Source organism: Meriones unguiculatus, chromosome 21 (genome assembly GCF_030254825.1).
Source record: "Meriones unguiculatus strain TT.TT164.6M chromosome 21, Bangor_MerUng_6.1, whole genome shotgun sequence".
In the NCBI taxonomy this organism is placed as follows: Eukaryota; Metazoa; Chordata; class Mammalia; order Rodentia; family Muridae; genus Meriones; species Meriones unguiculatus.
In genome coordinates, this window is record NC_083368.1 from 11,561,148 (window position 1) to 11,632,517 (window position 71,370).

Sequence of the window (71,370 nt, forward strand, 5' to 3'; positions counted from 1 at the left end):
GGCAGGCACCTACTGAGCCACTGATGGCTCATAATTTGATTTTTTTTTCCAACCCATGTTTAAATTGTTATGAAAGAACAAAACAAAAATCAAAAGAACACTAACTGTAGTTATTGTTAGGAATTTCAACAAGTGGAATAGTCTTAAGATTTTATCTCTCTACTTCATATCCCTCAGCGCTGCAAAGTGACTCAAACTCCTTTTTAAAATATATGTATAAGTAACATATGTCTCTGAGGCCTTATTTTCCTGTTGCAGTCATCTGAGCAAATACGATGTACCAGGGAGTAATTATCATTACTACAGATTACCATTTCGCGATCTCATACATGCTCTATCACGCAAGGCTCAGCCTTGCATTTGTATTCATGGCTCCCAGTCATTCACTTATTTAACAAATATGAACTCAGCACCTACTGTATGACCCATGTCTGGACCCGAGAGTGGTTCATCCTTCTGAGAGATTACCACGCTACAAAAGGCAACTCTGGAGGATGAGCAATGTCTTCATCTTACACGTGAAGGATGGAGGAGGGCTCATGGAGACATGGCTGACACCATGCTCTTTCCAGAAAACAGCTGCTTTTCTCCACTAGTCCTGCTTGGTTTAACTTGTCTTACTTCATGAAATGCAACCGTTGTGAAAACAGACTGAAAGATCCTAAAAGGCTAAAGGTCTCTCTTGAAAGTCACTGTTCTCAAATCTTCTGCTAATACAAAAAGCAAATGTTATTATTCCAGCTGTTCGGGTTTGCACATTGGCTTAAAGCAAAAGACTAAGGCCTAGAAACCCACATTTGTGAGAGTAGAAAAACAGAAGGCTCACAGGCCTGTACAAGACACACAGAAGCCTGAGGGTTTGTTTCTTCTGCTCTACCTGCTTATCACCAGGAGGCTGTCCCACAGTAGTAGCCCAAGGAGTTCCTGCCCCTTGTCTTCAGCTCACACCTTTGCTCTCCTTGGCTCTGCCTCCATGGGCCTGCTGCAGTTAATTACCAGGTGCCTTCTGACCAGACAGTAGAAAGGCTTCTGAGGCTTGTTTACCTTCCTTCTTCTCTGCCATTTCTTCCTTCTGACACAGGCAGATCACTCACAGCAGCAGAGGAAATATTCAGCTTAAGGGACAGTGCTCTAAGAGACTAAGAGCATCTCAAAACCTGCCCTTGGTCACAGTTCCACAAGGAACTGTGGAACTGTAGGAACTGTAGCACTCTGTGTCCTACACTAGCACTGTACAGCCACCCACCCAGTTACCTGGCCTTATCTCCCCAGGTGATGCAGTCTACCTGCAGTCTGAAGGCCTCTGCACACTGGGGCGTTTACACAGGGAAGCTCAAACACATGATGACACAAGAGCGCCTGCCAGTCAAGTCGAACCCCCACCTACTCGTACCATCCCTGTCTCCCTTATCTCTCAACACCAGAGGTGCAGACAGCCATCCTTCTGACTATGCAGGCTGTGATCTTTCAGGCCTCCACACCTTTGTCCATACTGCTGTAGCTGTTAACAATATCCCTTTCCCCCCTCTCTACCCAGAGAAATTAAGCTCATTTCTTAAGACCCCACTAAAACGTTTTTTTTCCCTCAGTAAAAGCAGCACTCATCTTTCAAGCAGCTGTGGTAGCCCTCCTCTCTGCTTCCACATTTTGCATGCAATTTTATTATTACATTTAAAAAACTAATTGTAATTCAGACTTTGCAAGGTGATTCTCTAAGTATTTCTTTTCCCCTTCCCCCAAACCTCAAAATTCACCCATCTTTGCCTAGTGTAAAGCAAAGCTTCAATAAAATGTCTGTTGATAGTGTTGTAAACCACAAACCACATTGAGAAATGACACAATTATTCTATATCAGTTTATTTTAGATATTGTGCTTCAAAAAGTTTATCATAAATAACCTTTCACATCATAAAATAACTTAGTACGATTTATAATAAAACTTCTGAGAATTTAACATCTCATCAAAATACATTAAACTGTGGCTTGAAAATACGATTCATCCTTTTCACCTTCCGTTTTTACTTGAGGGCATAAAGACCAAAAACAAATATCCAAACTTGCTACACATTTAGTTTCAACACAGCAATATTTGGTTTAATTTAACTCGACCATCCTAAATTAGTAGTTTTCTTTCTTGCACAGTTCTTTGTAATTTTTGTCCCTTTTGACTTAGATTTCTTCTTCAACGCAGCTTCCTTCTTTATTTTCACCTCTCTCCACCTGCAAAGTCATCTCCTAGCCCCGCGTAGTTGAACTCAGCCCCTTGACATCAGTTTCTGTAATCCTTGCATCAGCGGAGGGAGTGACTGCTTGAGTAACTACAAAGGTATTTCAAAACTTCAGTGCAATTTGTTTCAGTTATTCCTATGCGGATGCCATCACCGTTCAGGGAGGTTAATCACTGGAACCCACTGATCCATGTAGCGACTTTCCCGGCAAAAGCAAATAAGTTGACTTAAGGCAGGGTCCTTCCATTGTGATGAATGTGGGTTCTGAGAAGAGAGTTAGAAAAATTACTTCCCCATCAACTGACTGGCGTAAGCTACTAGCTGTACTACGTTTTAAAGGGCATTTGGCCAAGCCTAACCTCCTGTAATGCACACTGGGCCACAGTTTTGCATAATTGTCTAGAGCATTCTGCAGGAAGCTATCATTCATGAGACCACCGTACCAAGCATGTAACGTGGAGGAGTCCTAAGTAAAATATTTCTGGAAAACATTCTCAGGCTGTGTGCACGACGCTAGAGCCGCAGGGAAGGCAGCTGAACGGCGAGCTCTTATCTTCCCTGACATGAATAGCACTTTTCACTGGCAGCACAAGTAATCAGGCTGCCACTTCCCAACACCAGTCAAAAGACAGAAAGTACGAAAACAAAACAAAACCCGAAGAACATGACAGCACACAATCCATCCAGCAGACATTCTTAAGGGGTGAGGAGAGCGGAGAGGGCCCGTCTAAACAAACTCTGAGCAGCAAAGAAAAGAATTCCACTCCGTACACTTCAGAGTATCTCCGGGGAATTAACAGGGTCTCTCTCTCCTACACCATTTCTATCTTTAGCTTTGACATCAAATGAAGAATGAAGCTGACTTCGTATTGAAGGGTGAGCCGGGAATTTATTTGGCTGTATCTAATCGGTTCTCCTCAAAGAATTAGTCACGCGAGGTAGTGCAGAGGTAGACAGGGGTAGCGGCGGCCTGCTGACTCACAGGGCTCCCTTCCGCCGCTGGGGGCCACCCACGAGCTTGGACAGGCTCGGCACCACCGGCACCCCCGCGAGACCGGCGTCCAGCCCGGCCGCGGTCCAGCCCGGCGGGTCCCTTACCGTCACCAGCACACAGTGCAGGTCCGGGGTCTGCGCGGCGCCCCCGCCCTCCGCCGGGCCCGCGTCCTTCTCCAGCAGCAGCAGCTCCGCCAGGCGCCCCGGGTTGCTGACCCGCAGGATGTTGATGTCGTTCTCGCAGCAGAACGCCTGGATGAGGGTGAAGTGGATCTGCAGGGCCACGTCCCGGTCGTCGTCCTCGTCCGCGGCCAGCAGGCACAGGACCACGTTGTCGGGGTCTCTGCGGGCGGCGGGGGCGGCGGTGAGTGCTCACGCTCCGGGGAGCGCGGGGCAGGGCGGGCGGGAGGCAGGGGCGACCCGGGGCCACTTACACGTTGAGCAGCTTGGCGGCCTCGTACACGCCGACGGTGATGGTGCGCTGGCTGCGGGCCTTGCTGAGCACTTCCTCCAGGGCATCGCCCACCGTGTCCATCCTGCGGACGGGCAGGGCGAGAGATGGTCAAGCCGGGTCCCGGGCGGGGCAGCGACCACCGGGCCCGCAGGCCCACGTACTCACCTTTCGGTCTTCTGCTCTGCGGCCGAGAATTCCTCCAAAGTCATATTGCAAGTGCGAGACCCTCCCGCGGCGGGCGCGCGGGCTGCTCCTGGCCCCCCGGTGCGCGGCGCCGGCTCTGCGCTCGCTCCCGACTCCGCTCCCGCCGGCCTCTCGCCCGGTCCCGCTCAGTAAGCGCCGATCAGCCGCCTCCGGGCCTCTGAGGACAAAGGGCCGGATTCCGGAGTTAAGGGGCTAAGCCCTCAGCCAACCACATCCAGCCTCATTTGCATGCCGCGCGGCCATTGGCTTATGCTAATTAGCAGACTTCGACACTCACGTTCTACTAGCTCCAGCGGGCGGGGCCGAGTGGAGCGGAAGGGGGCGGAGCCACGCGCGGGCTAGCCAACAGGACTTGGGTGGTGCAGACACCCGGTTGGTGGGGTCCTGAGCCAGCTCTAGGTGCTTGGTGGAGCCATCTGGTGCGGAGGGCTCTGCCGAGGTTCAAGTGTCCTCAGCTCGGGCTGAAACGGCCTGCCAGTTGTTCTTCTGGTTGTGGACACCACTGTACTAGGGGGCTGCTTTTAAAATGTATTTCCAGGACTCAGGCACGCCAGTCTAGCCGTTAAGAGTAAGCAGATTACAGTTGAAGTGGCCAAATGTGCCAGGCAAAGCTTGCTTCAGAAGTGTTAATTATAAGCAAGCTTCAGGCAAAGCTACCCTCCCTTGGTGCCCCGGTGGCTGGTTTGATCTGATTTGGTTAGTTGTGAGAATTTGAAGCTCCAAAGGGGAAAACCCAGCGCATTGGTGTGTAGTGCTAGCCCAGTAACAAATCGAAATCTTTTCCACAAAACACTGGTAAAATCTCTGCCCGCTCCGTGTAAGGTGGGGAGCCGGTGATCACATGTCTAGCCAAGCCAAATTCACCGTTCTTAATATCTCCTAAAGAAGGCTCCTTCTGACCAGCTAAGAACGGAGAGACAAATTATGGTACTCAGGGGAGCCACAGGCTAAATTCAAAGTGCTCGTGATGTTCCCTGAGCTTCCCTTTACAGGCAAAAGAGTATGACACTGTCTGTGATCTCACTCTCAATTACTGATGCTGATTCATGAAGCTGTAACTGTAGGACATTTTAGCCATGTGCTAAAATTTCACCTTCGAGATAATGGCAACTTGTAGGTGGAAGGCAAACCTTCGTAACTGCAATCAGGAGTTACAAATTAAAATCAGATTTTAATCCTGACTTTTACTGAAGAGTTCAGAAGTCCTTCTGTTTTATGAGCTTATTCGGTAAATACAAAAGCATTACCTGTACCTACTGAAGTCACCAAGAATGGTGAAATTGCCTCCCAAATGCTTGCATTCCTAACATTGCTTATACCGAGGGTCACTGGGCAGCTTACAGTTACAGAAGCAAATTTTACAGAGGTGTATGTAAGTTTTGCATCCTTATTCTTTTTTTTTTTTTTCTTGTGGACAAAATGTTTTTTCCCAATTCTCTTAATCTTAATTTAATGGAAAAGCGATAGGTTGGTTTTCTAGTTCACCTATTAGAGATAGAAGTTTGTATTAAGTCCCCAAGGGATTTGTCACCAAGAGGCAGTGCTTGAGGAAAGGAACGGGTGTCTGTGGATGACTCACTTGTGAACCTCATGCCTGTGCCTTAAATCTTTACATAGGATGTGCTTGCTAAGAACTCCGCAGCATGGAGCCTGGGAATTAGCTCGGTGGGAAGGCCTTAGGGCCGTTCCTTAGGGCGCTGCAGGCCCAGAGTTTGCTCCCCAGCCCTGCAGAACAGCTACAGGGACAAAGCCTCAACTCTCAAGTTTAGACTTCAGTTGCCATGGTTAACAGTGATCGTTACCTGAACGGGAATCTACAGTCGTCACTGAAACAAGCCTCGGGCATGTCTGTAAAGGATCATCTAGATTAGGTTAGCTGAGGCGGGAAGAGCTACAGGAAATGTAACAAAGAGGTGAGCACTATAAAGCATATTCAGCTTTGCAAAACCAAAATTACACAAAATGATGAGTCATCTTTTGGAAACAGGTAAACTGTGTTCCCTAGAACTCTGGGGTTCTGCCCATTAGGCATTTCTTAGAAGTTCTCTGGAAGGAACTGTCATTGCAAGCTGACAAAGAATCAGAGGATCATGTGACAGCAGAGACTATGACTTCTTCAGCTTGCTATCCTCAACACCTAGGACAAAGTCCTCTCCATTCAACAGTACAGTGGATGTCACCAGTTGAAAAGAATCTGAGAATTAGCCAACACCTCACGATCCTACAGTCCCGTACAGAAATCTCAGATAACCCACTTTTAACATCACTTCAAAAATACAAGCACTGAACAATTCCTTTGCCTGCAAAGACCTAATTGATATACCCATGGCGTTAGGGTTCTCTAGAATAGTGGAACCTATAGAATGAATAAATATATGTTCACACGCACACACACACACACACACACACACACACACACAAATAAAGGGAATTTATTAGAATGACTTACAGGCAGGCTGTGGTCCAACTAATCCACCAATGGCTGCCTATAAACGGAAAATCCAAGAATCCAGTCCATGAGGCTGGATGTCTCAGCTGGTCTTCTTTATGTGCTGGAAGAAGGGCTCTAATGCCAGTGAAGGAATGGACTTGCTAGCAAGGCTAGAGCAAGCAGGCAAAGAGCAAGAGCTTCCTTCCATGCCTCTAGACAGGCTTCCAACACAAGGTGTGGCCCAAAGGTGTTAAAGGTGTGTCTTCCTGCCCCAAGACCTACATTAAAGGTGTGTCTTGGCACCCCAAGATCCAGATAAAGGAGTGTGTCTTCCTGCCTCAGGATCTGGATGCGAAGTAAATCTTCCTATCTCAAGTTAAGAAAAAAAAATCCCCTCACTAGAGTGGCCTCCATTTTTTAATTTTAGATTTCCATATGTAGTCAAGTTGACAACCAAGAAGAGCCATCACACCTATGCTTCAACTGGATTTGGGGACCAAAATGGTATTCACTGTCATCAGCTACCTGTGTTGAATGTCCCATAACGTCCTCATCTGAATGGAAGCTGTGAGACAGTAGAGCCATGAACTATTTATGCCAGTTCAGATGAGACTTAGTACAACAGTGCCCCACTAAAGCCAGCTAAATGAAGTTAAAAATGTGTCTGACTAGTATGACTAGCAACATAAAGTGTTATTCCTTCAAAAACTATACACCATGCTCTGCTTTGCCTTATTAAAAAAAAAAAAAAGGCATTTTATCCACGTCTTGAAGGAGTCCTCTGGTGTGCAGCAATATTCCCGTCGTGCTTTCTGACTCAGGCACGCTTGGTCATGCTCCCTCATTGCTGAGTCTGCCTTGAATGTTTCATCCGTGATTGCCTTCCGTGGCTGTTATGGGTGGAAGTGGGAACTGCACTCATCTTCTCTGCTTCATTGCAGTTGTGTGTTAGGGACTTGGGTGATGGTGATAGATGTTTATATTCAGTATACTAACACCAATATGCGAAGGTGCTGTATTGATTAGGGTTTCTTTTGCTGTGGGAAGGAAAGGTTTATTTGGCTTTTATATACTGAATCACAGTCCGTCCGGGAAGCCAGGGCAGGGACCCAAACCAGGAAGGACCCTGGAGGCAGGAGGCCACGGAGAAGTGCTGCCCATGGCTTGCTCAGCTTGCTCTCATAGACCCCATGATGAGCCCGGGGGTGGCACTACTTATAATGGGCTGGACCCCCCTAAATAAGAAAATGCACTACAAGCTTGTCTATAACTCAGTCTCATGGAAGCAGCCTCTCAATTGAGGTTCCATCCTCTCACATGGTTCTAGCTTAAAAACTAGCCTACATAGTTGCTATTTTGTTTGTTTCTGACACAGTCTGAAGCTCTCAATCCTCCTGCCTCAGCCTCCTGAGTTCTGGAATTACAGGAATGCACCCTCCTAATGCTATTTTTGAACAACTCCAGGTAGTCCCAGGTATTGAAGTACAGAGGATTAGAATGACGTTTTAATTCTATTTATGAAAATTCTAAATGGCTGTATCCGGGAGTCATGGGGAAATCCGTACTAGCAAATTATTAAATTATTTTGCATATTCATATTCATTCTTATTATAGGATACATGAATTCCTATTACTGGTTCTATAATACAGGTTTATAATGTTTCCTTCTTTCAAACAGTAGCCAGTGCGACTGAAGAGAAAGAGCTTGTTATTTCAGTGTGATGCCTAGAACTGAAATAAGTTATAAAAAGACTTCAATTTTTTGTTGCTCTTGTTTGTCTGTATAGGATGGATAAGTTTAATTTATTTTTTTCAAAGCAAGCCTGTGAGTTTACCTCCATTTTTCTTAACATTATTTGGACCAAGATTTACTGTCACCTAAAAAGGTATCTTTTCCTCTGAACTTGTTGGGGCTTAGATATGAAAAGCTCTCATCCCTCCTACCGCCCACAAAAGCTCAGCCATTGAGGGCTTGGTGTGCATTTACTTGTACCTACTTAAGAAGGCAGCAGAGGCCTTAGGAGCTGGGGCCTAGCTGGAAGAAGCAGGTAAATGTGGATGTGCTCTGAAGGATGTACCTACTTCCTGGTCCCTTCCTCTCTCCTGCCTCCTTTCTCCAGGGGGTGAGCAGCCTCTACTTCATGTTCCCATGCCATGATGGCCTCACAACTGGCCACAGTTGACAGGGCCTTTGAAACTCTGAGCTACAACAAATCCTTCCCTCCTTGTTTATGTCAGGTATGTGTTTTGTTCTAAACAGCAATGAGAAGTGTGTCTAAAACAGAATGTAGCATGAAGGTTTAGTTCCTTGGACCAGCACAGTGATGGGGAAAAGTCCAGTATGGCCATAGTGATCTCTACCCACTGCTGAGTGTGAGCAAAACTCATGACTGGCTTAAACTGATAAAATGACAATAGGGCTTTACATTCCATTGCAAAGAGGAAAGGACTTTGTAGGTGTCCTTAAGGTCCCTAGGCAGTTGACTGAATAAAAGGGAAATTCTCCTGAATAGCCCTAACTCAGACAGATGAGGTCATGTGTTTGCGCATGTCCATGTAGATGTACATGTGTGTGCCTGCCTGTGCTGTGTTCAAGGGACAACCTCAGGAGCCAGACAACTTGCTTTTTGAAAATAGGTGTCTTCTTGGCCCAGAACTGACCTTGTAGGGGAGGCTGGGCTGGCCTGTAAGCCACAGGGACCTGTCTGTCTCTCCCTTCCCAGTGCTGAGGTTATCATGTGTACCCGCTGTACACAGAATGTTTATAGGAGTCCTAGATGTGTAAACTCAGGTCCCCATGCTCACGCCAGCAGCACTTAATCAGTGAGGCTATGTCCCCAACCCCAGCTGAGGTCTTTAGAAGACAGCTGGGTCATCTCGAAGGAGAGACTGAATGTCGTTTTCCACTGCTGGCTTGAAAGAAGGAAACTACAATAACAAGGAACTGAACTGTTCTAACAGCCTATAGAAGCTTGCTTCTTCCCACCAAGCTTCTCGATGGGAATGGAGCCTGACCAACACCGATTTAAGCATGCCGTGACTTACTCTCATCCCCTACTTCCCAACACCCCATCAACCCTCCTCTCCATGAATCTCTTACATTCGTGACTAGTTACTTCATTTGGTGCTATTAGCCAAGGCTTGCCTGTGTGACCAGGAATCTGGAGTGCCCTCAGCAGCGGGTACACACTAAGGACAGTAGCTGCCATCTCCCAGACGATCAATAGCAGCAGTTCAGAGGAAGAGGGTGGAGCACAGGCAGCCCTTCCCACTCCCTGTTCTTTGACTTATCGTTGACAGAACTGATCTTCTGTGGGTCCAGTGCAGGTGACTGAAGTTGCTGAGTTAATAATTGCAATAGCTGTATTGAGTCTAGAGAATGGTGTTTCACAGACTCGTCTCCTGGCTCTTCCTCACTTCCCACATTCTCTTCTGAGGCTTAGAGGAGATGGCGTACTTGTTTTGCTTAGGGCTGGACCCAAAGCCATTGCTTATTTTCTGCATCTTGGGCAGCCATGAGTGTCTGTACTCACCATTGTCCTTTGTGTGGAGAGGCTTCCCTCACTGAAGCTGGGAGCCACTCTTGTGTACAGGAACAAGCATAAATCGACAAGCAGTTCACTGCTTTGTCGATTTAGTGAAACATCAAGAATAAGCTCCCTGCCTACCTGGGCCTGTGAACTCTGCAGACCTGCGTTGTTAGCCAGGCTTACAGAGGCAGGTATGAGTCAACCCTCCCTCCTCCCCCGCCCCAGCTCCCTTGCTTCTTTCCCATGGAGCAGCTGTGCTCAGACTTCTGATAGTTAGAAGCTCTGAAAGAGGAAGTAGATGTTTAGCATAATAATTTTGGGTGGGGGGATGGAAAGATGGTGCTGTGGTTAAGAGAGTGTCCTGCTGTTGCAGAGCACCTAAGTTTGCTCTCAGCACCCATGTCCAAAGGATCCTAAGTGCCCGTAATTCCAGACCCACAGGGGTCTGAGGCCTCTGGCCCTCTGGGGCACCCACACTCCCATACTCACACCTGTCCCCAGCCCCCATAATTAAAAATAAAATAAAAAATGTTTTATATTTATTCATTTTACTTTGTGTTTATGTATGATGCCTGTGTGCTATGTGTGCACATGTGTCTGTGAGTGTGTATGTGTGGTGTGTGTATGATTTGAATGTGTGATGTTTGTGTGTGTGCTGTGTGTGTATGCTATATGTGTGTATGATGGGTGTGCATATGTGGTGTGTGTGTGTGTGTGTGTGTGTGTGAAAGAGAGAGAGATGTACACACAGGCACACGTGGGGATGGTAGAAGACAATGCCATGAGTTCTGCCCTTCCACCACAGTGGCTCTAGGGGTCAAACTAAGATTGTCATGATTGGTGGCACAGGCTCTTACCTGTTGAGCCATCTCGCCCTGGGTATTGTTTTAAGCCACCAAACATGGGGTAATTTGTTACCTCCCATGAGAAACTGATACAATATCCCCAGTTCCACCATTTGGGGATTTAAGAATGACTTACCCTATGGCAACTCTCTTCTGCTGTAAGGAAACGTAGTAGCTTGACACAGCAGCATGTGATGATAATGTCATACTCAGGAGGCAGAAACAGAGGGATCGCCAATGGGTCAATCTAGGCTATACTGTGTGTGTGTGGGGGGGAGTAATGGAGTCCTAGTGCTGTGGGCAGTTTGGACCAGCTTCCCCAGATGTTCAAATCTCATCAGCCAGTCAAGGTGTCCAAATAAGAGAACTAGAGTCCTTCAAGCCTCTCAGCAACAGTTTGTCTCAGAAGGCTTCCATCCCAGGAGTGTTTTGAGAGGCTCTGTTCAACAGGCTGGTTCCTAGTGAGGAAGGTGAGTGGGTAACCACCTGTTGTAGGCCTGTCCCTGCTTCTCACACAGGCCTCGAGCTTCCTCTCTAAAACAGAAGGACAGGACGATCCTCTTTGCACATCAGTGTTATTGCAGTTTTCTTCTTCCTCTTAAAAGCTCTGTCCTTGAACCTCTTTTTCTCTCTGTCCTCATAGCCTTGATGACCTCATCTGGTCTCATCACCCTAACAGTTATATTCCAGTGACTATCAAATGTACATGCAATCTGCTGAGCCCTGGAGCTTACTCACCTTTATCAGCAAGCATCTTGAACTTCAAATGCAAAAGCTGCCCGGTTTCTCTTTCTTCTAAATCTGTTGCTGCTGTAGTTGGAGGCATCCCCATTCCTCCCACTGACTCTTCTGTCTCAGTCCCCTTCCGTTCTATCAGTAGATACTGTTGGCTCTACTTCAGAATGTAGAGTCAGGTAACCCTTTCTTATTTTCAGTGCCGAGTCCCACTCAGAGGAACGCAGCCGCTACCATGTTCACCTCTAGAAGCCAAAGTGTAGCAGTCTTAACACCTCTGCGCCCTCCAATACTACTGATCTGTGAAGGCTGTGCTGTCTCTCTTAAAACGCATCACTGCTCATCCTCTGACATGCCCACCTTTCCTAAAAAGTTTGGCTACCTGATTGTTCTCTCCTGGCCGTCCGAGTCCTTAAGCTTAAGTTCAGGGTTAGAACAGTGGTTCCCAGCCTGCCTAATGCTGTGACCTGTTATTACAGTTCCTCATGCTGTGGTGACCCCCAACCAGAAAATTAATTTGTTGCTACTTCATAACTGGAATTTTGTTACTGCCATGGGTTACAATGTACATGTCTGATGTACAGGATATCTGAGAGGTGACCCCTGTGAAAGGGCCATTCAACCCCCAAAAGGGGTCACAACCCATGGGTTCAAAATTCTAACTGGGTTAGAATTTAGTTTTGGTCAGTGACCAGAATAGTGCCTTGTGTACAGCAGATCCTTAAGCATTTGTTTAGTCAGATCCTGTGCTGAGCCGGGCAGTGGTAGCCGACGCCTTTAATGCCAGCACTTAGGAGGCAGAGGCAGGCAGATCTCTGTGAGTTCGAGGCCAGCCTGGTAACAGCCAGAGCTAAAACAGAGAAATCCTGTCTCAGAAAACCAAAATTAATTAATTAGTTAATTAATTAATTAAATGGCATTGTGGTGAACAACTTAGAGACAGGGCTGTAAACCTTCTGGTGTCTTTGTATGCACCAGAATGGAAGTTATCTTGATGCAATACAGCTTTGCTTGCGGTCTTATTAAAGCACAGAAGATTGTGTTCCCTAATCTGCACATTATTCTGCATACTCTCTCCATGCCATTCTATGGTTTTGTTGCATAGGTTGTGTGTTTTTTAACAAAACTGGTGTATTTTGCAAACTAATGATTAGTGATTTGTTTGTTCTTTCAGTGTAGCCTAAACAGATTATAATGATGAGGAAAACAGTCTTTAATGGTGGTGAAGGTTTTGTTTGTTTTATACTAGGGACTGAACCCTTGTTATGCTCTACCACTGAAATCACCAATTCTGAAAAGGTTTTTAGCTGGGAGATTTTGAAAAGCAAAGATGGAGTTCAAACAAAGAAACCAAAAAAACTGTAGGAGACTGAAAACAAAAGAAATGAAGACTAAAGGAAAGTTGGAGCAGCCTTTACTACTATTTCAATTTTTACCCCTCTCTGTTCTGTATGAACACTTCTCAGCTTTATGGACCATATCAGCGTGTGTCAGAGTGATGGACTGTGTTCAACATTTTTGTGTTGACATGTATGATTTTCACCATATGCTTTGGTTCATCTCCTTAAGAGCCAGGAGTGAGAGGTAGTTTTGTTAATACCATTGGCCACTGAACACAAATGAGCCAATGATTTTCTCAGCTGGAGCCTCCAAGGGTGATCCAGCTGTCCTCTCGCCTGTAGGCAGCCTCACTGCAAACACAGGAAGAGATGCTGTGTAAACTTACCTGGTCTGTGTTGAAGGAAGGTTTGAAGTGATGCTGTACAATTAGGATTTGTGTAGCCACTTTGTGTCTGTGGCCAACTATGGTAAATCTAGTTCAATGTCTTCCTCCCAGATGTGCATTAGATAATGTGTTTGTAAGATGGGTTGTGTGTTAGCTCCACAACTCAGTTTCTTTAATTATCAAATAGTTATGAAACTTAGAAAAACAGAAATCTCTTTTCCCCAAAGACAAAATGGGCGCAATCACCACACAGACAGAAGCTGAGGTGTGGCTGTAGTGGCCTAAAGGGAATGGGATGAGGAGTAGGCATCAGCTTCTAATAGCATCCCCCCTCACACACACATACATTCAGCCCAGCCTTAGCCCTTGAGATGCTTTGATCACTGGAAATAAGGTTGTTCTCTAAGTACATTCTAGCTCTAACATTTTGTACATATTAATTTTGTTATTCTGTTATTTTTTTCTGCAGTCACTGAAACATGTCATACCTTACCACTGAGAAACACACACACACATACACGCATACACACACACACAAAGACAGACAGTGTTTTTATCTTAAACAAATTCAATCACCAGAGAATGTGTCCAAGTTTTCAAAACACGTTTTTCGTAGCTTTGCTACTGATTTTTCAAAATTTCCGTTCTACCTCTAGAGTTCAGTTGAAGCTGTCTTACAACTTGCTGTATTAACATCAACACATTGTTTGGTTCCCAGACGCTACGCTGTATAGTGTGGCTCTATGCTCTAATAGACAGGCCACACCTGGGAGCTGCTGGGAACTCAAGCCTCGGAGACTCTCCACAACAGATGGTAAAACGACTAAGGCCAGGTGGGGTTCTTGTTTAATGACCATCTGAATTAAGTTCGGTTAATTTGGCATGTCTCTAATTAGCCCTAGCAACTGGACCCTCTACCCCATTTTAGAAGTTTGGGTTTATACATTACACGTAAACTATCAAAACAAGCCCATCTGTGACCCTGAAGCCATACATGGGTGGCCTTGAATCCAGCCACAGCTCTCATTTCTTTGAGCCTTCAAGGCAGTCCTCTGAAATGCTCTGTACTCTACTTTTCTCTCGTCATTCATGACATGAGTATTTGCCTTCTCTCTTTGCTAAGTTTTTGTTTTTTGTTGTTAATAAAGAAAGCTTCTTCTAAACTGATATACTTATTTGCACAGTATTTAAAAATCAAGGATGTCTAGACCCATGTGGTGGCAGATGCCTATAATTCCAGAAGTAAGAATAAAGAATATTCTTTTTCTAGGGATTAAAAAAAAATACAAATAAAAATTTTAAATGAGATTAACTGAGATGATATGTATTTGTTTAATACTTATGCTTCATGGCACATTGTAACAAGGCCATACATTGTTAATGAATGACACGCTCTTTATAGTTTCCACTCTAATTATATTTGTTCTGATTTCTTTCATCTAAATAAAGCACTATGCTTATTTTTATTTTTCTCTAACATTTAAAGTATCGTTGATGGTTAAAAAAAAAAAGGAGGGTCTATGCTTTTCAGTCCACCCACTGTGATGAAAAGTTTCTCAGAATTTCAGTGCAGCCACAGCCACAGCCAGTATGCACGGTCTGTCTCGGAGGAAGGAGGCCTCTCAAGAAGAGTTTTTTGACAATGTAAATGATGTGCTTCTGTGTACTAAAGAGTTGGCCTTGATGTTCTACAAGTATTTCTCATCTGTGTCTCTTTAAATACCAAACAATGATTTTCCAAGATCCACTCTCGAATGCCCTTGCATTGTCTTTCATCCTCTGAAGGCTTCCTGTGTTTGTGAACATTCCAAGCAGCAACTGCAGCCTCAACATCTGGACCCTCCCACTTTAGGGGACCTTAGCTGACATTATCCAGTAACTAACACAGGCCAGAGCTCAGGGAACACAAGGGCCAGGCTGAAATGGTTCAGGAATGTAGCAGTTGGCCGGCAGACAGCACCTCAGAACTGGCCGTGGCTGACCTGGATAACACTGTTGCTCCCAGAACTGGGCTGCAGTGCCAGGAAACATCCCCCCACCCTCTCCCACCCGCCGCCACCCCTTGCCACTACCCTGTGCTTGCCTGCCGGAGGGCTGGGGGCCATTATCAACTCCCAGTTGCCATTTGATCTCCATCTGGCTGCTGTCATTAGAGATGCCTTTTATCACTTGCCAGAAGTGTAAAGCTGAAGACATTTCTGTTTCCCAGAGATCTTTGTTTTTGGCCCTTGCTTTTCTACTTTTCAAATGATTCTGTCTGAATGTTTCCATCACTGGAAAAAATAAATAAATAAAAGACTCACCAGAGTAATTTACCCAAGAGTTATCACAGTTACTGCTACGTGAACCACACTTAGCAATAGATTTTTTTTTTAAATCACCATGTGTGTTAATGATCATGTGTGTGGGTACAGATGCTTGTAGGTCACAGAGAGCACACTGACGTCAATCTCATGCCATCTTGTTTGAGACAGGATCTCTTGTTTGCAGCTGCATAAGCCAGGCTAGCTGGCTCTTGAAACCTCTGTGGAGTCTGTCTACCTACTATCTCAGGGGTTAGAGGTAATCACTACCACATCAGGCTTTGCCTGGGTTCTGGAGATTTGAACTCAGCCATTTTCGCAGTCCTGGCAATAGATCTTTTAAAAATAGAACTCCTAGGGGCGGTCTGTGGCTTTGTTGACTTCAAACATAGTTTCCAACTTTGTGTGATTTTTATATTTCTTACATAAATATGAGCTTTGCTTGTATGAGCTCCTGCTGTAGCATGTTTTTGAGGTTGTAGATCATAACATTACTGTCGTGCAATGATGTGGGTCTCCACAACTTGAACAATAGGTATAACAGTAACGAGTGCCATGGACTGGGCCTTCTGATGGTCTAACCATCCAAGAGTGACAGAAGAATGAATTCTGACATGCTGCTTCATGTACTTCATCAGCTAAATGTTCTGCTCCGAGCCGAATGGCTTACTGTTGTGATCGGCTGGTAGCTAGGATTCAGGTCTCAATCAAGGAAGCTCTTTAGGGTGTCTCTGCACATTCCAAAGGTGCTGCTGCTGCAGAGGATGCTGGGTATCATAGGTTCCACACATCTCCCAGTGAACATAGAACTCTGGCTTTACATAGCAAATTAATCCTTTAGGGGATAATGATAAAGAACCTTTATGTATGTTCTTAGTACACAGTTTATTTAAAAATTAAAAGACACAGCTTTCTGAACAACTCCATGCTATGTACGTGTGTGGAAATAATTTGGAAGGCCGCGTGTTAAACTGTAAGCAGTGTTCCTCTGTGAGTATAGGATCACAAGTCATGCTGGGTTTTTTTCTTACCAGTCTTTATTGATGTTTTCCTTAGTAAACACATTTAACTTAGAACATTTTGAGTGAGGCTAGAGAGATGGTTCAGCAATTAAGAGCATTTGTTGCTCTCGTGAAGAACTCGGGTTCAATTCCCAGCACCCACAAAGTGGCTCACAACTGTCTGTAACACCAGTTTCAGGGACACTTGAGACTCTCTTCTGGTCTCTGTGGACATTGCACACACATGGTGCACAGACAAAACACCCATACATAGAAAAGAATAAAGTAATTAAACTTTTGGATTAAGATGCCTTTGAGGCAAAACTCTTCAGTGAAGCACAAAACCCAATAAAGATATAAAGGCAAGTCAAACTCTGACACTAACAGTGGTCTATTCCATTAAGACATGTAATGCTGGACCATGCCAGGAGACTTCCACCAGCTCATGCCACTCAGTCTCTGCATCCCAGAAGCAATTTCTGTTCTTATTCAATCAGAACAGTTAACTTAGGTCATTTATTTTTAGTAAGTCACATATGTGCATATATGTACACACACAAATACTCAGTGCACACATATGCACACACAAATACACATACATACAGACACATAATATGTTGTTTGGTTGGTTATTTGTTTTTGAGATGGAGTCTTACTACACAGTCTAGAGCTCAAGCTGTCTCAAGTTCTCAATCTTTGTACCTCAATTTCCTGAGTCTTGGAATTACAGATAATCGTCTCTGTCTAGTTCACCACAGTTTGTGTTTATGTGTGTACACATAAGTGAATGACATGGTGTGAATGTGGAGGTGAGAATACAGCTTTGTGGAATCAGTTCTCTCTTGCCACATTTATTTTCTGGGGATGGACTTAAGTCACCAGCCCTGAGTGTCAAATGCCTTTACCTGCTGAGTCATCCGGCTCAGGAGACCTCAGAGAAGCCAGAAGTAATCATAAGATGCTATGAAATCCATTACCTTATTGCAGTAGAGAAATGGAAGCTGGTGCTAGACAGTGTGTTCTAGATAAGAACTAACATCCTTTCACGGTGTCCCCTTTGACACTGCATACCGCAGGGCACTGACTCAGTAGGCAATTGTGAACACAGGTCATTAGTCAACACACATTTACTTGTTCTTGGATGATTTCTTACTGTGTCGTGGATTTGATCAGCTCTGGTAAAATTATAGACACAGTCCGTAACCCCGTGGAGGGATCTTGTGGAGAAGGCTGATGCTGCTTAAGAACAGGTAGACTAGGACTTTGGAGAGATCAAAGAGGAAGGAGATGGGCAAACCTAAAGGAACAGAGCAAGAATTGTGCTTTGGCCAATGATTGTTCATGGTGAATAGAGAGTAGGTAGCAAAAGTGACTCACTCCAGTCATGTAAGTTATATAAGCAACTTGGTTAATGGCAGAACCACTTAGTTTTATTTTAATCATAGGTAATGCAGAGGGAGTCCATGGCTCCAGGATGAACTGGGCTGGGGCTCAGACCTCTATTGTCTGGAGAGGCAAAGGTGGCCTGACAGATGACACCTGGTGATATGAAGAGCTGAAGGGCCCTCTTGCTCTTCTCTTGGGCTTCTGGTCTTCCTGCCCATGCTCTTCAGCTATCCCTCATATCCAGTCTGAGTGCCTAATGGCTCATCCCTGCTTTACACATCTGTGAGTTCATTCATGCTGCTAACCTTACAACACAGCTATGTACTCCGTTTTAGACTCAGTAAAGTGAAAGAGCGAGAGATTAAATAACTCACCCAGTGTCATACCTGTAACCTCACCCGTCTGAGTTGCAAAGTTGAAAACTGCAGCCCAAGCCCATTATCTAAAGAACACAGCCCTGTTAAGGGGCGTGTAAAATATTAAACGTGTGGGATAGTAGCTCGGTGATGGAGTTTCTGCACAGCACACTCAAGACCCTAAGCAATAGGACGGTGGGAACGTTACATCTAAAAGGGAATGGTTGTTCCTGGAAGCAGGAAGTAAGCTGCAGAGTCCCCTGCTCTTCTTGTTTTGAAAGATTACTTAATACAGACAATTATGAACTCTGTGCAGACACCTTGGCTGTTACGATGTGTGAGTTGATGTCCTAGGACCTGAAGTTTGCTATGAGCAAAGGGGTGAAAGGAAAGTCGGGATAGGCAGTTTACAACAAATGAACGAAAGCATGAAAAACTGACCAAAAGAATGCAGCGTCAGAGGGCTGAACAGGAGGACGTTAGCTATGGGGAGCACCTCAGCCTCCTGAAGTTCGGCATTTACTCTCCGGATCAGTTAGTGGATCCTGCCAGAGGTATGCTCACATCACTCTTGTTTTGTATATCAGACAAAACAAGGTTAGTACAGCAAACAGAGCGCAGGAAGCTTCCTGAGAAGAGTTTGGGAACTGGGAAATCTCGTCTGAAGGGTGAAAGGATCAGTTCTGACTCATGGGGAAATCCAAGGGGGCATTTGGAAGGAGGCCAGTGTTAAGTAAATAGGTTCTTGACCAGCTCGTGCAAGTTCCAGAAATGGAGATCTCTACAACAGCTTCATTTCTTGCATATTTCTTGCATTTTGTGCCTTCTGTAGGATGGGCTCCCCTAAAAAAAAAGATGATAAGATGGCATTAAATAATTAGAACACACAACATTTAAACTGGTCTGACGGACCAAAGGGAAAATCTTGACCAAGGTAACATCTGCAGAGCTCACCCACGCCTCTTTCCTTGAGAGCGCTCTGTGCACCCCAAGTGTTAACATGTCCAGCCACCTTCCTAGTCGGTTCTCAGTGCTGCCTTTCCCGGATAGCTCCGGTACAAAGGCCACGTTCAAGGCTGGAGCCTCTCTGGGATGCAGCCATCACGCAGTCACCACGGCTGCTGAGCTGGCCAGCGTTTCCTCTCTTACCCCCCCGTCTGCTCCTGGCAGGACTACCAGAAGAGTCTTTCTGCAAACTAATCCCATCGGGTTACATCACTGCTGAGAAGCCCTCTGAGGCTATGGGACAGACTCCAGCCTCCTTGTGTGATCTGGCCCACTGGCCTTGCCAGTATCATTTTCTGCCTCATGGAGTACTGCTTAGGTACTGCTTGTTCCAGCAATTGTGAAGCATCCACGGTAGCTATCAGGTTGTGAGTGTGACACCTGTTCAGTTTCACAAAGCTTGGAAGCACTTCCTGTTTGATTTAATAACTGTTAGGAAATTGTTAATAACGTGTGCCCAAGGGTGCCGACAGCTTCATTTTGTGTTGTGCCCAACAACGTAGGTAGCTGGCGCTGAAACCCCAAACAGGTTTCGCTCCTCTATGCTGCTTGGGGTGTTTGTCTCTGCCTGGGATGTCTCTCCCTTAGCTCCAGTCGGAATGGTCTGCCTCTGAAACCCAGTTAGAACACTGCTTCTTAGGGACGGCATCCCGGAAAGTGTGTTTTTCCGCCTCCGGTACCCATCACCCCCCATTCTGTTCTGCCTCTGTGTTGTACAGATACCTTGCATAAAACCCTGTATGGCGATTACTCTCCTACCTGCCTGTCTCCTTTCGTGAGACTTTGGACTCCTTAGGGATGGGTTCATGCAAGCACCAGGCAGTAGACTGTCATGGTCAAGAACTGTAGAAAATTACTGCCTGGCTGGGTGTGACCCTGGAGAAACTGCTCAACCTCTCTGTTCCTTAGTTTCTTTCTTTAGTGGCAGGAACAAATGTACCATGAATGGATAATTCCTACCAAGTATTCAAAAAAGCCTCAGCATTTAGTAGGTGGTAGAATAACTATTACCTATTCCTAGGCGTTGTTCTCTTCATGCTCCTTTAACCTAGCACAGTCCACAGTCAACAGAATATTTATTCCTTATGAGCCAAGTGCGCTCCGTGTTGGCTTCCTACACTATAAAGTAAAGACAGTCATGGCTTCTGTCCTGGAGGAGCTGACTTTTATCAGGGAGAGGAGCGTGCATTTGGGAAACATGGTCCAGTGTGATAAAATGCTAAGTGCAGAATATGTTAGCACACAGGGCCAAACAAACCAGCCTGGGGAGAGGACACTCAGTTGGAATTGTATAGAATGAGTAACAGTCAGCTAACCGTGGAAAGGGAGATTATTGTGGGGACAGAGATCACACGCAAAAGCACAGTTTTGTGCACAGTTTCAGATCTGCATGCCCTTCTGGAGCAAGTGGTGTCTGACGTGTTCTGCAGGCACTGGAGGGTCAGGCAGGAGTGAGTGGGTAAGCTCCCATGCTGTCCAGTAGGTGGGGGTTTCCTTTGCTTTGCTTTGCTTTCCTTTCCAAATCCTTTGGGATTTGGAAGCTGGGCTGAGTATTGGTGGGAGTGGCTCCCACTCACCCACTGGGTGTGGAGATTGGCTGTAGGCTACTCTGCTAGACACCCAGGATACCAGGATGTAATGAGATGGCTTCTGTGCACAAGAAATCTCCAAGAACGCATTAGAGTTTTACTTTACCTTTTAAAGGTTTTATTTTATTAGTAGTATGTTTTCAGGTGTGAGTGTGTGGTGTATGTGTATGGGTGCCCATGAAGGCCAGAGGAAGGTTTCAGATCTCCTGGCGCTGCAGTTACGGGTGACTGTGAGCTACCCAGTGTGGGTGTTGGAAACCAAACTCTTGTCCTCTGCCAGAGCAGCAAGTGTTTTTAACCACTGGCCCTCTCTCCAGCCCTTCATTATAAAATTCTTCAAGGACAAGTAAGTTGATCTTAAGTCTATGGAACCTTCTAAAATTAATGGTGAAGCATGTTCACTGTTTATTTCCTGGTCCTGTAAAGAAATCCTTCTAAATGTATCTGCTTTGAACATGCTCCTTACATCAAAGATGGATGAGTTGGTTTCTGCTTAGAAAGTTTCCCAAAGTTCAGGAACATTAGCTGTTTTAGCAACGCAAGAAACTCCCAAGCTCACTGCCATAACTATAGAAAGTTTTATCATCAGAACTGTGCTTTCCAAAGCCTGAAAAAAAAATACTAAATTAAAAGCCTGGTTTTTTTTTTTTTTCGGTTGTTATCATGTTTCCTTTTTGTACAGCTACTCCTAAACCTCAAATTTTTATTTGTAAAATCAAGATAATAATATACTTTGACTGTTTATCTGTTCGGTCATACAAAGACTATCTTACAAATGCTTAGTGCATACCAGACACTGATGTAAGCAATAAATAAGTAACATTCAATTGGAAACACTGCCTTAATTCTAATAAACTTATAACTTGGGAATGGAGGAGCAATAAATGATCTTAGTGCTATGATGAAAATTAAGGAGGGTATTTAAATCGGACATTCATTGTTACAGTAAAATGCTGGAAGCAGGCTCACCGTCCTGGAGGTCCAGAGTCTAAGGATCATTGTACAAGTTCCTGTAAAGGCTTCTACGCTGCAACATACATGGTAGAATAAATGTATATCTCTGTCAATGTGCTCTCTCTCCTCCTTTTAAAGACACCAGGACCCAGTCACAGGGCTCCACCTGAAGGACCTAACAAACGGAACAGAACCCCAAATGCTATAGTTGGATAAGTGATTAGAAAGTTATGTGAGTTTACTCAACCACATCCAATTAAAGCAACAGCCAGTTCATGTGGGAAGAAGTCAGAGGAGGCTTCCGTGCAAAGGTCATGGGCTATAAAGGGCAAACTCCGTAAATAAAAATGGGGAGAGTGTTTCAGGGAAGGAAAGCGGTTTGCGCCTGAGGAAGGCCCTGATGCTGGTTGACCAGAGTTCTGTGATGGAAAAACAGAAAGTAGCATAGTAGGTTGAAAACTGAAAAGCAGGACATTATCTTAGAAAGTGGGTGCTTCTTACTTAAGCAGCAGCAAGTTCCTGGGAGTATCCTGTAGAGGAATATTTGTTTGTGTCCACTAGCAGACACCTGTGAGAATAGGTTAACTGTTGTCCACATCAGCATAAAGCTAAATAAGACAAGCACCGAAAGAAGAAAAGCCTTCTATACTCATATAACAAAAAGGCTTTTCAAGCCAGATGGTGGTGACGGTGCATGCTTTTAATCCCAGCACTTGGGAGACAAGGGCAAGCAAGTATCAGAATTCGAGACCAGCCTGGTACAGAGTTCTGAAACACCCAAGGCTACACAGAGAAAATCTGTCTCAAAAAAAAGTTATTCAATCCTGAAAATACCTGACAAAAGGGAGTCATATGAAAGGGGAGGAGGTCCTCCCCTATTAGTGGACTTGGAAAGGGGCAGGGAGGAGATGAGGGAGGGAGGGTGGGATTGGGGAGGGAATGAGGGATACAGCTGGGATACAGAATTAAAAAAATGTAACTAATGAGAAAAATAAAATTATGGAGAAAAAAAAGTTATTCAAAAGTTAGGTGGGGAGATGGTCATCAAGTCTCACCCCTAGTTGAGGAGCTATTGACAGCTGATGGGTCCTGAGGGAGAGGGAGTCAGTTTTCTTGGAATGGCGCCCCTGATAGGTTGTCAGTGTTCTGTTACTAGTCCTAATCCATGCACATACTGGCAGCACTAACAGTTTGCAGTGGGTTTTAAAAAAGAGCGATACTGGGAGGAAGAAGTGGTAGTAAAGGGTAAGAAGGAGTTGGAAGTGAAGGACTTGAGGTGGATTTGATCAAAACACATTGAATTTCTCAGACAAAAAACAGAGGAAAGGAGTAGGCAAAGTGAAGATGAGCGAAATATAGTTATGCAAACCAGCAGACAGAAATCATATAAATAATACTTTACATGGAGTAAATATACCATTAAAAATAGCTGGTGGTTATTATTTACTATACATTTAAAATAATCTTGCTTTGTCCATTTTTTAAAAATATGGAATCTCTCCTTGAAGTGGTTTTAAAAGACAAAGAAGAGAAAACTTCTGTCAGGATCTTGGAGCAGATAGTAAATCTACCCTTTCTTAAGCAACTGGAAACTATGTCCAGCAAGGATTTCAGAAAGTGGGCAAGCAGCAGGACTCTCCTAGTAGGGTGACATTTCAGTGTGCATCCAGGCTTCTGCTGGGAAAAGAAAGGGGTCTTCAAAGCAGAGTCAGCGTTCTCTTCTGACTGGAGGGACCAGAAAGTGAAGCTGCAGAATAAGATGGCCACAACTTACAGGACAGAATGATCCTGGGTGGACAGCCAGACAAGAGAGCTCTAAGAATTTACAGGAGGATTCATGTCATGTCTTTGGCTATATGCTAACCCTTGCAAGAATTACAGGGAACACCTGAGGTCAGGGGAAAGGCTTTCCAAAAATAAGAAAGCAGAATACTTTCCAGACCTCACAAAGACTGGGAGATGTTTTTGTTCCCACAATTCAGAGCAGAAAGACCTCGTAATGCTTGAAGCTTCGGGAGGAACCTTAGGTGTAAAATACCTTAGTCGTGAGCTTAAAGGACTGTGATAGCCCCCCAAAATATAAGGCTTGACAGAAAGCTGGAAAAGACTCGACTGTGATCCAAATGGCCTGCCTGTCTGCCAGAAGGAAATATAACAATGTTAAAAGAACACAAGAAAATCTAGAAACCAGCCACAGAAGTTCATTATGCCCAGCATATGATTTAAAAATAGGGAACGAGGGCTGGAGAGATGGCTCAGCGGTTAAGAGCACTGGCTGTTCTTCCAGAGGTCCTGAGTTCAATTCCCAGAACCCACATGGTAGCTCACAACCGTCTATAATGAGATCTGGTGTCTTTCTCTGACATGCAGGTATATATGCAGATGGAACATTATATACATACTAAATAAATCTTTAAAAAATAGGGAACTACAAGGCATAACTATAATAAGAAATGAGCAAAGTCATGACCTAGAATATGGGTAAAAATACAAGCAATAGGAACAGAAACAGAAATGATACCAGTGGTGAAGGAATGTTCAAACAGCCATTATAAATATACTTTGTATATCCAAAGGGCAGAAAAAAAATCAGCATAATGAGGAAATAATTTGAAAATGTGATGAACATCCAAGTGGAACTTCTAGGAATGAAAACTACCATACCGAGAGTGAAATTTTTGTTGGTGAGGTGTGCCTTTGATTGTGGGGCTGTGTGTTCCTTCTCCCTTTCCTGCGCGGTGTAACGTTAACTAACGAAATCTAACGCTGATCGGTGTGTTTGGTCCCGGCACACTGGGACTGACTCTGAACATGTTGGATAAATAGACGTGTTTGCTCCGATTCCCTACGCATTTCACTTGTTTCCGTTTTGTTGTTGTTTGTCTACCCTCCTTTACCTCTTTGTGTGTTCAGGATTAACTCTTTCATAGTCCACTGTAATTCCTTTGACTTGGTAACTGTACGGTGAGTGCAGCCCTCTCAAACCAGAGAGCTTCTCTAACTTATTCTACTGCGGATGAAGTGAATGCATTTCTAATTAGCTAATCCATTTCTGCTAATGCATGGGAGCCCCTGGCCAGTCTAGCAGCATTGCTTTCCCTCTGTGCCATTACTCACACACGATTATATATGTGATATTATATGTGCATATATATAATGTTGTGATGCAGTATACAAGATCTGGTTCAGAGAGTCAGATATACCGGGCTGGGGAGATGGCTCAGGGGATGAAGTGCTCGCTGCACAAGCATTAAGACCCGAGCTTGGATCCTGGTGGCCAGATAAAACCTGGGTGTGGCAGCGCGTGCCTGTTGTCCTAACGCTGGGGATGGTAGGGTGGAAGTCAGGAGGATCCCAGGGAGTTTATTAGTCAGTCAGTGAAGCTGATGCTGACAGCTTCAGGTGAAGTGAATACAAGGGTTAATACGTCACCCACACACATGCACACACATACAAGCGCCACATATATGTACCCACACATCCCAAAATATGAGAATTCCTGTATTTTTAAAGAGATTAAGAGAAAATATGTAATGATGCTCACTGTTTTGTATCCATGTTTGAGTTACAATGATAGATTTCATTTCCTCTTTTCAGTCCCAGTTCTCCTCTGGCATCCCGTTCCTGTAGCCTGATCACCTTCCTTAATTCTGGCCGGAATTGTCATCATTCATCTTTACTGTGTTTATTTTATTTTGATTATTTCTCCGAAATGTTTTAGATCTATAAGGATATGTATTTCTTGGCTGTTGGGTTTTATATTGTTTTGCCTTTGAATATACTATCTCAGTCTTCTGGTGGCCATTGTTTTTTGTGAGGTGTCATTAGCTATGGTTTTCAGCCTTTAATCAGGTAATATTTTCTCCTCATACGTGTGCGTATGTGGTGTGCACGCGTGCACTGGGTGCATGGTAATATGTGTGTGGGTATGTGTGTGTGGTGTGTATGCATGTGTGGTATGTGTGGTGTACATGCATACATTTCATGCACGGACACGTGTGTGAGAGACAGAGACAGACAGAGACAGAGAAGCACGAGACGGATGTGAAGAGTCTTGCTGGGTGACTCTCTGCCTTACTCACTGAAGCAGGGTGTGTGGATTGCACCCAGTTCTCACTGGTCTGTCGTCCTGGCTGGCCATTTGCTGCAGGGACACTGTCTCTGCTTTCTTTAATTGGACGGTGCTGGCGCACACCTGCGATCCCATCACTCAGGAGGCAGAGGCAGGCAGATCTCTATGAGTTGGAGGCCAGCCTGGTCTACAGAGCGAGTACCAGGACGGCCAGTGCTACACAGACACCCTGCCAGGGGAGGGGGGGCAAAATAGACTATTTCATGTGACTCCACACAGAGCTCTAAGGCTCTGTTCAATTTTCTTTTTTCTTTAGAATAATAGTTTGTGTGGCTGCATCCTTATTTCCTCATTTAGGTGAAGTTCTCTGCAGCTGGAGGGCTTCTGCCGCCTTTTTCGCCAGGTCCTTCTGCCTGATGAGGAGCCCAACTCTTTTCACCCACTCTTAACACACAGCACCTTGCTTATTTGAACACACACGTTTTAAATTCCGTATACATTGGCGGATGACGTGGTGCTCACCTTTAATTGCACCTCTTGAACAGAGGCAGGGGAATATCTGAGTTTACGTTCAGCCATGATGAGTTCCAGGTCACCCAGTGCTTCATAGACTTCTCTCGCTTGATTAGTTAAAAATGAAATTTCTTATACATATCTGTAAAAGATGCCTTTGAATATTATTTTCTTTTAAAAATTTATTTATTTATTATTCACTTTACATTCTGGCTGTAGCCCCATCCCGCCTCTTCTCCCAGTCCTACCCTCCCCTGGCCCCTATTCCTCAAAATAGGGGCGCTCCCTTTGCCATCCACCCCAGCTCATCAAGTTGCAACAGGACTGAGCCTGTGGTCTGGCAAGGCAGTCCCACTAGAGGGAAGTGATAAAAAAGATAGGAAGTGAGTCTGTGTCCAGTGCAGTCTCCACTTCCCTTACTAGAGGACCCACATGAGGCCTAAGCTGTCCCTCTGCTACATCTTTGTAGGGGTCTAGGTCCAGTTCATGCATGGTCCTTGGTTGATGCTTCCATCTCAGCAAACCTCTCTGGGCTCTGTTTAGTTGGCTCTGTTTGTCTTCTTGTGGAGCTCCTGTCTCCTCCAGGTCCTTTTTTCTTTCCTCCCACTTTTTCACAAGACTCCCTACTCATTGCCCAATGTCTGGGTGTGAGTCTCAGCATCTGTTTTGAGGAGCTTCTGGGTAGAGGAGAAGTCTGTCATGCTACTGTCTGCAGGCTTAACAGAGTATCCTTTGTAATGTCATGGGTTGGCACTCTCTCATAGGGGAGGTTTTTGATTGGTCCAGGCATTATTTGGGCATTCCTTCAGTCTCTGATTTATCTGTTCCATATTTATCCCTGCACATCCTGTAGGCAGGATAAATTTGGAGTCAAAGTTTTTTTGAGTGGATTAGTGTTCCTGTCCCTCTGCTAGGAGGCTAGTCTAGTTAGAAGGTGTCCTCTTCAGTCTCTGTGGCCTCTGCTACTAGGAGTCTCTGCTTGAGTCCCCCTCATCTCCTCCCGGGAGCCTACCCTGACTTAGGTCTCCAGCTTGTCATGGAGATACTGCCACCCTCAGTTTCTCTCTTCTCTTCAGGCCTTCTGTCCTCTCTCCCTCTCTCTCCCCAGGTCTGATCTCCATCCTCCTAATCCCTATGATCCCTCTCCTACCTGTTACGGCTCTTCAACCACTATCTCTGTCTATTCCGTCTCTTTTTCCAAATGAGATTCCAAATGAGGTTTCCAAACCTCCCTTGCATCGTCCTTGTTATTTATCTTCTTTGGGTCTATGCCTTGTAGTATGTTTATCCTGTGTTATATGGCTAAAATCACTTTATAAGTGAGTACATAACATATGTCTCTTTCTGGGTCTGGGTTACCTCACTCAGGATGATCTTTTCTAGTTCTATCCATTTGCCTGCAAATTTTATGATTTCTTTGTTTTTAATAGCTGAGTAGTAGTCCACTGTGTAAATGTGCCAGTTTCTTTATCCAGTGTTCGGTAGAGGGACACCTAGGTTGTTTCCAGTTTCTGGCTATTACATATAAAGCTGCTATGAACATAGTTGAGCGGGTGTCCTTGCTATGGTGGAGCATCTTTTAGGTATATACCCAGCAGTGGTATAGCATGGTCTTGATGTAAAGCTATTCACAATTTTCTGAGAAAGCACCAGAATGATTTCCAAAGTAGTTGTACAAATTTACTCTCTCACCAGCAATAGAGGAGGGTTCCCCTTTCTCCACACCCTTGCCAGCACATGCTGTCACTTGAGTTTTTTATCTTAGCCATTCTGACTAGGGTATAATGGAATCTAAGAGTCATTTTGATTTGCATATCTCTGATGACTAAGGCAGTTGAGCATTTCCTTAAGTGCTTCTCAACCATTCGAGATTGCTCTGTTGAGAATTCTGTTTAGCTCTGTACCCCATTTTTAAATTGGGTTATTTTGTTTACTGGTGATTTGAGTTTATTATATATTTTGAATATTAGCCCTTTGATGGACATAGGATTAATGAAGAGCTTTTCCCAATCTATTTCATTTCATTCTGTTGACAGTGTCCTTTGCCTTACAGAAGCTTTTCCATTTCAAGAGGTCCTATTTATTAACTGCTGATCTTAGAGCCTGAGCATTTGGTGTTCTGTTCCAGAAGTTGTCTCCTGTGACAATGAGTTTGAGGATCTTCCTCACTTCTCTTCTAATAGATTTAGTGTATCTGGTATTATATTGAGGTTTTTGATCCACTTGGATTTGAGTTTTGTGCAGGGTGATAAATATGGATCTATTTGCATTGTTCTACACATAAGACATCCAGTTAGACCAGCACCATTTGTTGAAAATGCTGTCTTTTTATTCCTTTTGTCGAAAACCAAGTGTCTGTAGGTATGTGGGTTTATTTATGGATCTTCAACTCAGTTCCATTGATCCACCAGTCTGTTTCTATCCCAGTACTATTGCTCTGTAATACAGCTTGAAGTCAAGAAGGAGATACCTCCAGAAGTTCTTTTATTGAATAGGATTGTTTTAGCTAGTCTGGGTTTTTTGTTTTTCTATATGAAGTTGAGAATTGTTCATTCAAGGTCTGTAAAGAACTTCATTGGTATTTTAATGGAGATTGAATTGTACTGAATTACTTTTGGTAAGATGGCTATTTTTACTGTTAATCCTACTGATTTATAAACATGAGACATCTTTCCATATTATGATATCTTCTTCAATTTCTTTCTTCAGTGACTTGAAGTTCTTGTCATATAGGTCTTTCACTTGCTTGGTAAGAGTTATACCAAGATAGTTTATATTACTTGTGGCTATTGTAAAGGGTGTAGTTTCCATAATTTCTTTCTTGGCCCGTTTGTCATTTGTGTCCAGGAGGGCTATTGATTTTTTTCATTTAATCTTGTATCCAGCCATTTTGCTGAAGCTGTTTTTCAGCTGTAGGAGTTCTCTATTGACAAGGCCCTTCACAGCTTGCACAATGGCATCAGTCAATACCAAACATCTCCAGTAGCTCAGCTGGTTTCCCACTTCGTGGTGCTTGGCCATCATCCAGGCAAGTGACAGTGACTCCAGGTTTGTCCACCATGGCAGAAGACACTGCCTCACCTGTGCCTCCTATGTAGTACTGATCCTCCACCATGAGGATTCTGCTTTTGGTTGCTCGGGCACTGTCGAGAACGACCTTTCTGCCCAGGGGCTTGATGGTGAAGGGGTCAGCACACGGATGCTGATCTTCTCATTCTTCAGCATCTCTGCAGCAGCGAAGGCTTCATGCAGAGTGACACCAGCCCTGATCCATGTCACCTAGTCATCCTTGCTCTTCAGAACCACCTTGGCTTGGCCAACCTGGAAATCCTCATGGTTGCTGTAGCTGATGGCATTTTCTGTTCGGCTAATCTGGATGAAGCAGATGCCCTTCATCCTAACCACTAATTCCACCACCTTCTCTATTGCTACTCCATCACTTCTATAAAAGACAGTAGACATGGGGAATGATCGAAACATGGCCAGGTCTTCCAGGGCCATCTGAGAGTGTCCATCTTCCCCAATGGACATAGCACAGTGCAAGCCACAGAGGTTGATGTTGCTCTCAGAGATGGCTGCCATGTGAATCTGGTCAAAGGCCTGTGTAAAGAAGGCTGCAAAAGTGCTGCGGAAGGGCACTGTCTGTTGCACGTGGTACAGCCTACATCAATGCCCACCATGTTTTGCTTGGCAACATAGCACTCAATGAAACAGTCAAGATCAGGTAAACAAATTAAATAGTCCTATATCTCCTAAGAAATAGAAGCAGTCATCAAAAGTCTCCCAACCAAAAAAAGCCCAGGCCTTCAAAGAATAGCTAATGCCAATACTCTTCAAACTATTCCACAAAATAGAAATAGAAGGAACATTACTAAACTCATTCTATGAGGCCACAGTTACCCTGACACCTAAACCACACAAAGATCCAAAAAAGAAAGAGAATTTCATACCAATTTCCTCTATGAACATTGATACAAAAATACTCAATAAAATACTTGTAAACCAAATCCAAGAACACATAAAAGATATCATCCACTATGACCAAGTAGGTCTCACCCCAGACATTCAGGGGTGGTTCAATATATGGAAATCCATCAATGTAATTCACCATATAAACACACTGAAAGAAAAAACCCATACGATCATCTCCTTAGATGCTGAAAAAGCATTTGACAAAATCCAACACCCATTCATGTTTAAAGTCCTGGAGAGACTAGGGATACAAGGCACATACCTAAACATAGTAAAGGCAATATACAGCAAGCCTATAGCCAACATCAAACTAAACGGAGAGAAACTTAAATCAATCCCACTGAAATCAGGGACAAAGCAAGGCTGCCCACTCTCTCCATATTTCTTCAACATCGTACTTGAAGTTCTAGCTGGAGCAATAAGATAACTAAAGGAGACCAAGGGGATACAAATTGGAAAGGAAGAAGTCAAATTATCACTATTCGCAAATGATGTGATAGTATACATGAGCGACCCAAAGAATTCTACCAAGGAACATCTACAGCTGATACACACCTTCAGCAAAGTGGGTGGATACAAAATTAACTTAAAAAAAATCAGTAGCCCCCTTGAATGCAAAAATAAATAGGCTGAGAAAGAGATTGGGGAGGCAACAGCCTCCACAATAGCCACAAAAAAGCATAAAGTATCTTGGAGTAACTCTAACCAAGCAAGTGAAAGATTCAGTGCAATTCCCATCAAAATGCCAACACAATTCTTTGCAGACTTTAAAAAACAATTCTCAAGTTCAAAAACCAAAACCAAAACCCCAGAATAGATGAAAACAATCCTGTATATTAAAAGATCTGCTGGAGGTATCACCATCCCTGATCTCAGGCTGTACTATAGAGCACACTGGTGTCCCCTGTGTAATTATGGCATGACTGATATGGGGGTAACAAGTTCTGATTGAACTTGAAACTTCTTCACACAAGGGAATTCACAAATGCTACCTAGTCAAGAGCTTCTCCAGGAAGGTTGCCCACACAGTGGGTGACTGCATGGCTTTGCTAAATGAACAGGATGTACCTGTCAAATTGCCTTCTAAATATTTATGTTGCTGTTGTCATCTTTGGTCAGAAAAGCTCCTTTTTCAAGTAGGTATCAGTTACTGCAGAGACTCAAGAGATTTAAGTGCAGAGAATAAGTGACTCTTGAGTGCTCAGTCCTAAGTTGGACAATTATATCATCCCTTCCAATGCTCAAGGAATGTCAAAGAAGAGAGAGCAGAAAGAATGTGAGTGGTACAGAAAGAGTGTTATAGAACACCATTATCTGGGCAAGATGTGGGCATTGTACTCTTGAGCTCTTAGTAGTCATGATTCCTTACAGAAGATCATAACAGGGAGAGGGTCTACTGACCTTCCATCATAGATGGGGAAGGGCTAATGAGGCCCATTATGCCTTGATGATCTAAGACAGCCAATGGTTGCTAGTGGAGGAAGACAGATTTTCTTCAGTGATGTAGCCACCAGTGAGTTGCCTGTGTTCCTGTAAATAACCGTAATTAAACTCATTGGCTCACACATACCCACAGCCATGAACGCAGAAAGAGGGGCTAGTTGGGAAGATCAATTCCAGTAGGAAGGGGACAAAATAGCATAATGGAGATTGATATAGTCAAGGTATACACATGCAGGAAAATGTCATAATGAAATCCATTATTATGCTGTTAAAATAGTTAAAAAGAGAAAAAAAATCAAGGAAACAATTAAAAACAACATTCAAAACAGTGATTATCTTGAAAAGGTTATAGGGCGGTGAGATATGATAGGTGCATCTAAGAACTTTGAATATTGGTTATGTTTTCTATAATTTTTTCATATTTTAAATTAAAATGTAAAATAATGGGGTGATAGAGAAAGGGAAGGAGGAGAAATGTGTAGACATATGTGGGAAATGATAGAAAATGAAGAAAACGACCAGAGCGGAATGTAAAAGCAAGACATTTTTTTATTGAATATATATTTTAATTGAAAATAAAATTATTTTCCAAAAAAATATTCTGATCATGATTTCCTTCTATCAGGTTCAGGGTATCTGAGCTTTTGCTGATGTCCTCTGCCCTTTGGAATTGAGTGTTGTGCAGAGTGGTCATTATGAATCAATTTGCGTTCTTCTTCACACAGCCATCCAGTTTCACCAGCACCAGAAACACTTACTGAAGATGCTGCTCTTGGTGATATCCAGCTTTGGTCCATGGTGGTAAGCTAGGATCAGGGTGTTTGTCAGTTTTCTTGTGTCTGTTGAAACTTGACTTGTATACAAATATGTGATCAATTTTGGAAAGTTTCATGAGCTACTGAGAAGGAGGTGTTTGGGTGACATGTTCTGTAAATATCTGCAAGGTCCATTTTATTTTGACATTATTTAACTGGCATTTCTCTGTGTGGTCTTTGTCTGGATGACATGTCTGTGATGATAGGAGGGCATTGATGTCACCTGCTATCACTGTGGAAAGGTCACTGTGTGAATTTTTATATGATAATGTTTCTTTTATGAACTTGGGAGCCCTTTATTTGCTGCATGGTTGTTTAGAGTTGCAAAACTCTCTTAGTGGATATTTTTTTCTTTGAAAAGTAAATTTATAAATCCTTCCCTATTTCTTATTAGTTTTTTTAAGTCCATTTTATCAGATATTGAAAATAGCTACTGTTAGATTTCAAACCTGGGACAAATGGCTAAGGTGCCTATGTAACATATCAAAGCATACCTGGCCACAAGGTTCTCCCTGCATCCCTAAGTCCACCCTGTTACAGGGTTCTCCTGGCTGGCATACCCCCGCCCCTACCCTACACTCTCCAGCCCAGGCTGCTGGGCTGCTCTTCCCTGGATAATCCAGCCATTTTGGTTACGTATCTCACCTTTGGGCCTCCTGGCTGCAACACCTGGTCCACCTCTCTTTTCTTCTCCTTTCCTTTCCCCTTTCCCAACACTGCCCAGCTCAAGGTCAAGTGCACTCTGGACTCTCCGAGAGGTCCCTGACTCTAACTATTCTCTCCCTTTTATTTACAATAAACTTTCTTCTTCAACAAAGGACCAGTCATGTCCTTTCCTTTTCTTTCTTTATTTCTTTTTTCTTTTTTTTTTCATTCAGCTATTCCTGCTTGCTTCATGTGTCCATTTTCTTGCAATATCTTTTTTTATGTTTTTACTCTAAGGTGATGCCTATTGTGCTGGTAAGGTATGTTTCTTGGATGGAACAAAAAAGATTGGTCCTGTATTCTAATCTAATCAGTTAGTCTGTCTTTTGGTGGGGGGTTGGATTTGGGGCTTGGCGTTTTGAGATAGGGCTACTCTGTGTAGCCCTGGCTATCCTGGAACTCACTCTGTAGAACAGTCTGGTTCCGAACTCAGAGATCCACCCTCTGCCTTCTGAGTGTGTGCCATAACTGCCTGGCATAGAAAGAGAATAGTATCAGGCACAGACAGGGTCTGTTGTGTTTTTATTGATGAATTGAGTTATCAGTGAGCAGTGTTTGTTGATTCCTGTTATTTTCTTGTGTGTGTGTGTGTGTGTGTGTGTGTGTGTGTGTGTTTTCCTCCTCTTTTGACTTGCTGCTCTGAAGATGCTGGAGCACACTGTTCCGTGAATAGTGATGGTGAAGAAAGTGAGTAGCAGGTGGCTTCTGGCATTATGTGGCTTATGATCATGGGAGTATCCCCCACTCTCCTGTAAGAAGTGGGCATAAAAAGATGTGCATAGACTTAGTTAAGCTTAGAAATTTAGTGATGGGGAGATGAAGCAATTCCCTCTGAAACTTTTCTGAGTCAAGTATATTCAGACAAGCAGCAGAAGTGGGAAGGGGCAGGCTTGAGAAGATATTTGGAAGTGGCTGTGAGTTCAGTGAGGGCTGGTGGAGCAGTGTGCGCTCAGTGCGGGCTAGATTGGACAGCATGCCTTCCTCCTGACTGTGTTTACTTTTAGCCAGTGCAGGGCCAGGGTGTCTTGTGGAAAGCTAGCTATGCTGTGGCTGTAGCCTGGAGCGGCAGAGCTCTGTCCATGGGCCAGGGTGAGAATCCGCAGAGCAGGCAGCCATTTTCCAGCAGTCCCCTTGTCCTCGATCTGCTGACGTAAACACGCTTGGAGAGCTGTTTCCAGGATGGTCTGATCCCTGAGGGGAGAGGAACTCCGCTCCTCTCAGGCCTGCATGCCAGCCGAGCGCTCTTGAGACGCAGAGCTTTCTTGGGAAGCTGCTGCTTGAGGTATTTGCTCGTGGTTGATTCACTGTGCACTGAACTGACCCAGCTGTTGCTCCCTTGGCTGTGCTTCCCCTCTGTGCTGTATGTGGATCACACCATGCTGGGTGGACGTGTGCAAGGTCTAGTACGTGCTAGACTGCAGTAGAAGGCTCTGCTCACCACAGAACTCCCACTTTGCTCCTTGTTTATCTGACATGGCAGGAGCTCAATAAATGTTGAAAAGCAAAAGTCCACTACTGAGTATTTACAGCAGTGCCTAAGAGACAGCAATTGCAGATCAACTCCGGCATCAGTCAGCCACAAGCAGACCGGTAAGACATACAAGGTATTAAGGAGATGGCAAGTATAATATCGGTGTATAGACTTGGGAGTTAAATTTAAAGTCTGCGGAAATGAAATAGGTTCACGAGGAAGTAAGGCATGCTATTATTACTTTCTCGGCCCAGCTCTTTGTCTTTAGAAAATAGATGCTTGGAGTCACTGCGAGTAGTAAATGAAACAACGTAGAGAAGGTGACGGACATAGTGCCTGGACCTAGAGCTCTCTAAACTAACTCACTGCACAAAACACCTTTTACATTCCAGGTTGCCTTTAGTGGCAGGGCTGTGACCTCATCTGCTAATGCGGGTTATATATCATACTTCCAGTTTGTACAGCGATTTCCCCATGATTCTGTTGTGTGGGTTAATTTTATTATTTTGCTTGATCCTCACAGTAGATGCCAGATGTGGAAAGACTTGTATCTATTTTGTAGAAGAGAAAGATAAATATAGAAAGATCCATTGTTTCTTTCTTGGAAGCATTTTTCTTTTTGCTGTTGTTCTTGCTGTTGCTGCTGCTGTTTTTGTTTTTTTGTTTTTTTGTTTTGTTTTTTGTTTGTTTGTTTTTTGAGACAGCCTCTCACCAATGTAGATCTGGCTGGCCTGGAACTTGCTATCTAGACCAGGCTGGTTTCAAACTCTTGGAGATCTGTCTGCTTCTGCCTCTGAGTGCCGGGATTAAAGGCATATGCTGCCATGCCTAACCAAGATACATTTTCCTTTTTCTATTTTCTTTTCTTTCTTTTTGTTTCTCAAGATAGGATTTCTCTGTGCAACCTTGGCTGTCCTGGACTCATTTTGTAGATCAGACTGGCCTTGAACTCACAGACATCTGCCTACCTCTGCCTCCCTGAGTGCTGGGATTACAAGCGTGTGCCACCGCACCTGGCAAGATCCATTTAATGCCAGCAACTAGTAAGTGGTAGAATGAAGAAATGCAAGCTGATCCTTGATCCTTGTAGCTGGATTTAGGGCTGGGAGCAGACCTGTAACACCACTAGCATTAGTAGCAAAAGTATGCGTGCAGACAGCTCGTGCTAGCCAGGAATGGTGCATGCCACAATCCCTGCACTTCGGCAGTGCAGGCATGGGGACCAGGAGTTTGAGCCAGCCTAGGCTATACGGTGAGATTCTCTTCAAGAGAAAGAGGTCACCTTGGTGGCAATGAGATCTTTGTTGGTCTTCAAATATGGCAAGATTTCTGTAGGGGAAGAGGGATGGCCCCTTCCCAAAGCACGGGGTGTCCGTGAGCCAAAGCTCAGAGTCTGGGTAGAGACAGTCTTGCCTACTGAACCCTGCCAGGTGCATGCCTCACAGGGAAATGATGTAAGATGAGGCTCCAGAAGACAGGTTGCCTTAGATATGTAAGAACTGAATACTGCAACCTGCTGTGGCTCACAAGTCTAGCACGATCTGATGTGCCTGCCTGGAACTGAGGACATCAGCTGGGTTAGAAATAAAGATTTGGGACTTGTGTTATAGGGAGCGTGTGCGCACACACATATGTGGAGTCTAGGGAATGACCCAGTAGGTAAAGTGTGCACAAGTGTGAGGACCAGAGGGGAGATCCCCAGCACTGATGCCGATGTCTGGTAGGCATGATCTCACAGAATCCCAGTGCCCAGGAGACAGAGCTGAGCTCCCTGAGGCAAGCTGGCCAACTGGACTAGGCAAATTGGTGAGCTCGGGGTTCAAGTGAGAGACCCTCTCTCAAAAAGGAGGTAGAGAGGAACCAAGGAAGACAGCCTTGACATTACCCTTGGGCCATCCGCACACATGTGCTCACACACATGCAAACACTCATACATGGATGCATACAGCGCACACACCATAGACATGCAAAACAGTCATAATGCACATTCTTATAGATCTTTTGAGTCTGTTTGTTGTTTTATACCCAAAGCTTGTTGCCGAGCCTCGTGATAACCTCGTCACTGGGTGGGCACATCAGACATGCCTGCTTCAGAATGGGTGTTTTGTCTGTGTCTGCAGATACTCCCAATAGCCTCAGAGCGGGTTCTGAATTCTGAATTATGGGGCTTCCTTTTGTACAGACCAAACAGTGAAGATCAACAGTGCTCCTCCGTGACTTGTCCTGTTCTCGAAGCTGGTGTGCTGGGCCTAGAACTGAGATGAGCTCTTGTTCCTAGTCCGCTCAGCTTGGTGTGCTCTCGAAGCTAGCTCTGTTGTCCTTCCTGCGTAACTCATCCAAAGAAGGTTTGGGTGCCTACTTACTGAACCCATCATTTGTATCTGGCTACAGGAATGCAAAGACAAGACTGTGCACAGTGCCCACCAAGCTGGAGAAACTAAGCTTTCACATTTCAAAAGATAATAATAAGACAAAGCAGTAGAGATGTGGCCAGGCCAGAAGCAGTAGTGAGAGCGCAAGCTTTATGCGGTGGAGTGAGAAAGAGAGCAGGGAGGGCAGTTTGAGCATATCCAAAGCTGCTTTCTCACAGATGGCCTGGCTCTCACCCTTAACACTCCCGGAATAGCAAATGCTAGTGGACACACTGGAACTAATGAGCCTCATAAGGGAAGGAGCATACTAATGAGGGCAAGCCAGTACAGGTGTGGGAGCGCTCTGCACTCCTTGAGGATCAGCTGGGAGAAGTTTGGTAGCTGACAGCCAACAGCTGCTGTCCCTCTGCAGCCCAGAACTGTACTCACACAGAGGTGACACTCCCTTCAAGTTCCAGACTAGAGCCAGAGCATGACAAATGAACCAGAGCTGGGTCATTACTGTCCAACACAGGAGTGAGAGGTACTCCTCAGCCCGCCCACACCTTCTCAGAGGCAGCCTCCCTCCTGGAGCACCACCTGTCTAGTCCTTCTTCTTCACTTTCCTTCCACTTCACTGTGCCCTGTGTGAGGCTCTCACTACCTACCCTTGCTTCCTTTTCTTTGAGAATGGGAAGGAGGGAGAGGAGGGGAGGGAGAAGGCAGGGGTTGCTGCAAGAGTAGAGATTTGGGACAATGCCTTGTTTTGTAAGCGAGGAAAGGTGGAGAATGAGGGACAGACAGCATGGTGGGGGTGAAATTCCAGAAAGCCCTGCAATCAAGATGTTATGTAGGGAGAGTAAATTCCAGGAGGAGAATCCCCTGCTGGATTCTAAAGAGAAATGAAAAGTGGTGAAAATATTCAGCCACATATTTGGTTTTGGAAAAAACCAGCAACATCAAAAAAAAAAAAAGTTGAGTGAATGTATAAACAGAGAAAGAGAACCATTCAGGCAAATAAAACCCCCAGTTCTCTGGCACTTTCACCCAGCAAAAGTTAAGTCTTTTTATTTGTCTAGTTATTTACTTGCCTTTTGGTACAGAATCTCCCTGTGGTGGTACAGCCCGGCCTCAAATTTTCTAGGTGCTCAGACTGGCCCTAGCCTCCTAAAAGCTGAAAAGACAAGCATGTGCCATTAGGCTAGTAAAAGCTTAGAGTTCACTCACTGCAAAACCAGTCCTGCGGGTCTTCTGTGGCTTGTCCATCTAGAGCAAGCATTTCCATGGGTGCCAAGTTAGGAGGTGGTGTGCAAGGAGAGGGCAGAGGAGAAAGAAGGGAAAGAATTGTTTCATCTTGATGTTTTTAAGGTTAGCACAAAGTAATAGGTTTAATTTTGCCATTTCATACAAGTGTGTGCTTACCTTGCTTATTCTCCACCCCAACTATCCTCAGGGCTTTTTAAAATGGTCTGACCTAGGAGGCTGATGATCTCTGTCACCTCTCACACCTCACTTAGGAATCTAGGTATTTGGGCAGCTTGGGCTGGGGAGTAAGACTCTGCTCCTGAGGGAAGACAGAAGTAGCAAGAAACAAGACTGGGTAAAACTTTCTCTGCCGTGTGGCAACCAGGGGCCAGGATAAACCTTCAAAAGGCGGGGGCAGGGACAGGGCCTTTAAGCCTATCAAATGCTTTTAGTGACAAATTGCAGTGAGTGAAGGAAAGCAGGTGTGAACTAGGAGGAGACTGCTCTCAGAACTGCTTTGGGGACCCGTCCACGCGCCCGTGCCGTCTCCCCTGGCCTCTAACTCGGGAGTCGAGGTGACCCCATTCCCTTTAATCCTTTGCATTTGCCAGCCTTGCCCAGTCCGTGTAAAGCCCTTGCTGCCATCTTATCGGGGCCACACATCTTAAAGGCCACGCCCTTTAAGGAGGGGCTGCCCCATGGTTAATATCAGGATCCCTGACTCCAGCATGGTGCCTGACTCAATGCCATTCTCTGTTGGAAGGAAAAACAAAAACATCCAACACTCTGGAAATTCTGATCTAAGAACTTGGGTGAGGAAAAAGAACCTATTATATTAAAAAACAAAAACACACCTTTCTTTCTATGGTAGTGCATGCATATAAATTTACACTTTTAACCCTTTTAAAGTATGTAGTTCAGTGGTACTGAGTATGCTGTCCACCTTCTCTCCCATGGAACTTTTCCTACCAGGAACATCTTTGTGTCCTTTAGATAGTGCTCTCCACTCTCTGCTCCCCCAAGCCCCTAACAATCACCACTATACTTCTTGTCTCTATGACTTGACTATTTCAGGGGTCCTCGTGACTGAGCCATTGCTTTAAGACGAACTATAGTTTTCAGGATCATCCATGTTGTAGCGTTAAGTCACAACTTCTTTCTTATTTGTTTATTCATTTAATTTGTGTGTGTGTGTGTGTGTGTGTGTGTGTGTGTGTGCATGTGGGCACAGAGGCCAGAGGAGGATGTTAGGTGTTCTGTTTGATCGCATTGAGAGCGACCCTGACTGGGCTTAGAACTAGGCTGGTGGCCAGCAAGCCCTAATTATTCTTCTGTCTCCACCCCCACATTGGTGAGGTTACAGCATGTGACTACACTCAGGTTTTTGGTTTTTGCTGTTGTTGTTTTGTTTTTATTTTAATGCAGGTACTGGGGATTTGAACTCAGGTCCTTAGGCTTGATCAGCAAGCTCTCACCCTGAGTCATCTCCCCAAGCCCATTTCTTTCCTTTTCAGTAATATCCCCAGATAGGATTATACCATATTTTGATTATCTCTCTTTCAGTGAAATTTGGGTTGTTTCAACATGTTGGCTATGAATGATGCTGTTATGAGTGCAAATTACAACAAGCACTTCTTTAAGATCCTGTTTTAAATTTTTTTGGGAATATCTAGACTTTTTTTTTCTAGCTCTTGGAGTAAAAACACAGCTAGTTCTGAACTCCTCTCTGCTGCAGAGGAGACAGGAAACTAACTGTTGAGGATTGCAGGCTGTAGGGCAAGCACACGGTTCAGGAGGAGAGAAGACGTAAGACTGACCTGACTCGTTGAGCAGAGGTGAGCAGTGGCAGGAAGAGCTGAATCTGGGGCTTGAGGAAGGAGGGGATTCATACCCTCGGTTAAGGGGAATGTAAAGGGAAGATGGCAAGATTTGCTGTGTCTGTATGTGTTGGAGGAGACGGGGTGAAAGCAGGAACCTCCACGCCTTGTTTAGAGTCAGGGTCTCATGTAACCCGGCTGGCCTCAAATTTCTGTTGTTGTCTAAAGTAACTTTGACCTTCTGAGCCTCCTGCCTCTAACTGCTGGGATTATAGGCCCGTGCCACCACACCTTGTTTATGGAAAGCTAAGGATAGAACCCAGGGTCTTGTGCTGTAAGGTAAGGTAAGAACTCTTCCACCTGTACTATATCCCAAGCTAATTTATGATCCAGCTTGTTTGTGGGTAGGGAGTAAAGAGCTTGTGCTAAGTGTGCTTGGAAATGATCCTTATAGAAGACTGTGGATGTCTGCCAGGACCCAGGCAGAATTTACAGGTGGTGGGCGGGGTGCCAAGGTAGGGTCAAAGGCTTTAGAGAAAGTTGGGAAAAGATGGACACTGAAAATGATGTAGCTTTGTAAATGGATGTGGCAGGAGGCTAAAGGAGGACAGGGCAGTTAAATGCCAAAGAACTTCTGAGTGCTGCATACCTAAATAAACCCAGGTCCCCACAGAGGCTCCCCAAAACACAGGGAGGGGCACCCCACGGCCAGAGCACCATCATCTGTCCTGTCAAGCCACTCGTGGTGCCTCCTGTGAGCCTGGCCTGGCCAGACTGCCCACCTTCTAGGAACTTTTTTCTCCATCAAGATCTCCAAACGTCTCACTTTTTACTGGCCTCTTGCTTCCTCCCCACAGTCACCGCCTGGCCCAGGCCTACCAGTAACAGAAGGCTAAGAGCTCAGGGAGTCTCTTTGCTGACTCCGTGGTCTGACCGCAGTTCCGGAAGTTCTCCACTGTGAAGCTGTGGGCTGAAGTGAAACATCCCAGGGAGGTGAGAAAGAGAAGAAAGAAGGGGAGAGGAGTGGGGAGGAGGAGATGGAAAGGAAGAGGAAGAGAAGGGAGAGAAGAAGGAAGAGAACAAGAAGAAATCATTCTAAAAGCAATTGTCCTGAAACACCCATTCCCTCCACCCTCTTCTCTTCCTCAGAGACAACCAGGGTGTCTTAACACCTCGAACTTCTAATGTCTAATTGGAAAACTTTGTCCTCCCCTCCCCCCCTGCCCTGTTTGCCTTGGTCCCCTTTGACATTGTTCTCTTTTCACTGTTCTGTGGGTCTCGGCTTTACACTGCTGTTTTGTTTTGTTTTTCTAAGCAGCCTCTTCCACTAGCATTTGGCTGAGCACTTTTTACTGTCCTTCTCTCCTTGCAGACATGTTGGAAGCCCTCCCACAGGCTGTCCACCTAAGGAAAGCACTGTTCTGAGGTGCTGACTATCTAGATGATGGTGTCCCATACTTGCAAACGTGCTGGCAGCCAGGTAAACAGACAGGCTTCCAGGGCTGCGGGTGGGGGAGGCAGTGCTCAGAGTGCAGAGAGAATTTATTTTGTGCAATAAGTCAAATAGTCAGTGAACTGTAAAAGATGGGCTAAAGAAAAAAAAATACAAAAAAAAAAAGGTGTTCTCTCAGTTTTCCTTTAGTCTGGAGCCAAGCAGCCAAGCAGCCCTTTCACAGGCTGTGCACAGGACCCTGCCTGCTTGGTCTCCTGTCTTCTGCTGTGGTCGGTTTCTGCCAAGTTCATGCCCCCTGTTTGTTTCTGTAAACTAGTGAGATTCCCTGGCTTCTTGTGTTTGCACTGTCAGAGCTCCCTGGAGACCTAGACTGTTTTCATTCTTGCCTGCCCCAGAAAGAACAGCCTTTACTAGCTTCAGTCCCATTGGAGAGTAACCAACCAGTCATGGCAGCCAGGCCCTCCCTCTCTAGCCAGCCCTTCTTAGGTGGTCCTGTTGGACAGGGCACAGGGGCAGCAGAGCAAAGTTCCCAGGAAACAGCTGAAGGACGCTTGTCCTTATGTGGCAGAAATGGGAGGATGGAGAATCTCCAAGAAAGGAGTGGAAAGATTTAGAATAGGTTCTTTGCAGTGTGAGCAAAAGAAATAGGAGAGTTAAAAAGAACACCAGCCAAATAGTTAATGATCTTGTGGCTTCCAAATTGACCCACATGTTAAGAAACAAAGTTAAATCTTAGAGTCAAAGACTGGAGCAGGACACAGGAGTGTGAGGTGACTTGATGGCCATCTCGACCCTCGGCTCAACGCCGGATTAAATGCCGCTCCATGAACAGGGAAGGCCATGCTACACCACCATTCTTTTGCTGACCTCTTGTACAGATATTTCTGACCACAACTTCATGCCTGCTTGGTACTAGATGCCACAGGAGTTGCAAAGCAGCACAACCCAAGGCCCTGCTTCCCGTAGCTGCAGCCATCACAGAAGTCAGGACACAGCCCCAGAAGCCGCTGCACAAGAGTGCATGGTTAAAGCTGACCAGTTCCCACATGTCTGGCATCACACCTACTCTGCAGCTGAGACTTCAGGAGCATAAGTTCAAGGCTTAGATGAGCTACAGGGTGAGTTCAAGACCAGCCTGGACAATTAAGTGAGTTCAAAATACCATAGTGCAGACAGAAGGCACATTCTGTGCCTTGGATAATAAGCACATAGAGTCACGAAACGTTCAGCTCCAGGAACAGGGACTTGGCTAATAGTAACTTTATTAATAAAGTATTTCATTATTCCACATACCAGACATAGTGCTCCATGCCTGTAATCCTAGAACTTGAGACTGGAAGGCAGGAAGATTAAAAGTTCAAGATGAATCTGACTGTGTAGCAAGTTTAGGACCAGCCTGGGCTATCTGTCTCAATCAGAGGGAAAAGCACACAGTGAAAAGCTCACACCCCCCATCTTCAATGGGTACTCTTGAATGTTGTGGGATAATCTCACCACATTCACAACATGATGGTTACAGTCGGTCATGGGTCTGCATTTTAAACACGGAGAAAGGGGCAAGAGCCAAGGTGCTTTCCTTGTCTGCTCTATCTTCCCGTTAACAAAGAAACTTCCTGCCAGAGGCATTACAGAACACTTATCCTGAAACCCCACTGGCCAGAACTTAGTTATATGCCCCACCCTAGCCAAAGTTAAGCTAACCATAATTTCCCATGGCCCTAGTAAACTACGACCAGCTTCTATAAGGCCACTGGTCTCTGCTTGCTACCTCAGTAAAACCAGAAAAGAGTGTGAGGATGGTGGATGAGTAAGTGATAGCCTGTATCTGACTCATGGGCCCTTTCCTGTTGGCTCCTCCTTGACTGTAGCCTTTGAATATGATTCTAAAATTTATTCCCCATGAGTGCTTGCATGCACACAGACATATACACACATGCATACACACACACTCACACACAATAGATCTGACTTGTACAAGGATGGCAACAAAAAATTCTAATCAGCGCTAGCCTGGAACTCACAGAAATCTGCATGCCTGCTGGGACTAACAGTGCATGTCATCACACCTGACAAAATATATATTAAAAAAAAGATGAATGAATGAAGGTACGTTTATGTGTAAAGATTGTTTTTATCATATACCATTTTTTGTCTCCTCTCTTGAACTAAAATCAACCTGCAAACGTCTGACTCCAGCTGTTTTACAGGAACACCTCTCAGCCTGTTTGGTTCCTCTGCTGGCACTTCCCGTTCGGTTGAAGTCTCCAGGGTGAGGCTTCGTGCTCTCTCTCAGGCTCTTGGACTGGGAGCTTCTACAGTAGCTGTGAGCAGCACACACTCACTGAGCCCCAGAAGTGTGGCCAGTGGTGTGCAGGAGCCAGACTTTCAATCTTGTTAAGTTTTAATTTATTCAAATTTTTATTCAGTCCTTAACTCTGCTTTTAGTCATTTGAGTATGTGAACCTTCTCTTCAGCCCTCCGTGTTGTGGTACCGTAAATGTAATTCAGCTCTGCACGATGAAGGTCTGTTATGTCGGCTGAGGTTATTGCCAGTGTAAAACCACCACATCCTGAAGACCTGTATGAAGAGTTAAAAAACTCAATTCGCATATGGATAACTTGTTGAAATGGCAACATTTTAAATATACCCAGTCTATAAAATATATGAAAATTAATTTTGTCTTTATTGTTTTTTATTGTTTGTTTTGAGACAAGGTCTCTCTATGTAGCCCTGTCTGGCCCAGAACTTGCTCTGTAGACTAGGCTGGCTTCAAACTCACAGAAGCCTGCAGGCTTCTGCCACAGTTAAGGACATGTGCTACCAGGCGTAGTGTCTTCACTGCTTTGTAGAGGCGGCTTTAGTAAATGATAGACCACACCGTGGCTCATGCTCTATTTCTCTTGGAGAGCACTGCTCTAGTGCAGATGTGGGGACTGCAAACATTTGTTAAATGAATGCATGAGCCTTCCACATAAACTTCAGGCTGGGTCATAGGATTCCTAATTGTCATGTCCCTTCCTTCCCATCATTCCTTGCAGCCTCTGATGTCACATGCTAGCTTCCTGGTCATGCTGTTATATTAAACTATAAAACAGGAACTTTGCTTGTGGGAATAAGTTTTGATAACTCTCAGGGGAGGAAGAAGTGTCCATGTTGAGGGACTGTAAAAAGCATGGCCCATAACAAAATGAGCCTTTTTGAAGGAGCAGAGTCAGGCTGTTAATCCTCAGCTGACCTTTGGTTTCAGAGTTTGCCATTTCTGGTGGCCATTTTGAAATCTCCAGTCAGCTCTGTCTGGATGTGCTCATTCTGCTAACAGTGTTTCATAAAAGGGCGGGGACTATACTCGGGGCAGATTCTCCCTGTTGTTCCTTGCTAGCCCCAGTGCAGACAAGCTACCTTGGCTACGTGGCTACACCTGGAGAACAGAGACATGCTGAGCACCAGCAGGGGTTTCCTGGGAAAACCTGCTCTGTTTGAGCCTCAGAGTCCACACCCCAGCTTGCAGGGGCCTAGCACGGAGCCTGCCACTGCTCTCCGGATATATGGGGAAAGGGTTACATATTGGAATGCCAGCAGTGATTCACCAGGGGTGATATTAGGTGTGGTTTTATTTTCTTCTTTATACTGTAGTCTTAACATGTGTAGTCATTTGCCGTTTCTAAAACAAAACTTTGGGAGACATGCGAGGTGTATCACTTCCCTTCGTGGGGCTGATTTTGAGGCATTCTTAACCCCGTTCCGCACTCAGCCTTTCTGGATTTCCCTAGACATTCATTTCAGCTTTGCCGCGCTTGATTCTATCTCAGGTTCTGAGTCGGCTTGTTGCTGGTTAGGCCTATGTGTGGGCACTTGCTGCCTGGTGTCCCATGGATACGGGATGCTCTTTCTTTCAAAAGCTTTTGGGAAGATGTTTGAGACAGAGCGTGGGGAGCCTGGGCTTGTGCTAAACCGTGCCCCAGTGGGGGCTGTCCACTCCAGGCTTTATCCACTCACAATTCGCTGCCTTATGTAGTGTTGTTTGTTGGAATCCAGTCACTTCTTTTAAATTTTTAATCTAATTTTATGTATTGTTAGTGTGTGTGTGTGTGTGTGTGTGTGTGTGTGTGTGTGTGTGCGTGCACAGCTGTGTGCATTCCACAGCACACCTATGGTACTCAGAGAACAGCTTTAGGAGGCAGTCCTTTACTTTCACTGTGTTCTAGCATTGACCTCCAGCTGTCAAGTTTGTGCAACCAAGAGCCTCCAACTACTGAACTATCTCGCCAACCCCATTCCTTTCCTTTCCTTTCCTTTTTTATCTTTTAAGAATTTTGCTGTGCCAGTCCTGATGAGACCAGATAGGCTAGGGTCAGAGGGAAGGGGAGGTTCCTCCCCTATCAGTGGACTTGGGGAGGGGCATGGGAGGAGATGAGGGAGGGAGGGAGAGAGGGTGGGATTGGGAGGGAATGAGTGAGAGGTAGCTGGGATTCAACGTGAATAAACTGTAATTAATTTTTGAAAAGTCACTGTGTATGTTCTCTGTACATGGCACTGTGATCCGCAGGGTTATACTTGGGCGTACTGCCACCCCCATTTCTGGTCCACCCCTTCATTAGTCTCCCTTGTTTCCCTGGACAGTTGCGATTCTACTTTCATGTCATATATACCTATATGAACATTTGTTTTTTAATCGTGATAAAAATGTGCACAATTAAATTCTTGTAATCCCAGAACTCCAGAGGTAACGGGCCAGAGAACGGTCAGACGTTCATGTATTTCATCCATGAGATAGATAATACTTGGTCTCAATAGCAATACAATAATAATTTTTACCACTTTTATGAATTTCATGAATTTTAAATGTACATGGAGTACAGTGGCATTAAGCAGACATATATTGCTGTGTTTTCAGAACCTTGACGATATCCATTCTCTGCCCCTAGAAGTCTCTATGTCCCTGCCCCTGCCCCTGCCCCCTACCCCTGACCCCTGATGACTACTGTTCTTTCTGCCTCTGGAATTCTGCTGCTCTTGGTCCCTCGCTGGAATCAGTCACAGTGTCCTGTGACTGGCGTATTGCACTTAAGAGTCTACAGGATCCATTCATGTTGCAACACATGCCTTTCTTCCAGGCACGGGATATTGCTGCACACTTCCGTGTCTGCCCGTGGGTGGAGGAGTACCTAGGATGCTTTCGGCTTTTTGGCTTTTGTGAATCGTGATGCTCTGAACATGGATGTATAAACAGCTGTTTGAGAAAGTTTTTTTCTCAAAGCAAACTTGCTAGAGCATATGACGGTTCCCTTTTCCAATTTTCAAAGATTGCTCAAACTATTTTCCGTAGAAAAGCTGTGTCATTTTTTCCATATGGTATGTTAGTTAACTTTTCTTATTTAGGTTGCCATCTTCCTGAGCACCGTGTTCCATTCACTTCTAAATCTCTCAGGTGCGTTCATATGTCCGTCAATGAAAGTCACTCTCCCCAATCTCCTAGGAGCTCATCTGTAGGCTAAGGCATTCCTTGTGCTCAACACTCACATTCTGTGAGTCACACCCTGCTAGTAACGTTTATGTTTTCAGAAGCTTGCAGTCTGGCCATTCAGCTTTTTAGAGGAGGGACAGTGTACTTAGAAAGTCTCAGCTGCAAGCCTGGCTCTCCCACGTAGACGTTAGGTGTCTGTGGCCTAGTGTCTAACCTCTGGTTTCAGACACTTGTCACATCGTGTGATGACTGTTCTTGGCTGTCAGCTTGACTGCATCTGGAATTAACTAAAACCCAAGTGGTTAGGCTCACCTGGAAGGGACTTTTTCTTAATTAAGTCATTTGCAGTGGGAAGAAGACACTTTTTTTTTTGTCTTATTGATCTTTTCCTTCTATATTTTGGTTTCTGTTTTTGTATTTTTATGAGATTTGTGTATATGGTTTTGCTTTTTGTTTGTTTTTTAAAGAAAAAAAAAGGGTGTAGATTTGGGTGAGTGGAGAGGTGGGGAGGGCCTGGGAGACGTTTGGGGGGGGAGAAAAGTATCATCAGAATGCAATATATAAAAGGTTTTCAATTAAAATTTCTTAAAAATGAAAACTAAACAAGAGAAACAAACAAAAACAATAAAAAAAGAAAGAAATCCTATTTTCAAATACAGTCATTTGGGGAATAAAAATTTGAGAGCTAGTAAGCGTTAGTAATATTCTATTCAAATCTCTAAGTTCAAAGCCAGCTTGATCTACAAAGCCAGTCCAGGACAGCCAGGGCTATACAAAAAAATAGAATAAAATAAAATAAAATAAAATAAAAAAGGAATATTCTATTGCCCGCTACATACTGTCATATGTGTATGCATACATGTATGCTTATAGAGACATGAATAAACATATATGCAAATGCAAATACTTTCTAATATATTATTTGGTATTTTGTTACTAATATCTTCTGTCATAGATAATGTTTCAGTTTTGCTCTTCTTACAGGCCTTTTTAAGTGACTTAAGTCTATACAAGATTATAAACCTGTTATTTCTATTGTTGTTGCTTTTATATTACTGTTACTGGAATTTTCAGTAGGTTTAATCAATGAATTGGGAAGACAAATAGATAGTAAGGTCCAGTGACCTATGAGACACTGGCATGAGTTTTGGTGCACATTTTTAGGTTTAAGACGTGGAAGGACTGGCGCAAGAGGCAAGAGTATGCCCAGCTGTAGATGTCTTAAGTCTGGCTCTTAAAGTGGCCTGATAAGATACTGTTATAAGCCAGGCATGGTGGTGCACAACTTTAATTCCAGCCCTTGGAAGGCGGGGGCAGGTGGATCTCAGTGAGTTTGAAGGACAGCCTGGTCTATATAGTGAGACCCTGTCTAAAAAAAAATAGGTAGTTATAGCTGGCATTGTCAAAGGCCAGTTAGGTGATGTGCTGAGTGTAGCCTTACCATTTCAAGATGGAGAGGTCTGTTTTTAAGACTTTGCTGCTCCTGTTCCTGGTGTCCAGGGTGACTTCAGGATGAGGACTTACCTCTTGAAGGGAATGAGAAGGTCAACTAAACAGTCACTCCTTCCGCGATTGTCATGTCTGTGCAGAGCAAGCAGGAGTCTGATTCAAAGCAAAGGAAGTGCAGAGCAAATGAACTGAGAAAAATGAAACATGAGAAAGGGACAGCAGTGTCACGCAAGTGAAAAGAGACAGAGGTCAAGGCTGAAAGAAGCAGCTCCGTTATGAAGCAGAACAGGACATGGAGCCACAGCCAGAAAGCGTCCAGTGAAATAAGTTGCATGAGGGTCCTCTTTTCTTCTACATAGTCTCATGAGTGTGAACTATGAAGAAAACGTTTAGAATTTTCTTGCCTCTGCTTCACTACAGGAATTTTATTGATAGTATGCATTATGCTGGAGGCAACTTAGTTCCGGTCAGCATTATGTATGAATCACTAAATTTGAAAGGACCGGCACAGTTGACTCCATTTTTGTTTTGATTTTGTAAAGGTTTCTTGCCATGTAGCAGAGGCTGGCCCCAACCCACAGTCTTCCCGCTGAAGCCTCCCATGTGCTAGGATGCAGTAAGCCACCACACCCAAGCATAATGTCACTTTGATTTGGACAACTTCCCTCGTCTCTTTACCTGGTGACCTTACTGACCATCCTTCTTGATTTTTGGTGGCCCCTCCCTGCAGGGCTGAGCTCGTTCCTCACCACTCTGATCTGACCCCAAGTTTCGATGGTAACAAGAAATCAGTGTCAGACTCACCAATCACAGAAATCAGTGTCAAACTCACCTATCAAAGAGATGAACCCATTACCAATTGATATTTTTGTCTGGTGTTCTTTGCACAGGTTAGAAGGAGATACATTCACACTAGCACTTAAGTTTGTTTGATGGTCCTTACTTTATTAATATTTCCTACTTCTCAGACAGATTTTGATTAGTTATATTTTCTTAGAAAGTCATTCCTTTTTTTCTGGATTTCAAGTTTAATGGTAAAAAGTTGTGTGTGGTGTTAGTTTTTGAGGTTGGACTTCACATTTATATACATTTTCCAAGCCTGATATTGCCCATTGAGTATTTTAACTCTCTTTAAAATTAATTTTCTAGCCGGATATTTTAAAGGTTTATTTTATGGCATATATAAAAATGTTTTCCCTGCATGTCTGGGCGCGAATGCGCCTGGGGCCCAGGGAGGTCAGAAGAAGGTGTCAGATCTTCTGGAACTGGAGTAATGGCTGACTTTGAGCCTCGTTCGGGTGCTGGGGCTCACCAGGTCCTCTCTAAAAGCAGCTGGTGTTCTTAATTGCTGAGTCTCCAGCACCCACCTTGCCCCTAAATAATTTTCTAATTAAAAAAAAAAAATTCTGTGGTGATTTTTTTTACATCTGTTATAATTTTCATGTTTTACTTTGTTTTTGTTTTGTTTGTTTGTTTGTTTGTTGTTTTTTGTTTTGTTTGGTGATTTTGTGTGTCTGTGTTCAGAGTTAGTGTTCAAGGCCAGAAGCTCGCGCATGGCAGTCAGGCACTCAGCCACTAGGCTGCCTACAGTGCCAGCCTAGCCTGGGCTCTTCTTATTGGTTTTCCTGAGTCCTCTGCCCCTTCCCCGGTTTCATTAATTTCTGTGTCCACAGTAATTAATTCACTTCCCACCACTTGGCTTATTTTGGCTTTTCATCATTTTTGTGTTTTAAAAAGTGTAAGTAAGGACAGGGCCTTTTATTTTTTGGAATCTACTCTGCTCTCAGTGTGGTCCACTTCCAAGTGTTTTCATCCTCCACAAACTGAGAGTTCTCGAAGTATGTTTTCATATTCTGGGAGTGCAGGTTTTTGCTCCATTTGTTAATTTCTAACTTTATTACATTCTGGTCAATGAATGTGGACTCTACAGTAATTTTTTTTTTTATATGCGGCTGTTTTCTTTGGCACAGATGGTCAATTTCAGTGAGTCTTGTGTGTGTGTGTGTGGTGTGTCTATGTCAGTGTGTGTTTGTATGTGTTCTAATGTATGTAGCATTATTAGCCCTTGAAATTGTCTGTAATTTAGTAGCATTCAACAATAAAACTATTACTGTTTCATTTACTGAACAGACTTTTTTTTTTTGCACCCATGCATTCTAAGAATTTGGAAAATACTAGGATTTGGGAACAAGAAGAGGAACAACAGACACAGTCCAGCCCATGGGACCGTGCAGCCTGGTGGACGACTGAGAGGATCAGCAATCACAGTCCTATCAGTGAATCAGTGATCTACTGAACAAACATGTTCTGTGAATGTGTGCACAGACGCTTGGTCCTAGGGAGATCTTCCTGATATTTCAACAAAGAACTAAGAGAACAGAAGTTAAGAAAGAGCTGGGGAGGGCCAGAGAGATGGCTCAGTGGTTAAGAGCACTAGCTGGTCTTCTAGAGGTCCTGAGTTCAAGTCCCAGCATCCACACGGTGGCTCACAACCATGTATAATGAGATCTGGTGCCTTCTTCCAGCATTCAGGCACACATGCAGGCAGAATACTGTATGAAAATAATAATAAGTAAATCTTTTAAAAAAAAAAAAAGAGCTGGGGAGAAGCGTGTCTGGGGCAGAATGCAAACGAGGTTTTCCGGGACCAGGCAAGCTTGACAGTCTCCACAGACCATACAGGCCTTACCAAGAGTTTTCTGTTTTAGTGTTTAAAAGGCAGGGAGCCCGTGGACGGGCTCAGCTGGGAAAGGCGCTTGCCACCAAACCTGACAGCCTGAGTTCGAGCCCTGGAACTTGTATGGCGGAAGGATGAAGGAGATGGCCAATTCCTGCAAGTGGTCCTCTGGCCTCATGTGCGAGTGTGTGTGTGTGTGTGTGTGTGTGTGTGAAGTTAACTGTTTTTCTGGTACTTTCATGGGCATTGGGGCAGGGGTCTGTTGGTGGGTTAGTGCATTAAAACGTATAGTGGAAATAAAACGTTCACTGTGAAGCGCCACATGTTCGGAATGTCTGTTCTGACTGTAGAGAAGCTCATTAGAACGTTTGATTAGTTTTTGCCTGGGATTTTTTTTTGCCTTTTTTTTTTTTTTAATAATAAAGTTAAAAAAAAAAAAAAAGAGCTGTAGCAGTAACAACAGACACAAGTGCATTGTCCCAGCAGCGAGCCCTGGGCAAGGTTTGCCCCCTGCGTCCCCCACAGCAGAAAGTGACATAATGCCCCCTGCATGGCTAGTTAGGAGACCCAGAGCAGACACCCGTTTCCTCAGAGCAGGGAATGCTCACATAGAAAACCAAAAAGCACTTGAACATGTGTGACCATGAGTTACCGTGGGAGCAAAAGCTTGAAGAGGGGGGAGAGGAAGATGGGCTATGAGGAATAAGAATGGTTTTCTAGAAAGTGCTACTTATCCAGGCGTGTCTCTATATGGGTGTGTGAAAGTGCAAAACAAAACAAAAGTAACAATAGATACACAATACACCAAAGATGGTTTCCAGGATTCATTCTTTGTAACTTGGGGGGGGGGGAAGGGGATTATTATTTTCTTTCTTTCTTTTGTGATTATTTATTTGTTTCTCAAGACAGGGTTTCTCTGTGTAGCCTCGGCTGTCCTGGCTTCACTTTGTTGACCAGGCTGGCCTCAAACTCACAGAGATCTGCCTGCATCTGCCTACCTAAGTACACGACCATGGGGGTGATTTTTGAGGCACGGTTTCTCTGTAGCCCTGGCTGTCTTGGAACTCACTCTGCAGACTAGGCTGGCTTTGAACTGAGACCCACCTGCCTCTTCCTCCTGGGTGCTGGGATTAAAGGTGTGCACCACCACCTCCTGGTCTTGAAACTAGCTTTTAAGAGGCACCCTTTTTGCCCTGAAGAGTTCTCGGACCTTGTGTTGCTCATACAGGGGCCCCACATCCTCCCCCTCCCTTGACTGGAGTTGCACTGGGTACATTAAGGAAAGAATCACCCAGTGTCACTGTGCTTCAACAACAGCCTAAATGACTTCTCGGTTACCTGAGATTCAAACCAGTTTCCTCTGTAGTGGCCTGCACATCACCCTGCATCCCTTGAACTGGCTGCACTGGGGACAGATGGCAGGAAGGACAACAACAATCTCAAGCAGATGAGGGATGACTGCCATCTTTTAAAGAAGCCTTTCCTTGTTGCCTGGAGAGATGGCTTAGCAGTTGAGAGCAATGCTTCCTGCTTTTCCAGGGTTTGGTTCCCAGGACCCACAACAGGCCCATCACAGCTGCTTGTAACTCCAGTTCCAGGGGATCTAACTCCCTCTTCTCAGCCCTCCCCACATGAATGCACAGACGCACCCCACTCCCACATAATTTAAAAACATACAAACGAAAGGCGTTAAAAAACAAATTACCATGTGTTCTAGTTCTGAGATTTTTTTTTTTTGCTACAAATGTTATTTCATTTAATCTTAACATAAACTTCACAAAATGTTTTCATGACTTACACATTTCTGTTGCCATGACTGACATTTGTTCTAAGAGAACCATTGCTTCCGCTCAGTTGAGTGTAAGCTGCTGCTTTTAGTTTTGATCTGCCCAATCTGATTGTCACTCACACATGCACACCCTACTTCTGAGAGCTATCAGGTTGGGCCTTGGCTCTAATAGGAACATATGTATGCATAGGCCAATAGTTTGCAGGGTGTCACGTGATGAAACGTCATGTCCAAATATACTCTTGCTTTTAGGAATTTCATGCTGATGTGTGTGTGTGTGTGTGTGTGTTTCATATATATATATATATATATGAAATTAGTTTATTGTAGAAACTGAAGCTGAAAGACAAGAAGCTGGAGAGATGCAGCCAGGCCTGAGAAAGTCGAGGGCAAAGGGACAGAGAAAAGGTACAGAGTGTGTGAGACAGAAACTGTCACAGGAGAGAGAATGCATACTTAGGGTTAGCTGCCCTCTGCCCTAGGAAAGCGAAGTCCCACAGATGGTAGATAATGGGGGAATGACCCACAGCTCCAGCTCTGAGGCCCAGAGCTCTGAGAGCCTCTGAAGGCTCCACTCAGAAGGGTCCAGATTGTCATCTCAAGCACGATGTGTCTCTCTATTTCGGGTCTGACCAGGACCCTGTCGTCTGAGTGCATCTGCAAGGATTTTTGTTTTCTGGCCCCTGGGAAGCTCAGCACCCAACATGCAGACGAAGAGGAGACCAGATAACTGACTGAGCTGAAATTCAAGCTCTGCTTCCCAGAACAACAAAGCCTCATCCTCAAGCACAGAGAAGTTCTCTATGATCTCTGGGTACGAGGGCAAAGATAGCGAGTGCTGAATAAACTCGCTGAGTGTTCCCTGAGTGGGAGGCCCGTGCCCACAGAAAGTACGAAGATCAGAGTCCGGGTACATGGGTGTGGTGAAGGAAAGCTTTGCCACGACAAAGCAGCGCTGACCTCACAAACCTTTCCTCTCCAGACCCATCTCAAGTTCTGTGTGTGCTTGCACAAGCAATTGCTTCTCCCAACTGTCCACATGCCAGTGGAGAGGACAGAGGGGTCCTCAGCTTTGCTGCCTCTGTGAGGAGAGCTCTCATGTAGCCTGACACTAATTACACTGAAGATATTTCTTTCCCTGACTGTTACCCAATCGCCTTTTACACCATTCCTAGTGTTGGCTCTGTCAAAACCCCACCATGACCCAGAGAGCAGACAGACCCACAGAGGCGAGACAGATTAGGCAAAACCCAGATCCCTATCCCAGGTATTATCAGAAAGCACAGTGACACAGAATCCAATGGTCAAGATCAAAGCCAGCCCTGGGGTTTCTGCAGGACTCACAGGCAGCCAGCACGTCCATCTTCAAGACTCTTCTTAACTGCATATCCATAGCAACATTAGGCACTGGAGGGCTTTTATGTTAAATATTTATGGGTTTTCCTGGTACTAGTACATGTCTGTAATTACCACTTGGGAAAATGAGACAGGAGACTCCCCAGTTGTAGGGCAGCCTGGACAACATAATGAAATTCAAAAGATCACATTTTAACCTCAATAAAAGCAGGTTATTCTAGAAAATGAAAAACTGGGGCCTTAAGAAGGAAGCCTTAAACATACATTTCACTATTTTGGTACTAATCTCGTGTTCATGCTTCAGCTGGAACCACAGCTCTGCCCGGCCCACCTTGGCCCAGACTGGCCTGCCTTGTGTCACCTGCCTATGGGTCCTCTTTCCACCACGGTGGTTGAGAACCTACCGAGAGACGGACATATGACTCAGGCCAGTTAACTGGGCCTCGTTTCCTTCCCTGGCTACCTGGGGCAACCGTTGCACTTGCCTCATAGGAGTGTTGCAAGGATCAGAGGAAAACCTACATGAAGATGCTTAGCAGGAGCATGCAACACACCTGGCCTCCTGCCTGCTTTCCAGAGTCCTTCCTGAAAGCAGGCTTGTGACTTCCGGACACCTACGGTTATATTATCTTGGGAAATGTGTTTTGTTTTACTTTTTCATAAGCCGATCAAAGGTCAATATGAAATGGAAGGCACCTAAGAAAGAGAGAAAGGTACAAATTTGACGCTATTGTTGCTACAAATGAGAAGTAAGGAACTAGAATGGCAGGTCAAAAGACTGAGTAGGCTGAGGTCAAAGTTTTTTTTTTATGACAAGGTCTAGGGATACCTCAAAGTAAGGTGTGTATTGAGTCCTTCTTAGCATAGTCCTCACCGTAACAGCACCTCAGGGACACTTGGGCTAGAACACTAACTGGACATAGGCTAGAGGCTCCCCCAAAGCCCAGGCTCTTTCTTCTCAGATACCCTGAGGTTTTGCCAGGGATGAGGTTCACCTCTCAGGGGAGTCAAGATGTCTCAGCCTGGGTGAGAAGATGCACATTTTTTCACAGGCATCTCCAGATGGAGAGCAAGCCCTCCAGCACAGCTTGGTACTAGGGGTCTTGATAGTCCCTTATTTTTAACCATTTCTTTTCTTTCTCCATGCTCTATCCAGCTTTGCCCTACATGCTAAACTGTGTCCATAACGCAACTTCACTCTTCCACTGAGAGACTAACTACTTTCTCCTCTTCTCCCTCCTCTGTCTTTCTCATTCCTTTTTTCCTTCTCTCTCTTTCCCATTTAAACCCCATTCCCTGTTCATCCTTCCTTTCCTTCTTCACACACACACAAAAATTACTGAGTAATTATTCATGGACTAGCTATTGGGCTGAGAGTTACAATGGAAGCAAGATCTTTGTCCTTCTGTGATTTTAGTCTGAAAGGGAAGACAGATTTAAAAATCATTTCCAAAAACTGTTTAAACCTACCTGCAAGTATGCTATCAAAAAGGCACCTATTTCTACAGAACTCATTTGCATTTTTTACATCTGGTTGACTTGTCAAATAAATAACTTTAGGAGTATCCTGGAGCAGAGAACCTCTGGTGTCTAGTTACATGGGAGAAATAAAGAAACACTCACTGTGCCCAAGGCCTGGAACCTGGGCACAGTGATTGTCCCTTTCTTTTTCCCAGCTCTGGCTTCAATGTGTCCCCCACAGTTCATGTGCAGTTCAGCAGCTTAATCCCAGTACAATAGTGTTGGGAGCCTGGGGATGTATGAGGCGACTAGGTCAGGTCTTTGCCTTTGTGCGTAGATGGAGATCCTCACCGTTGTGGTGGGATTGATTATAGCAAGAATGGGCTTCTGCCTTCCACCACAGGATGATGTACTATCAGGCCCTCAGGAGATGCCAACACTTTCACATTTCACTTGGTCACCTCCAGAACTAAGACGATTACAAAATGAACCTTGCAGTAACAGAAAATACACTAAGGCACTAAAAAGTCTGAAACCCATGGAAGGACAGTCCCAGGCAGTTTTCCTGAGGGGAGAGCAATCGGTTGAGTATCTAAGCTACTTGTCATTCGTTCTTTCTTTGACGCCTTATGCTCCTGGCACCATTTTCGTCTCTTGGTAGAATAGAAGAAGGGTGGGACAGAAGAAGAGTTGCTGTTTCATGACTTGTGTCAAGTGTTCACCAACAGATTATATTCTGCCTCTTTTCCATTTATTCCACAAAGAATTACTGAGTGCGTGCGAAATATGTACAGCCCAGGCACTCGTCACTATGGCCAGATAAGTAAGTGCCTTTCCATTCACACGCTCTGCAGAGACGTTTATCCTGACTGCTCCAAATAACCCGTTCACTCAGGGGCTGGAGAGACAGTGCGATGGTTAGAGCACTTGCTGCTCTTGAAAAGGACAGTTCCAGTTCCCGGCACCTGTATGGTGATTCACAACCGTTTGTAACTCTGGTTCCAGGGGATCTGTTGCCCTCATCTGGCCTCTGAAAGCACCAGCACACATGTGGTACACGTGTGCCCATTTAGGCAAGCCATTCATGCACATAAAATAAAACTCAAAAAAAAAAATAGCATTTAAGGACTGGAGAAATGGCTCAGTGGCTGCTCTTCCAGAAAACCAGTGTTTGGTGGTTGTGCCATGGTGGCTCATAGCTGCCTGTAACTCCAGTTCCTCCTTCTGGCCTCCATGGGAAACTGCACTCAGGTGGTACACACACACACACACTCACAATCTTTAAAGAGAAAAAAGATTTAATGAGTTATGAGAAGAAATCAATTAAAAGGGTAGTATGCAAGTCAGCTGAGCTACTGTTTCAGAGGTGGGCAGTGGGCAGAGAGGGAGCAGTATTCATCTTCCTTGTGGCCAGACTCTCAGAAGTTGTGAAAAATGATCAGACGTCATTTAGGGAGACAATAGACCTTTGGGTGGACCTAGATTTGACCTGATTCTGACAGGAATGTATCACTCTTTGCAGTCATATGACAGTAAATTCATGCATTTGAACAGGAAACTCCTGCCAAAAAAAATCAAGATTGCTCTTTTGGACAGAATCACCATCATTGTTATAGTTCAAGAAACACGGCATCTCTAACCTTCTGGCTCAGGACAGAGTCAGCCTGTTTCCCCTCAGTATATGGGAGAGGGAAGCTGACATAAGGGCCAGTGACGTCATCTTTGGTGATATGTGCCTGGTGAGCACATTCAAGGAAAAAGGCGATGGATGCTCAGACCACTTCAGAACAAGCCAAAGCTCATAAACCAGAGTTGTATTGCTGACAGGATACTAGTGACAATGAGTCTGAAGATGCTGAACTAGCTCCAAACCATTGCTTCCAGGGAGAGCCGGGGGTCAGGATCTGGGAAATAACTTTCTCAAAGAGCATTTCTAAGTGAGTAGCTGAGCCACCACTGCTCACAAAGTGCCTTTGTCTGCTTCTGCCAAGTCCCATGCTAAGTGCTCATCATGTTCTCTTCACTCCTGAAACTGAGCGGACAGTTGCTGCCATTACCACGCCTTGCCCTTGGTCTACCCTGAGGTACTTCAGTGGCATTTTTCTACTTTCAAATGCAGACACCTGAGGAGATGACCCAGGCCCACACAGCTGACCACTGTCAGAGCAGGTGGGCAACCTTCCCTGGAGCTCTGCTGTCTTTTCGGCACTCTGAATTGTAAGGCCACAGGTACAGAAAGCCCCCATGCATGAGACCACACAACTGTTGTCCTGACAGTTCTGTCCACAGAACAGCTGTGGCATTGTGATGCTCGCCAGAGGACAAAACAATGACCTCAAGACAAGCATTTCCTTCCATTGTGAGCACACCCACGGGAATGGGTGGAAAGCGTGAGCGGTTTGTCATAAAGGTGAACAAAGAGCAGGCCACAGGGGTCCTAGGCCATGGACAAGTATCTGGACTCGATCTCACCCACGCAGCTTGGTGGGTTCAAATAAAGAACTGAGGAGTTTCATGCCCAAGACTGGGTAAAGGATGGGTTTGAGAGGGGTGGGGGAGGTGCTAAACAGGAAGGAAGCAATAGCTGCTATGAAATGGTTAATGACAGAGGCTTAGACATACGTTTCAGGGGAGGTGTGGAGTGGCAGAGGCAGGACCAGCGAAGCAAGGCTGAGAAAGAGTGGGAGTCACGCCTCCAGTTTCCAGTCCAAGCCTGAGGGAAAAAGAGCTGGAAATGGCAAGAGCCTTCAAACTCTCAAAGCCCACCTCCAGTGACTTCATTTCCCAACTGCCTAAATCTCCTTAAACAGCATTACCAACTTGAGACTAAGTGCTCAAATGGGTGAACCTGTGGGGGACATTTTCATTCAAAGCGCCTGAGGACCTTACGCTTGAATGGAAGAGTTCAAGTTATGCTATCAGTAACTGCAAGATACCAGAGATTTGCAACATCCCTTAGAGATATTTGCACAGCCATGTTTGTAACTACTCACAGTAGTGGGGAAATGGAAGCAGCCTACATATTTGAGAGGACAATGAAATGTGGCATTTTGTGTAGCTGTGAAGAAAAAGGCAGTTGTGAAATTTGCAGGAAAATTTCAGGAAATTTGCAGGAAAATGGATTGGACTGAATTGGAAATCGTTGTGTTAAGAAAAATAAGCCATACTCAAATGATGTATTTGAGTATTATTATATGCCAAACCTATATTTAAAATGGCATGTGTTCAGTATTCTTTCAGATATTAATGGGTATTCCGGCGAAAATTGTCAAGTAAGCAAATCCTGGTACCTAACACAGTGATTTTCAAGGCACTACACCATTGGAAGTTGAAAGAAGACTACAAAAGCAGAGAAAAGGAGTCTGGGGAATGAGAACAAGATAGAAGGGACCCGATATGAAAGCACAGGAGAAACTATTTGGAGTGAGGAGGGGACCAGCAATAGGGAGGAAGTAGAGGAAAGAGATCAATAAGAACAATTTATATTGATTCTTGTGTATGAATGTGCCATGATAAAATTATGTTGTAGACCACTTAATTAATTTAAGCGGCTAAATATATCTCAGTGGCTAGGTAAGAGCACCAGCTGCTCTTCCAGAGAACCCATCAGCCACATCAGGTTGCTCACAACTGCCTGTAACTCCATCTCCAGGGGAGCCGAGACTTCTGTGCAATGGCATGCACTCATGCAGACACACATACATAAATATTTTTTAATTAGTTAAAACGAAAGAGTGACTTACAGCATTAAAAAAAAGCTCTTTACCTCTCCTCTGCCTAAAATGCACTATGTTTCTGCAGGGCAATTGTCCTCCACATGGCCTCCCCGTGTCTCATGAGTCCAGGAGACATCACCACGTCTATCTGAGGTGCAAGAGGAAAAAGAGACAGCAGAGAGCTCCCTACAGGTTTATTAACACTGCAGCTTAGAAATGACCCACAACATCGGACACAGCACGGTTCTCACCCGATGAGAACTATGAAATCTGAGGTAACCTGCGGACCATTTGGACATCGTTGTGTTATTGAGCTACTGCTGTAGTCCATGGCCACCTTCCAAGAAACATACTGCTGGGTTAGACAAGTGCCCTCCGTCCCACTGACCTTTGCCGGGACTTGTTGGGAATCTCTGCATTGTGAACCACACACAGTGACCACCATTTTCTCGTTCTTTCCCCTCCTCCTTCAACTCTTCCTTCTCCTTCTCTTTATCTTTTCCTTCTTTTTCTCATCCTCCTCATTCATCGTCATAATCATCATCATCTTATTTGTTCCCTACCTCACAGCTTTAGATCTTATTAGTTTGGCAGCTAATTAAAATTTATTAAACAAACCTCTAATATAGCATTTCCCAGGAACTATTCCAAGAATATCATTTTTTCAGATATTAATAGGTATTCTGAGAAAAAGCTTTATTGCCAAGCAAATAAATCCTGACACCTAACATGGATTTTTTTTTTTTTTTAACCACAGTATGTTTTAAAGTGATATGCTTTTGGGAGGTTTAATGTCTTCCGTTGTTCTAATTCTATCTTAATAATAACTAAATCCAGAAAAATGTAGACACTTTCAGCCTTGCACCTACATAGCGTATTAGTGTGCAGTGACAAACACCATAACCAAAAACAACTTGGGGAGGAAAGAGGTTATCTTGCTTATACTTCCAGGTGACAGTCCATCACTGAGAGATTTTAGGGCAGGACCTTGAGGCAGGAACCTGGAGACAGGAACCACGGAGGAAGGCTACTTACTCGTTCACTCACTGGCTCATGGTCTACTACCTTCGTTATAGAGCCCAAGATCACCCGCCCAAGGATGGCTCTACCCGCAGTGGACTGAGCCCTCCAACACCAATTAGCAAGCATGAAAATGCCCCACAGAAATGCCCACAGGACAGCCTGCTGGAGGCAGTTCTTCAACTGAGTTGTCCAGTTCTTCCTGGACAACTGTAGGTTGGGGCAAGTTGACAATAAAAACTGGGCAGGACACGTGTATTTTCTTTTCTTTTGATACAGAAGGAAAAGAAATGAGACATGTTGGCTAATAAAAGACTGACAAGCATTAAAACATTATTTATTTAGGAATAAAATTCTGCTGTTGAAAAGAAATGGAGAAAAAAATGTTTAAAAAAAAAAGAGTTTGTTTGGGGCTAGGTTTGCAGTCCAGGGGTAAAGCACCTGCTGAGCATGTGCAAGTCCAAGACTTCAGTCTCTGTCACTGAAGAAGGGAGGAATAAGGGCCTGATCATGTGATTTTTACTAGCTGATGGTGAGCCGAATGCCACCCTCCAATAGCAAACCCCAGTGGGGTTCTTCAGGAAGCACTGGTTAAGTTAAAAACTTTGCTTCTTAATGGCAACTTTTGCAGTAGTAACATGCTATCATGCACTGTTCTAACTCAGCATAAAATTTTTTACGTACTTAACTATGGACAAGTTTACAAATGTTTTGGAGTATGCAGGCAAAAAATGGGGGTGGAATGATTGTTTTAACATGATCTGCTTCATGGATAGATGAAATAAACAAAGTGGAAATAATGCTTCCACCAATAACCATTTGTTCCTTTTTATTTATATGTTTGCCTGTTCGTTTGTATGGCGCACACACATGTATGTATAAATGTTACAGTGGAGGCTAGCTTGGGCGAGATTATGAAACTATCTCTTAGCAGACAAGGGCTCATTATATTCCTCCCCCACCCCAGTCTAGCCCATGCACTATACACATATACCTAGAGAAAATTTTTATGTAGATAATTCAGAGGTAAACTTCACACCTGCCTCTCTTTCAGTTGCTCCAAAACATGGCATCAGTCCACCAATAAGGTCTCATCTAAATGGCAAATAAGAGCCATAATCAAACAGCCTGAATTGGAGATACACCTGAGGACAGAGTGGTGACAGGGTTCATGATGAAGAAGCCCAGAGGCAGGGGAAGCAGAATGCAGGGACTGGACTGTCAGTGACAATCGGACACTTTTGACCCACTGCTTCTTGGAGACATGTTGGAGCCCAGCAGCTTTAAAAAGAGGTGCAAAGAGGAAAGCCTAGCAAGAAAGAATTGTGAAGAACAGATTGTACTAACAGACCTGTATACGGTGCACCTATTTAAAACCATGTCTCTGTGGAATGACACTGGAAGTCAAATGGGAGCCCGAGGAGACTTGAGAAAGGGATTATTTAGGGTACATTAATGATGTATTAACATTGTAAGGGATTAGTGGTTTTAATAAAGAACTTTTGACAATCAAAGTGGCAGCTTAGATTTCTACCATTAAAAAAAAAATAAAACCATAACAAATGTAGGGGTAATAAAATCAGTTAACGTGTCATCCCCAACCATTCTGGAACCTTAACTAATCCTAATATCTAAAATCAACTCTTGGTTGTCGGCAATCGATTTCACAATAGCACCATCGGTAGCTCCAGTTACTGAAAGGTAGCGCAGTTAACAACTGACTGCCTTATTCACTCTTGTACCTAACAGTCAAGCTTCCTTTATAATGCCTTCTGGTGAGATTTTAAAACGGTCCAAACACAAAAAAGAGGAGTGATTCACAGCAGGGTTTTTGGTGTCTGAAGACAGTGAGGCAGAGAAACACGCAGGAAAGTGAACCTCTCAGCTCAGCCACAATAAAATAGAAACTCTCCTTCAAAGAAAAAAGAGCTGCAAACGGTTCTCCTGACAGCCATCTCTCCGAGTCACATGGTGCCAGCACCAGCTGATGCCCTCCCTTCTGTGGTGCCCACTGTGATGAGTGTGCAGCCCAACACCTGCACAGGACAGATCCAGCTGACTCTCGGCCTGTTTCCCAAGCTGGGAATGCATCCTTGAATTCCTCTGCTGTTTTCTCCATCCTCGCCCCCTGCTCTCAGCTGCTGTGTCCTGCTTTGTAAACTACATCAAAATAACAGTGTTTATCTCCTTGCAAAGGACTCAGTAAACATCTAACATAAATGACCTGATTTGATATGATCTATGACTAAACTCTTTCCTCAGGAAGTGTTCTGCCAAGAAACGGGAAATAGATAAGAAAGTGTCTGTCCTTTGGTCTGTTTGGGAGCCACCTCCTCCAGGAACCTTTCCAGATCATCTATCAATCACACTGGAGTATATGGCCCTCCGTTGAGCTCTTAAACCACTAGTACTTACCTTTGCCATAAAAGAAAAAAGTTGAATTCTCACCTGTAAAAATATGGTGTACTTTTTTGAGGGCCCCTCTTTAGAGGACTTAATCACTTGGATTCTCAGGACTTCCCATATTATCTGGTACAAAGAGCAAAGAGAGCGGATATTGCTCAGTGAATGGATAGATGGGTAATTCAGTGAATGAGGATCAGGAGAAACCCACAAAAGTCGTGTTGTGGAAAACTAAGTGACGCTGCTACTTTTCTGCTGCTGAGGTTAGGGACAGTGTGCAGGACCCTGGGGTCTACCTTGAGAGATGAGTTGGAGGACTGCAGTTGAAGCTTAGTGGTAGAGTGCATGGTCAGTCTTTGTAATGTCGTGGATTCTATTCCCCAAAGCATCAAAAAACAAAAAACAAACAAACAAACAAAAAAACAAAAAAAAAAAAAGAAAAGAAAAGAAAAGAAAAGGCTAGGTTGGAATTTCTCTTGAGACTGCATAGAAGAGGTATTCCAGGGTGAGGGGACAGCATGAGCAAAAGCCCAGAGATGAGAAAACACGTGGGGACACTGCAGATGACAGCACTGCAGATGACAGCCTGACAAGACTCCAGAGCAGTTCCCAGTGGGAGGAAGCAGGACAGGTGTGGCTGGAAAGAGCTAAACAAGTTTCAAAAGACCTGGGACTGACACCAAGAAGTCTGAAGTAAGTCACTGAAGTTTGTAAGCTAAGTAAGACCATGACCAGATCTCTAAACAGGAGAAAAATATTTGTTTCCTTTTCAGTAACTAAAAAGCCGAACTTCCTCTATTTTTACATTTCTTACCCTTTGTGAAAATGGGCAAACAAAATCCAGCTGCAGTGATCCTCCCTGCAAAATGACCTCGTGTTTCTCCTCTTGCTTTCTGGCAAATGGCTTAGTGAAGTGAAGGCATCGTGCAGCTGGGAAAACAGGAGTTTGTTTGGCTCTGAGCAGTGTGGGGCGTGCTGGTCTGGGCAGTGAGTCAGCTCCTTCCTGAAAGTCTAGGTCAAGGGAGTCCATACCACAAGCTTGTTTACTGGCTTTTGCTCTCAGCGTCCAGAGCATTGCTTCTGATTACAGCAAAGGTGTATTCAGTTGCTGTTGGCTTAAAACCCTGTAATGATGATATGATCAGGATGACTGTGACACTGTTCTAATACTCATTTGAAAGAGCTGGATGAAGAGTGGAGTGTTGTTCTCTGGTGGCCTTTGTTTCTGGCTGACCACAGTCATGTGTGGGATTGCTGGGAAGGATTGTGCAGAGCTGTTTGCTGGGCTGGCACATTTGGAGGGGAGAATGATGAGTGACCTGTCTGAAGCGACTCCTCTGGCCCAGACACGTGGGTTACAGCTAATCAATCAAGCCTGCTGTGCTCTGCTCCCTGCCAAGCTCTGCAGACACCAGGATGCAGGGGAAATAAGACAGTCCCTACCAGAGTCTAGAAACTGGGGTGAAAGCTCAGCGAAAGGAGACCTCAGCTCTTCACTGTTTACATCCCCCAAGCTGCCTAGCATGGTATAAGGACCAATAGATAGAGAGGTCTGACTCAGGTTTGCACCAGTGCTTCCGGGCACCTGTCGTTAGCCAGTGTTACTGGATACTTGGGCAGATGGCACCCATTCTCTCAAAGGCTCACAGCCTTGTGAAGAGAGTCACCCAAGGACTGTTCTGCCTGTACCACCGGAAACACCCAGGGAGCCCTGGAGCCTCCACCGAACTCCTTGACCCCTGGATCCTCCTCTAGAACTCTCAGACTTCACTGCTAAATGCTAAGGCAGCTGGCTGCAGAGAAAGAGTCTGGAGCTTTTCTCTATCCCTCACACCCATTCCGGCTGGTGAACTCTCCGCTGTTCCACCGAGAATATCCGGGGATCACCGCGGCAGACAATAGTGGAGATTGTTGAAGAAGCCATTCTTCATGGGGTCAGAGATGGGTGAGCTGAGGACGATGCTACAGGAGAGTTCATGGCCTCCCCCAGAACCTCAAAAGCAGAAGTATGCCTTTGAGTCTGCCCCACGCTTCTTCTGGATGGCAGGAGCATCGTTCGTTCGTTCTCTGGATTGCAGAAAGCATGTGAGGCAAAAGGCTTCAGCATCATCCGCTGCAATAATCAGGGACTAGAAACAGAAAATTTGAAATGGCCCTGATGAAGCATTTCACTTTAAGAACTGTTTTAATTTTTTGAAAGATGATCAGACTGTCATAACCTCTAGTTTATTTTCAGACTTTCATTGTTTTGGAATAGCAGTCCTGCTGGCTGTTGCCATCTAATGCAAGGAGGGCCCTGGCCTCAGAGTCACCTGCCCTTCGCATTGATCCAGGCCTCCTTTAAAAAGTATTTAGGGTATGCATGCTTCACGGAGGAGAGAGGAGTGCTTCTGTGTCTGCTCCGTCCCTTGCAAACACGCTGCTGAGAACTTAGAAATGCTGTGGCCTATTTGCCATTCTAAAGAAGATAAAGGAAGAGAGGGGCATGGCAGGAAATAAGAGGAGTGTGGTGCCGGGAGGAAGGAGGCGTGCTCTCAGAGTCTCCTCTGCTCTTCAGAATGCAGACTTGTATAATGCGCAGGCTGAAAGGGCAGTTTCCACTGTGAGTACATGAGACACTTCCCAGGCACTTCCTCAGTGAGGACCACAGTGGTTTCCTGGATATGTGTGGACTGATCTCCGCTCGAATTGCATAAGGGAAAAGAATGCCGCAAGTTAGAGGTGTCAGTGTTCTGCAGCTATCATTGACTTTAGCTTCTTAAATCTAAGAGCTGGGCTGTGGAGAGCACACTGGTTCTGTTCACGACTCCATGCACTCGATGCGGGTCGCATTTAGAGAAGTACTCGCAGTGTAGTCGCGTGAGAGTGCTTGTAGTTGCTCAGCAGCTTCAACCTACTTCTCTTGCTTCTCTGTTCCCAAACGGACACGACGATATTTCTCAAGCAGGCGTTCCCCACGTGGTCCCCTTCACGGGATGCCTCTCTTGGTTTTCCTGCCTCGGGAACAAAGGCCTCCCTTTCTTCATGGTTTTCCTCATCCCCCTTCAGTCCTGGCCAGAAATCTGACCTGGAGAGGCATTCCTCAGCCTTCTCTGGAAAAATCTGAGCAGGTGGAGGTGAGCAGGTGGCAGTGTGCAGGTGGAGGTGTGCAGGTGGCAGTGTGCAGGTGGAGGTGTGCAAGTGGAGGTGTGCAGGTGGAGGTGTGCAGGTGGAGCTGTGCAGGTGGAGGTGAGCAGGTGGAGGTGAGCAGGTGGCAGTGTGCAGGTGGAGGTGTGCAAGTGGAGGTGTGCAGGTGGAGGTGTGCAGGTGGAGGTGTGCAGGTGGAGGTGTGCAGGTGGAGGTGTGCAGGTGGAGCTGTGCAGGTGGAGGTGAGCAGGTGGAGGTGAGCAGGTGGCAGTGTGCAGGTGGAGGTGTGCAAGTGGAGGTGTGCAGGTGGAGGTGTGCAGGTGGAGGTGTGCAGGTGGAGGTGTGCAGGTGGAGGTGTGCAGGTGGAGGTGAGCAGGTGGAGGTGAGCAGGTGGAGGTGAGCAGGTGGAGGTGAGCAGGTGGAGGTGTGCAGGTGGAGGTGTGCAGGTGGAGGTGTGCAGGTGGAGGTGTGCAGGTGGAGGTGTGCAGGTGAAGGTGTGCAGGTGGAGGTGAGCAGGTGGAGGTGAGCAGGTGGAGGTGAGCAGGTGGCAGTGTGCAGGTGGAGGTGTGCAGGTGGAGGTGAGCAGGTGGAGCTGTGCAGGTGGAGCTGTGCAGGTGGAGGTGAGGAGGTGGAGGTTTCCTTGTGAAAGTTTGACTAATTGTCCCCAGAAAGAGAAGCATTGTCTGCAGAGAAGCATTGTCTGCAGAGCTCCTGTTGTAGCTTCTGCTCCCAACCTGCCTGTGCTGTGATGGGGCCTGGCTTCATTCTGGAAGTGGAAGGGATCCAAGCCTACCTGGGTGTTCATTTCATTTGTGTGGTCTAGCTGTACAGTTAAAGGTCTCCAACCAAATCTACCCCCAAATGCAAAAAAGCAAGAAAGAAGGGAAGAAAGAAAGAAAGAAAGAAAGAAAGAAAGAAAGAAAGAAAGAAAGAAAGAAAGAAAGAAAGGAAGGAAGGAAGGAAGGAAGGAAGGAAGGAAAGAAGGAAAGAAAGAAAGAAAGAAAGAAAGAAAGAAAGAAAGAAAGAAGGAAAGAAGGAAAAGAGAAAGAACAGGAAAAGTTTTCAGGGTCTAAAATCTCTGCTCGGCCGATCCAGACTGATTATGGAACCTTGATAAAACACAAAATGTTAAGAAGAACTGAGCAGGAATAAGGGTTTCCTGAGGATTGAAAGCCCTGTTAGTAGGATAGCTATATGCCAAGTACAAAGCTATTTGAAGGTATATATATATATATATATATATATATATATATATATATATTTAATGGTAAAGCAAATTTGAGTAACCAAAGGAAGAAGAATACAAGATCAGCTGTCTTGGGGAGAGGGGGGCATGTTTTCCAGAATTTACTTCTTTTGGACCATCCTAGAACATTTGAGGCACCATGGAGGATGAGCATGTCCACTGGCAGAAAGGGTTCCCCGCGGGTGAAACTGCCCTGTTTTACTGCTGCAGTCTTGGCAAAGGAAGCCCAGAAGCGTCGCAGAAGAGAGGCTAGCATTTCAGATAAGGTGCAGAGCAGAATCTCGGTATAGTGTATGGGGCTGCAGTCGCTAGAGACCTGGGCTAGGGGTGGGGACACAGAGGCTCGAGTAGTAGTTGGTAGAAAAAGTAGACATGGCTTCAAATGAAAGTGTGGAGAAAACAGTGTAAAGTTGATGGGAGGCCGTGCGGGAACGTGACCAGAGCAGACAGAGGAAGTCGTTCAGTCTCTAGAACCTAGCAGCAAATTGTTCAACAGAAGTGCTGTGTAACCAGGAGGCTTAAGTCACATGCTGTTGAGTCAGACACTGTTTAGTGTCTTAAGGGGTCATAACAAATTACCACAAACTCGACTCAAACGTCAGAAATGTATTGTTTCCGAGTTCCAGAGGCCAGATCTAAGAGCAAACAGAGTGCTGGCTGGATCGGCTCCCTCCAGGGTTTGAGAGAGGCTGTGTTCACTTCTGCTGTGCCTGCTGGCTTGCTGATAATCCACATTTCTTGGCCTTCAGGGGCTTTACAAAGCTCCGCCTTCTATCCACACTGTCTGCACGGCTGTCTCTGCAGCGATCATGTCTTAACCGTGTGGTCTTCAAATATCCTTTTTTTTCCAGATAAGATCAAATTTGCATAGGTTGGAGATGGGGGATACAGCAACTTCTACAGCAGGTTTGTTGTCAGTTCTGCTACTTTCTGCATGTTCCTGGAAGCAACACTGACTGGGTGTCTTGAAAAACTGTTTTCTTTTTTTTTTTTTTTTCAGCCCAGTAAGAATGTTTCTTGTTTTGAAACACTGTCTTACTATGTAGCCCATGCTGGCCTTGTGCTTTCTATCCTGACTCTGCCTCCCACCCCCACACTAGGACGACTTATATCATCAGGCCTGGCTCCAAAAAATCTTCTAGATGCAAGATTTAGCAAAGTATCTACTGGCCATCACTGCTTACAGTTGTGTACACAGAGCTCTTGGGAAGCCAAGACTCCGCACCATTTCAGAGACCAGAGCCACAGGAGCCCCTGATACATCCTCATTCTGCTTGTTCCTTTTCTCCAACCCTACCCCTGAAGCCTAGGCTAGCTCCTGAAATCTTTTGACTCATTAAGTATTCTCTGCAGTTTATAGCTTTAGACTTTATTTGTATGACCTTGATTTTGAGGCACTAGAAAGTAAAAGATATCAATGTAGGTTTTCTTCACACTTTTGCTAGGATGCTAGTAAATCTCAGTACGCTATGGCATGACTAGCGCACTCGAATTAACTGTTGGTAATTCACCAGTTCTCCGGGCTTCTTGTGAGACACCCAGTGTCTGGGTTTCTCATGAGACATTAAGTGACCAACGAGAACTCAAGGTGGCAGTCACCATGGGCTTCCATGCTCTGTCCCACTGACCACTGAGTTCTAGCAGGGACTCTACCACCTCCATGCTTCTTGAGGTCACATGGGACCTTCTGCTTCTGTGTGCCACGACGGGGCACAGGAGCTCTTTCCAAGTTTTTCTGAGGGTTTGTTACTGTAAACATTTACTCCTGGGGGCTTCCTCCAGGGTTCTGTGTTGGTAGGGGGCACAGCACCACTATCTCTGGGCTTCTCAGAGTTTCTGGCCAGTTCTGTCCCGCAGGAAGCCGTCTCACCCTTAGGTTTTTTGTTTGTTTGGTTGGTTTTGTTTTTTCAACACAGGGTCTATCTACACAGCCCTGGCTGTCCCGGAACTCACCATGTAGATCAGGCTGGCTCCGCAACTCATAGAGAGATCTGCCTGCCTCTGCATCCTGAGTGCTGGGACTACAGGCATGCTCCGTCATACCCTGCCTCTCAGCCCTGTTCTTGTTAACCTTTCCTACCACCTCCCCAAAGCAAATATTTTGGAGATACCTATCTAGCCTCTCCATGTCTGACAGGGCTTGGGCTTGAAAAACAGCAAAGCCAGGAAGGAGTTGAAGGCTTCATGCCTTTCTCCTTAATAGCTCCCTCCCCTGAGGCCTGCGCAGTCTGTTGCCACAATGGGAACTATCAGGGAAGTGATAGAAATGAGTCAAAGAATTTAAACATTAAATCATCTTAGCTTGTTTCAGGGAATACAGAAACTAGTAAGTGAAATATGCCCAGGTCACTTTGGAGAGCCTAGCTAGCTTCCTGGAAACCTACACCTATGTTCTCAGTAGGAGGATCAAACTCCTATGCTTGTTCTCCACAGGCAGCACCGTGACTGTGCTCTTGGTCCCCAACCCCAGCTAGGGTCGCTGATTTCTCCCCTGTGCTCTCAAGCGTGGCTGTGGTACCAAGGCACACTCATTCATGCCTGCGACGACTGTAGTTAATATTCTACATGGCTGACCGCCTTACTACCTGGAACTGCTGTTTACACACGCAGTGAACTTTTTGCCACTTACTACTTGGATGACCTTGGATGACATTGCCGTTGGTTTTTAAAAATATGTAACACCCCTCTGCCGGGCGGCTGTGAAGAGCAAGCAAGCTTGGAAGCCTCAGCTGGGCCTGACGGTGGCGGCTGAGGTCAGCTAGCTATGGCTGCTGTTTGCTTGAGCAGGCTCCTCTCTGTCTCATGTTCCTAGAGAAGAGAATGGATGTTTGCTAGCAAGCCTCACTACTGCAGAATGGAGCCCGCTGATAGGGCCCACCCAACAGAAGAGCCTCTCCGGAGGCCCATTCATGTCTTCAGCCATCACAGACTCATAGCAGTGTTAACCAGTCGCCAGTCACATGCTAGGATATCAAGCACGAGCAGGGCAGCCGGCACCCCCAGGCATCTGACTGAGGGAGGCAGACAGGACGGTGATGGCAAGGGCTAGCACAGCGGGGTCCGGGTATAGCTTCGTTATGTGTATACTAATACCACCTTCCCACCCTCCTCTTTTTCCAAAAAGGATTTAAAGAAATCAGGTAGAAATGAGGACTTCTGCCCAAGAGGTCACCTGTGAGCTTGGCTCTGGAGGTTGACCCTGAGTAACAGGAGGACAGGCATTGTTGGGACACAGGTGACAGCATGTGCCAGGGCAGGGCTGCGTGAACACCAGTAATGGATGTTCCTTTTCCAGGAAAGGACACAGCTGCTGCCTCAGAGTTGTTCAATCCCCCCCCATTCCCACCTACCCCGGTACCCTCAGGTTTCTGTCTAAACTCAGTCTCTCAGCAAGGCTGAACCTTGTTTCCTAACTACTACAGAGTCCCATTCCTAACCATTAGTGAGTCTCAGGTGAGAAAAAAAAAAAAAAAAAAAAAACTGCTACATTTTCAGAAAACCTGAGAGAGGAGTAGGAAACATAGCCATGCCATTAATACAAACTAAAATATGGGTACTTTATATCAGAAACCTATATTTTAAAATATTCAAAAGTCTGGGCTAGAGAGTGGGTAAGAGCACCAGCAGCTCTTCAAAAGGACTTCTGTTCTGTTCCCAGAACCCATATGGTGGCTCCCAATCATCTCTAACTCCAGCTCCAGGGGATCCAGTGCTCTTCTGGCCTTTTGGGGCACTGCATGTATCTCTCTCTCTCTCTCTCTCTCTCTCTCTCTCTCTCTCTCTCTCTCTCTCTTTCACACACACACACACACACACACACACACACACACACACACACACACCAGGAAAAGCACTAATGCACCTACAATAAAAGCAAATAAATATTTTTAAAATACTCAAGAGTGATCATGTCTCTGTGCTTTATGATTACGCACCCAAGGCCGTTTACATCCACCGTCCCTGATAGCAACACGGCAGCGTGCTGTGCCACCGAGGACTTCTTTGCAGGTCCCACTTGATGGGACCTCACGGGCTGCAGGCTGCCATGGTGGGCGTATTTACGCC

General features: G+C 45.0%; 1 protein-coding gene and 1 long non-coding RNA gene across 4 annotated transcripts; one reads left to right on the top strand and one right to left on the bottom strand.

Annotated features, from left to right (window-relative positions):
* Positions 1-1,841: 1,841 nt before the first annotated feature.
* On the bottom strand, positions 1,842-4,052 carry Gadd45a (growth arrest and DNA damage inducible alpha). Of its 2 annotated transcripts, XM_021653308.2 has the most exons (4): positions 3,841-4,050; positions 3,656-3,757; positions 3,327-3,564; positions 1,842-2,492 (listed from the first exon to the last, which is right to left on the bottom strand). In XM_021653308.2, exons 1-4 carry the CDS (start codon positions 3,882-3,884, stop codon positions 2,379-2,381), a joined length of 498 nt encoding a protein of 165 aa, XP_021508983.1. In that variant the 5' UTR covers positions 3,885-4,050; the 3' UTR covers positions 1,842-2,378. The 2 variants fall into 2 exon arrangements, with proteins under 2 accessions (XP_021508983.1, XP_060229804.1); XM_060373821.1 differs by lacking the exon at positions 1,842-2,492 and having other exon boundaries at positions 3,098-3,564; positions 3,841-4,052.
* On the top strand, positions 3,483-44,242 carry LOC132649682 (uncharacterized). Of its 2 annotated transcripts, none has more exons than XR_009588166.1 (4): positions 3,483-3,585; positions 41,002-41,137; positions 41,517-41,624; positions 43,805-44,242. It is a non-coding gene; the product is annotated as an uncharacterized LOC132649682 (long non-coding RNA). The 2 variants fall into 2 exon arrangements; XR_009588167.1 differs by lacking the exon at positions 43,805-44,242 and adding an exon at positions 42,514-43,034.
* The last annotated feature ends 27,128 nt before the right edge of the window (positions 44,243-71,370 follow it).

Excerpts from the sequence above, each read along its gene's own strand:
- Gadd45a (XM_060373821.1), bottom strand. The coding sequence starts at position 3,884 with ATGACTTTGGAGGAATTCTCGGCCGCAGAGCAGAAGACCGAAAG. Across the intron at positions 3,758-3,840 it reads GCAGAGCAGAAGACCGAAAG|GATGGACACGGTGGGCGATG; the intron begins GTGAGTACGTGG and ends GCCCGTCCGCAG. Across the intron at positions 3,565-3,655 it reads GCCGCCAAGCTGCTCAACGT|AGACCCCGACAACGTGGTCC; the intron begins GTAAGTGGCCCC and ends CGCCGCCCGCAG.